This window comes from Piliocolobus tephrosceles, chromosome 7, assembly GCF_002776525.5.
Source record: "Piliocolobus tephrosceles isolate RC106 chromosome 7, ASM277652v3, whole genome shotgun sequence".
NCBI lineage: Eukaryota > Metazoa > Chordata > Mammalia > Primates > Cercopithecidae > Piliocolobus > Piliocolobus tephrosceles.
In genome coordinates, this window is record NC_045440.1 from 3,546,664 (window position 1) to 3,618,752 (window position 72,089).

Here is a 72,089-nt window from a genome sequence, read left to right on the forward strand (position 1 = left end):
AATTGTCGTATTTTCAGTAGAGATGGGGTTTCACCATGTTGGCTAGGCTGGTGTCGAACTCCTGATCTCAAGTGATCTGCCCACCTGCCTCAGCCTCCCAAAGTTCTGGGATTACAGGTGTGAGCCACTGTGCCCAGCCAGACCTTGTCTTTAAAGAAAGAAAAAAAAAAGAGACCTCCTCATTTTAATACCTGTTCACTGATTAAATACCTCAAGGCTTCTATGGTAAATACCTACTTTGAATTCTCTGAAATTTAATTCTTTGATCAGGGTTTACTTAAATTGGGCTGAAAATCTTGGACCAGGAGGAACCTTTTGGGAGGAAGTGAAAGAAGCCTTTGAACATCCAACGCTAACAATAGAGACAATAAAGAATCAATCTTTTGGATACCATATACACCCAGCATTTTCCTACACTTTTCATTTAAGAAATTGGCTTGTTTTCATCGTTCACTATGTAAGGCTAGTGGTCAGGTGCCTCAGAGAATCTTATCTATAGATAAGCCCCAGGAATCCTCAAAATTCATTCTTGCTGCTTCTCCCTTGTTGGTTCCAGATGCTACGAACGTGTCAGCTTGTCCTCAAAAACGGGAAAGCAGAGCCGGGTGTGGTGGCTCACGCCTGTAATCCCAGCACTTTGGGAGGCTGAGGCAGGTGGATCACCTGAGGTCAGAAATTTGAGACTAGCCTGGGCAACATGGTGAAACCCTGTCTCTACGAAAAATAGAAAAATAAGCTGGGCGTGGTGGTGCATGCCTGTAATCCCAGCTACTCGGGAGACTGAGGCAGGAAAATCGCTTGAACCTTTGGGGCAGAGGTTGCAGTGAGCCGAGATTATGCCACTGCACTTCAGCCTGGGTGACGGAGAGAGACTGTCTCAAAAAAAAAAAAAAAAAAGAGAGAGAGAGAAAGGGGGTAAGCTCCTTATCCCTCCTACAAGTTGAGAAGGATCAAAATAGAAAAAGAAAACCAGGGTGATGGTTTCAAATAACCTGAATTAAAAATTCTTGTTCTGATAGTCACTAAGCTGTGTGACTTTGAGAAACTTGTTTAACTTCTCTGTGCCTCAGTTTCTTCACATGTACAGTGTGATTAGGGATATCTTCCTCATCAAAGTAGTATGTAATAAGCACTCAGTAAATCATGCTTGTTATTTTCAATAGTATTATCAATATTAATAACTAATAATAGAAACTTTATCATTGTATGACAGTAACAATCCCAAACTTGACCTAGGTTAGGAATAAATCCACACCAAAATCAAGATCCTCTGCTAATGCTGTAGTTTTACTCTCTTTATATGTAGTACAAAGTCTAGAAAAATGCAACTGCTCTTGCCTTTACCATTGCAAGCTCTAGAGCGCTCACACTCATATCCAGCTCCGGTTGCTTTCAAGCGTGCCAGATGGTGGGGCTTGTAATTAGTGTGCCCATCTACAATCAGAATTAAATTCCTGAGAGATACAGTTCAGGCCATGGACAAACAAACATTTGCATTTTATTCCTGGCTAAGGTTTGTGTCCCAAAACTTTACCAGTTTTCCTAAATTGCTGAGTTGAGCTGGATGCAAAGAAACCTCAAGGTCCTTTTTTTTTCTCCTCTCCTCTATGGTCCAGAATAGAGCCAGCCCACACTTCAGTTCTCGTTCCCTGGACTTTACTCATCCTCTTCATCTTCCAGAACAAAGGGACATATTTTCCTTCCACACGGAAGAGCAAAAAGAAAAACAAGACTTTTATCACCTCTCTGATCTTTTAGTCCTCTGCGGTTACAGGTGGGGGTGGGGACCAGCCATGGAAGCCCCAGAGAGTTCGGGCCTTCCCTAGGGAGGTGTAGGGTTTGGGGAGAAGTAGAGGCGCAGTCAATAATGATCTTTAAGATCAGCTGCCCACCCATGGTCTTGAATAGCGTGGCCGCAGCTTTTGCTTCCTTGTCACCTGCTCTGGCCTTGCCTAGAATGGACAGATGCCCAATTCACCTGCTCCATTAGTTTATAATGCACGTTAGCACAGAAAAATTACATTCCCTCTCTACATCTGCTTTCCTAATTCCTCTACCTCAGAACACGAGAAAATCCTGGGAAAGAAAGCACATAACCAGCTACAATTTGCTCTTGCAATGAACTTTACAGTTCTAGTGTGAGGCCAACACCGGAGGCTCTGCCTATCAGTTCATTTGCGCCCTGAAACCGCGGGAGGAAATTGATCATGGAAAATGGAAAACATTTTTCTCTCAAAATGAAAATAGGCTCCCTGGGGCCCAGACTGTGGTCTTTTTCTAAATACCGCACACCACTAAAACGAGCCAGACTCCTTAGAGAAATGGCTGACTCCAAGTCTGGAATATAGGGTGAGCCTGGAGTATCTTTTCATATTAGAAAGCAAGTAAACCGTCAAAAGCTAAGAGGGCCAAAAAGAATCAGAAGCCAACTTGAAGAGGATCTCAATGGTTAAAGCTGGAATAATTTAAGAATCAAAAGAATAAAAGAATAGGGTCGGGTACAGTGGCTCATGCCTGTAATCCCAGCACTCTGGGAGGCCAAAGCTTATGCATCACCTGAGGTCAGGAGTTCGAGACCAGCCTGGCCAACATGGTGAAACCCCATCTCTACTAAATATAAAAAAGTTAGCTGGATGTGGTGGTGCATGCCAGTAATCCCAGCTACTGGGGAGGCTGAGGCAGGAGAATCACTTGAACTCAAGAGGTGGAGGTTGCAGTGAGCCAAGATCATGCCACTGTACTTCAGCCTGGGTAACAGAGTGAGGTTCCATCTCAAAAAAAAAAAAAAGGTTTAAGCCTCATAGGGCATAGAGGCAGACAGGGCCTCCAGATCTGAGCACCAATTCAATGGAAGTGAGGAAAAGGAAACATGCAAAGTGACCCAGGGACTTGGTCACCAAATCCAGACCAAGGGAAAGGTTCTTTATCCAGTCAATTGCAAGGAGAACCAAAAAAAAAAAAAAAAAAAAAAAAAAAAAAAGAAGGAAGAGGAGGAGCAGGAGGAAGAGGACAAAGAGAAGGAAGGGGAACCTGGGAACCTGTAGACTGACAGGGACTGACATTGTGTCAATCAATTATAATAGATGGTCCATATTAGAATCCTGGTTTCAATAAGTTGTTTAAAAAAAGAAGCAGATATTATGAAGCAATCAGGCAAATTTTTTATCATCCTGAGTAATGGATCATATTAAGGAATTATTGTTAATTTGGGAATAGGTCATAATATTGGCATTATGGTTATTTGTTTTTAAATAATTCTTATCTATTAGCAATGCATCCTGAATAAGACTAAAGTGATATGATGTTGAGATTTTCTTCAAAATAAACTTGGGAGTGGGGAGGATATGGGTGATGGGAGTAAAAATTGTAACAGTTACCATAATTTGGCATGTTTTAAATTTTCCATACTAAAAAGTTAATGAGGAATAAGTAAGCAAAAATAGCTGTAAAGACTTACTTTCCCGTTATAGGAATGCTAAATGTTCATTGTAAAACTTTTTCAAATATTTTTGTGTAAAAATTGTAAAAGTGTCCTGAAATCTTAGAAAGATAGACAGTGCTACCTCATATTTTCCTACTGAAAAAGCACAAAAGGTAGTTCAGGTGACAAGTACATTCTTTTCTAAGCTTGGCTTCCAGATCTCATACAAGCGAGAGAGTGAAAGATGCTTGTAACATGCAATGAAGATGATTCAGTGACCAGTTATTGCACAATAGGCTTAAAAAGTATACAATTAACCTTATTCAAATGCGAGTTTGATCCAGTTGCAGTTTTCCGCAATGGAATATGTTTATTTTGTCAGGAGGGAAGAGTTGACATTTTACTCACTTTGAAAAAAAAAGAGAACCCTACTACATTGCCTGTCAACTTGAATAAAATCCAGGCCAACATAGTCACACTATAGTTATAAGTACAGGAAGGAGCAGTTGGCGTCTTAAAAGTCCAACCTCCAAAGTCTCCTGGAATGTTTCGAAAAGTTCAGCACAAGTAAAGTTTCAACCTCAGGAGTCTGTCTGGTTAAGCTCTTAGAATCAGAAAATATTTAATGAGTTACTGAAGAGCCTCAAATTTCTCCCCAACCTGTAATACAAACAAAAGTGAGAACTAGGTCAAAGAAAACAGAGATTCGGAATATTATCAGCTTACACCACTCTGGGGAAATTAACCTATTTAACTTCAGGTTCTTTAAAGGAGTAGAAACAGAGACTTATTTTGATCAGGGGATAGAATGACATTTGAGGGAGAGCTGAGACACTGAGAAGAACATAGAGGAAGTAGAAGCATACTGACTTCTTATGATATGACCCCCGCCCCATTTTAAAATCCGATTGCTTTGCCTGTAAAATGAGCTCCGTTACTCTGTACAGTTTATGCTAAAGCAAAATGGAAAACAGATTTTTTTCCTCTTCATTTTTCCTAGTATCCTCTTCATGTCCAATGGCTTATTACTTTTTAAAAAATCATTAGAAAACACAATCTACTTTATTGAGGATTTTGCAAACATTCTTCTTGCCTACTTTGGGGATACATATATATATATATATATATATATATATATATATATATTCATTTTGAACTGACTAGACACAAGGCTCTATTCCCTTACTTTAGTAAGGGTTGTCAGAAAAGTCATCTCAACTTGAAAATAGACAAAAGAAAATAGTGACTAGATGTTTGGTTTTTCATTTTGTTGTTGTTGTTGCTGTACAATGCACTTTAGGCTTGACTTTCTATTTATTGCTCTATTTTACATCTATATAGGGAAAGATCAACTTGTAAATTTTTGTTCAGTAGAGACGCAAATAATTTCTCTCTGGTAAAACAGATAATCCCAAAGGTTACAGTTTAAACACAATTGGACATTAAGCAGCTTTATATCTAACCCAGGAATTTATTAAATTGCTCATGTATATGTAGCCTTCAAGATGCCCTTTGGACTAGTTTCAACATCTTTCCAGTTTCCTCATTAGTAAATGAGTTGAATGCAACCGTTGGCACGTGTTCGTTTTATAGTCATACGTGTGCTATGGTTTTTTACCCTTTGAAAATTATACTTCGATTAGATTTTTGTGTCCCCCGAACAAGAGTTTGGCAACTGTTTTGCCTTTTTCCTCCCCCTACTCCAATTTTAATAATGATATTTCAATGAAGGTTTAAAGATATTTAAAGATGTTCTAAAAATATGCCACAAGTTGACTTTTTGTTTCTTACATATTAGTATGTCCCATTCAGTCTAGCACTTAGGGAGAGTAATAATTTCTCAGTAGTCTACTAGTAACTTTACTTTTCATACCTAGTTATGCTATATTATAAATACACAAACAGGAGGGTAACAATATTTGCCATTGTTTTCACTGCAATATGGTGTAGTGATTGACAGCAGGAGTTTGGAGTCAGATCCAGCGATACCATATATTAGCCATAGGGCCTTGGACTAAAAGTGCTTAATCTCTCAAGGCTGTATTGACCTCATTGATAAAATGGCACCACTAGTAGGATGGTTACAAATACGGTTATTGCAAGTAATAGGGAGATCATCATGTAAAATGCCTAGAACAATGCTTACCATACAACAAGTACTCAATCATGTTGGCTGTTATTATTATCACACTCACTGAATGGCATAGTCTTGAAGCTAGTGAGTGTCTACTTCCTAGAAATTATTTTACTTACAATGCATCGTGTGGGAGAACTCAATCAGCACCCAGAAAGAAGATGCCTATTGTTAATATCCCCTGGAGAAAGAGCCTCTGCTGCTACAGACTTTGGCCAGAAACAGGCCTCCTGTCTGCTTCATAAGTTGGCTTTGAATCATTGCCAGGACTTTTAGGAAAACGGAAAACGGATTTGTAGCATGTATGAAACTAAGTCCTTATCTGAGTTCCCAAGGCTGGTTTGACAAATGGAAATGAGCTGTTTCATGGCTTTATTTCCCTCGGCTTAGCCTCTAAGAATCTGCTTTGGTGCATTGCTGTTTCCACATGTTAAAACTTGGTGAGGAGTCTCTGCTGCTGTCTTTGTTTTCTTTGTAACTTGGGATGACATAGCTTGTTTTTGTCAGCACCTTGAAGCACTGCATTGTGATTCCATCTTAGCAGTGAAGAACAGTGAGCTTGGCAAAATATGTTGAAAACTAAACTTTGAAAATCATTTGGTTGTCAGGTAAATAGTTGGATTCTTTTCTGTTGTTGTGTTTTATTTTTTATTTTTTTTACTATTTGGTAACCAGATAAACTCTAAGATGACAACACAGAATCAGAAAACCTCTACCTTTTATAAGGATTTGGGGATTCAGCAGTGAGAGTAGAAGGAAGACTTATCGGTCGGGTGCAGTGGCTCACACCTATAATCCCAACACTTTGGGAGGCCAAGGCGGGTGGATCACTTGAGGCCAGAAGTTCGAGACCAGCCTGGCCAACATGGTGAAACTCCATCTCTACTAAAAAAACAAAAATTAGCCAGGCATGATGGGGTGTGCCTGTAGTCCTAGCTACTGGGGAGGCTTAGGCAGGAGAATCGCTTGAGCCCGAAAGGCAGAGGTTGCAGTGAGCCAAGATCACGGCACTTCACTCCAGCCTGGGTGACAGAGCGAGACCCTGTCTCAAAAACAAAAGAAAAAAGAAGGAAGACTTACCAAAAAAATTTTGTTCTGAGTCATAATGTGACCATGGAAGAGAAATGTAAACGTGCTGTATCTAAATGTTGATTCCTCTTTAAATGCAACATTCATCACTTTTGCCATCAATTTCTTCCCCCCAGGTCCCATCACTGTCCTTAAATGGAGGAAAGAGATGGCATATCAGAAAATGCCTTGAGCTCCCCTAAGGAACACGTGTGGATTGTAAATACTGGATATCAGATTGTGAAAACACAAGAATAAGGCCAATGCTTTCTTTCATAGCTGCAGTGTGACACTGAGGGAGAAAAAAGTTTACCAGGTGAATTGAGAGCCCTTATAAAGTGCTATTTATTCCGTGATTACAACATAACTAGCAGTATCCAGAAACACCAAGCCAGAAGAGTTGCACTTATGCTATTGCAGACTTTGGTGTAGTGGCTACGGCATTTACAGACTCTGCTTTCCTAGTGACTTCACACAACAGCATCAGCAGCTTTCTTAGTTGCAGAATGAGCAACACGCCTCATGTTTAGACTACTGGAAAGACTTTGTAATTTTTTCAACCTCTAAAATTTTTTCATTTTGCACTGGGCCTTGCCAACCAGCAGCATCTAAAGGAAGCTCGTTTCTAGCACACCTGAAATAATTCAATTCAATACCATTTATTCTGCACCCATATAATAGTAGGCACTTAGAATTATGTATGAGCTTTGTGTATAATTTTTGATGCTTAAAGTCTCACCTCGGGAGCTAAACTCACAATTTTATTAATATCCCTGTTGAAATATATGACAATGTCTCATGCAACCATTCCAGTACTGCTGCATTTGAGCAAAAAGGAGAGATAGGCTTTACTAAAGTTTGCATTACGAAGGATATACCTGTATGGTTAAGATATGAGGCAATTCTTCTGAATAGTATCTAGAACACGCTTGTTCAACCATGAGCTGCATGTGCCCCAGGACAGTTCTGAGCGCATTCCAACACAAATTGGTAAACTTTCTTAAAACACTGTGAGTTTTTTTTGCCCCCCATTTTTTTTTAAGCTTATCAGCTATCCTTAGTGTCAGTGTATTTTATGCGTGGCCCAGGACAGCTCTTCTTCTTCCAGTGTGGCTCAGGGAAGCCAAAAGATTGGACACCCCTGGTCTAGAACAAAAGTCGAGGAAATCAGTCCTGGGGTAGTGGGTCAACTTTCCGATTGTGAAATCGTGCCTCTTATGTTTCAATGTATATTTTGAAATATAAACAACTTTTGTCCTCTCAGCATTTCCTCTTTCCCTTGGCCTGTCTCTGTCCAGCCTGACCATTGTGCATGCATTGCCTCAGGGAGCTGTGACACAGCCACGGCCTCCAGAAAGACAAAAAGGCGATGAATTTGGATGAATATGCATTGCAGGAGGGCTCAGCCTGGAAACTTGACGGGAACTCCCTGGGCTCCAAGGAAGGGGAATGCTGGCACAGACGTGATGAAAATTTAGGTACTGACACTTCTGTACCCCTTGTACTCTGGCCCTGTCAAACTGAGCAGGTGGGGGTAAGGGGTGGAGATGAAAACTCCAGATAGGTTTGGTGTGGAGACACTGGGAAGCAGAGAAAACCTGTGTCCTCTCCTGGGTAGAAGCCTGGAGAGTTGGCAAGACCAAGAGAATGTGGTGTCCCTAAACAGATGGGGCCAGAGAGTGTTACTCAGCTCCCAGGATAAAGGTAGGACCCGAAGGACCTGGGGGTGGTGATTCAGGATTGATCTGCCTGTACCTAGGACTGAAGACTTGCTGTTGCGTGACCCATCACCTCCCATGCCTTAGCACTGCACAATTACCATAAACACACCCAGTTCCACGAAGTGGAAGGAATCCTGAACTGACTGTGATTTTTTTTTTCTTCCTGACATCTTAGCAGAATTAAATCACAAAAAAAGAGGTCTAGAAAACAAGTGTATTTCCTTAACGGTGAATTCGTGGACTGAGCTTTGTAACCAGCTCATTCCTATTTTCAACCTTTGCTTTTTGTACATTCCCTCCCCTCAATGTTGCCGCCTTCTCTCTTTCAGGTATTCAACACCCTTGTATTCTCTCCTGCCCCCATTAAAATTTGATGTCAAAGCCAGGCACAGTAGCTCATCCCTGTAATGCCAGCACACTGGGAGGTCAAGGTAGGAGTATCACTTGAGTCCAGCAGTTCCAGACCAGCCTGGGCAAGATAAAGAAACCTCATCTCCATAAAAAATTTTTGAAACTTAGCCAGGCATGGTGGCATACACCTGTCATCTTGGCTAGTAAGGAAGCTGAAGCAAGAGGATAGTTTAAGCCTGGGAGTTAGAGGCTGCAGTGAGCCCTGATCATGCCACTGTACTCCAGCCTAAGCAACAGAGCGAGACCCTGTCTCAGAAAATAAATAAATAAATAAAAATTTTAAAAATTAAAAAAAAAAGATCAGACAAGGAATTGATAGATCCTGATACCAAGATATAAGTAGATGATTAAAATTATTACCTTATCCAGGCCGGTGCAGTGGCACATGCCTGTAATCCCAACACTTTGGGAGGCCAAGGCAGTTGGATTACCTGAGGTCCGGGTTTGAGACCAGCCCTGCCAACATGGTGAAACCATCTCTACAAAAAGTACAAAAAATTAGCCAGGCATGGTGGCGGGCGCCCGTAATCCCAGCTACTCTGGAGGCTGAAGCAGAAGAATCGCTTGAACCTGGGAGGCGGAGGTTGTAGTGAGCGGTGGTCACACCACTGCACTCCAGCCTGGGCAACAAGAGCAAAACTCTGTCTCAAAAAAATGAAAATGAAAAGTATTACCTTATTCAGAGATAATTGCACTTTGGGGAGTATTAGAAACTTAGGCCATAAGAGAAAATCCATAATAGCAGAATCCCGTATTTCCATTAAACGGTGGGACGGTGGTTTCCTGGGAGGATTTGCCTCTTCCCAGGCCCGCAGTCACCCTGAAGCTTGCCTCCCGCAGAATGGAGAAACTTCACGTTCAATGATTATCAGTAAAACCGCTTCTTAGAGAGCAAGAGGAGTGTTTCTCAACCTTTTAGTTTCCATTTTCACTCCCCTAACAAGCCTCTTTAGACATTTCTTTCCTAAATGGCTTCTCCTATGAAATTTTAATACCTCAGAAACATTCTTAGGAGCTACTCTTAATGTACTATATGCATATGTATGCTTTATATATAAACAGGGTAAAAGTGTTTTTTGTTTGTTTGTTTGTTTGTTTTTGCCTTCTCTCCAAAAAAACCTATTTTGTTCCCTTGGGGGAAATATTGGCCTCATTGAAAATGCATGTTATGAGTCAGTGCAAGACTGGGTCCACAGAACCATAAGAAATGAAGACGGCCTATTGCCCACTCCCACCCAAGCCCTGTTCCCAGCCTTTTTTCCTTCCTGTTCTGTTGCCCAGGCTAGAGTCCCATGGCCCAAACACAGCTCACTGCAGCAACGGCCTCCTGGGCTCAAGCAGTCCTCCTGCCTCAGCCTCCTGAGTAGCTGGGACCACAGGCCTGTGCCATGACTCCTAGCTTCATTTTAAATTTTTTAAAAAAGTAGATATGGGGTCTCACTGTGTTGGCCAGGCTGGTCTCAACTCCTGAGCTCAAGTGATCCCTCTGCTTTGGGCTAACAAGGTGCTGGGATTACAGGCATGAGCTACTGTGCCCAGCCTTGTTCCCAGCTTTGAAATAACTCAGGCTACTTGTAAGAAAGATAGAGAACATTCTCAATCTCTGGGTTCTCACTGCCTCAGATGGTCCAATAAATACATTTCTTGGAAGTTTAGGAAGACGTGATTTTTATTCTTTGAACTTGTTAGAATTTAGTCTGTGTTCAAGACTTGGCCAGTGGAATTTGAGGTACTTTACTCACATCAAAGTGTTTCTGTTAACAGTCAGCCAACCCAAATCCTATGAAAATGGCATCCTGTGGGACTCCTTGACCCTCCCAACAATTGCCTTTTGTTAGAGCAGCATGACAGGGTACATTGTGTGATGGGTGTTTATAAAGAACTGTCTTATACACAGGCTGTAATTATAAGAAGCATAATAGCACTCATGTTTATATTGCTTGCTTTCATCTTAGTGAATCCCAAGGCATTTGACACATTATATTATTAATAATAAAATAGACACATGCATTAATTAAAGCATCCCTCTTTTTAAATGTATACACTTATTCAATAGACTACATAAGTCTATTGTTATGTAGAAATGTGAACAATCGAGTTAGTACTTGCAGGAAATGCGCTTCCTCATAGTGAATATGGTATTGCACTAGAGCAATCTAACTGCTCTGACAGGGTGCACCCTCATCCACTTCCACGTGGGGGCGGGCCAAGTCCAGGAGCAGTGAATTCATTAATTTGCTCATTCATTCATTCATTCATTCATTCATTCATTCATTCATTCATTCATTCATTCATCCATTCCCTAAACATTTGTCTCAGGTTGGCTTCTACCTTGTAGCAACAACCATCCTAGGTGCTGGCTTTCCTTGGCTAGCACATGGCAGTAAGTCAGGGATGATGCTAAGACGGAGAAGCTGCGAGCCATGGAAAATGTGAAGTTTCCTTCCTGGCACTCACTTTTGGGTGTGACAGTAACTTTAAAGACATATCCACACATGTCTGCAGCTTAAAGTTCTTGTGCCTCCACGAAATAAAAGCCACGGCATGCCCTCATCCTTGACTACTCCTAAGAATCCTGCGGTCCCCACAAAGACACATGCATCTGCTCGAAGTCACAGCAACCATTCTGGCAGCTGCTTTCCCTCTGAGAATTTTATGTTGTTTCCAACCGAGGAAGGGCTGGCCTAAGTTGCTCAGCAGCCCCGAGTCAAGCTGCAGTCTGGTCTTTCTAGCAACGAGTGCTGGCTTGTTTTGTTCGCACTGGCTGGTCTTATTCAGTCAACCCTGGGCATGTCCGTAAGTCCCAGGCAAGTCTTCCGAGGACAGAGACAGGTAGGATACACCTAGGAGTATGAGCAATGGTGGCTGCCTCTACAACATGATTGGGAGTTGGATGACTTATTGCACCACAAAAGTGTCCGCAACCAGCTTACAGATGCCTGATGTTCACTGCAAAGTCCTCTTTTGAATCTTTCAAAGACTAGTTCAGTCTGGAAAGACCTCAGCCTCTTGTCTCCTGATTGCTTGGGAAGGGTCAGAAGGGATCAAAGCAATGGAGGAAGGAGGGAAAGTAGGCACAGGCAAATGCCGCCACCAATTTGGTTGGAGGCAAATTCGGCCAACCTGACTGCTACCTGGCTACCTGGGCAGTTCCTCCTGACAGTTGCCGTATAATAGCAGTACTCAGGTACTTACTCACCTGGATGGTCCCAGCAGAGAATATTCTGGCTGCCTGCAGGTACACTGGCTTCACTTCATTTCTTCTTCAGCTTCTCTGGCCTGCTCAAGAAGCACGGACAAAGAATACCAGTTGCTTTTTCTTTAAGAAACATTTTGCCCTGGGGGAAGCGTGGGTTTAGTACCCTAATGTTACTGACTTTTTCCTTTTTTGAGATGCTAAGAATTTCACCTCTCCAAGTCTCAGAAAATTTCTCTAAAATGAGAAGATAATACAGAGGACATTATGTTACATGAAATAAGCCAAACACAGAAAGACAAACATTGCATGTTCTCACTCATAGGTGGGAGATAAAAAAAAAAAAAAAAAAAGGAACTCATGGAGATAGAGAGAAGAATGATGGTTACCAGGGGCTAGGAATGGTAGCAGGGAGTGGGGATAAAGTGTGGATGGTTCATGGGTACAAAAATACAGTTAGCCCGATCTAGCACTCCGTTAGACAGATCTAGCAGCACTCAGCAGCCCAATAGGGCGACTATAGTTAACAATAATTTATTGCATATTGTAAAATAACTAAAAGAGCAAAACTCGAGTGTTCCTAACACAAATAAATAATAAATGCTTGATATGATGAATACTTCTATTACCCTAATTTGATTATTATGCATTATATGCTTGTATCTAAATATCACATGTATCCAGAAATATTTACAATTATATGTATCCTTAATAATTAAAAATAAAAACTTAAAATATGTGTGTGTATGTGTACGTGTGTGTGTGTATAAATATATATATAAAACCTCTCTCAAACAAAAGACTGGACAAACGAGGGTCTTTCTCGCTCTAAAATCTTTGGTTGTGCGGCTTGCTGAACCCTGTTTAGCCACACTCCCTCTTACCCATGTTCTGAGGACCCAGAGAGCTGCACCAGCGTCAAGAGCATGGGGCCTATGCAGTTGCACCAGTCTCTGAGCTCAGAAGACCTCACATTTGATTTAATGTTCTGCTGCCATTATCTTGAAATTCTTAGTAATTTTTGAACAGGGACCTCACATTTTCATTTTGCACTGGGCCTTGCCAATCACATAGAGGCCCATGACTGATCATTTTCATTGACAGCAGGCTTGTTAGGGGATGCAAATTACCTCCAGGTGACCTCAGTGCACCGTACAAATGTTGACATTTTTTTGTGAGTAACATGATCTGAAAAATATGCTGTAGAATTTTTCATTTACACTTGCATAAAAACAGCTAACCAGACCCAACATGACCTTGCTGTTCTCTACTCACTAGTTTAGCCTTCATGGAGGAAGAGCGTCAGCTCCAATACTGCAAACCTGCATGGGCTGCACAGGTCAAGGACTGGTTACCATGCTAGTTTATACCAGCTAAATACATAGCCATGTTCAGATAACCATTGAATGTGTCATCTGGAAGACACATTGTGGAGATCTATACAGTAGATTCACCACAAATGTGATTAGTTCACTATTGCTGCTACATCCCACAACACATGAAGGATCCCATCAGATAGACTGATGAAATAACTTTGTATCTGTATAAGTACTTTAAAATATTTAGGGGCTGGGAGAGGTGGTTCATGCCTGTAATCCCAGCACTTTGGGAGGCCAAGGCGGGTGGATCATTTGAGGCCAGGAGTTCAAGACCAGTCTTGCCAACAAAGTGAAACCCTGTTTCTACTAAAAATAAAAAAAATTAACTGGGTGTGGTAGCACACACCTGTAATCTTAGCTACTCAGAAGGCTGAGGCATGAGCATCACTTGAACCTGGGACGTGGAGATTATAGTGAGCTGAGATTGCACCAACAGACTCCAGTCTGGGCAACACAGTGAGACTCTGTCTCAAAAAAAAAAAAAAGGAAAATAAATATATATATATATAGAGAGAGAGAGAGAGAGAGAAACAGAGAGATAGATAGATGGATAGATATATACACAGATCATATAGATACAAAGATAGATATAGATAAAGAGATATAGAGATAGATAGATAGAGATATTTAGAAGGAAAAAAAGTCCTTTTAAACGTTTGAACAATTTTTAGAAGCCTAATAGGGTTATTAGGAACAAAAGCATTTCGTTTATAAGCAGAGAATTAATCTGCAAATACAGTGATGCAAAATACCTGATAGGAGAAGAAAAAATAGTCTCAGTTGACTAGGGAAAGGAAGTTGGGCACTTGCTGGACAATATGTGTCACCCTATATCTATAGTATGTCTTTTCTTAGTTTTTTTTTTTTTTTTTTTTCCAGCACAAGAGACTATCAGTGCTGAGTCTAACAGTCTTGGGTGGAAGGAGTAGAAGCTTGGAGGAGGAAGCTGGCTGGGGGCTGCCTGGATAGGATTCAAGATCATAGATTAGCAAATTTCCGGAAGGGATCTGCCGCACAGTCAGGTCAGCCTGACCACTTTGCCACCCGCAGCTTCTCTACTGATTAGATTTGTAAATGGGCCAAGACCTAGACATTCATCCTGCAGCAATTCAGCAAGGCAGACACGAAATGAAGTCTGAATGGACATGCTCAGGAGCTCCAAACCAAGCACGAGAGAGGCAAGGAATCAATGAACCTCTTGGAATTTATATCAAATGGACAAAAGAGCAGGCAGGATGTGGGCCTCTGTAACAATGGCTTTGTTCCACTGTTAACAGTAGTGCTACCATCATGAGCTGCGCGTGGCGGTGAGCCACATTCCATTGCATGCTTTGCTGGATGTGATGAATCTAGAGTTATCAGGTGTTTGTTGACACTCAGAGAGAAGCAGCCTTGGTGAGAAGACCTCTAAGAGAGTTCTGTCAGAACAGAAAGATTGACTCTAAGAGAGTTCAGGTTTACCAGGGAATAGAGAGGAAGTTAGAAGGACCAATGTGGCCTTCCTTGCAAAATTTAGAGAGCGGCTTTTCTGTTAAAACAGGACTAGCTACTGTCTATGGTAGTGTTTCTCAAATTTTAATATGTGCGTGAATCACCCAGGGATCATGTTTAAATGTCTAGTCTTGATTCAGTGGCTCTGAAGTGGCCTGAGATACTGCATTTCTAACAAGTTCCCCAGAGTTGCTGAGGCCACTGAAAACAAAGTGCTCTAACCACAACACTAAATTCTAGAATATTCTCTAGAAATATTTTTAAGCTGAAGAGAAGACAAAGACAATTAGCAAGCTAGTTTTTTCCTTGGGCCTGAATGTGGCCAGGATTGGATTAAATAATGATTTTTATCTGGTTAGGGATTGGTGCTAAAGGTGACATATTGTGCCTGGATATGTGTATCACTTTAGCATTTGCTCTAATAGCGATCGGTTTGTAAATACAGTATTTTTATGTTTATGTGTAGCTCATTTAGAGAAAAGTATATTCTTTAAAAAATTATTTGGTGCATAGTAGCAATGAATAAATGGATAAACAAACAATAAGTGAAAATGCATTGTACATTCTGACTTGGCAAAGCAAATGAGAAATACTTCATTTCAGGTTTAAATGCCATAACCTAGATAACTATTTCTACATGATGGCATCTAAAGGAGAACCTTCCCACACTGCAAATACAGCCTTGTTGATGACAGTACTCAAATTTACTTTCCTGGAGTTAGTGAATTTCTGAAACACACACATACACACACAAATATATATTAGGTTGATGCAAAAGTAATGGCAAAACCGCAATTACTTTTGTACTAAGCTAATATTTTGCACAAATGCAAACTTCACAGGGACACTGGCAAGAGGAAGTGACAGTGGCATTTTTTCAGAAGTGCTGAAACTCTAAATACTAATACAGTCAAGGTATTGTGGCTGGAAACAAGGTATAACTTGGTAACTGGTGGTTGCCAGGGAGATCTAAGCAGTTGCCTAGCTGAAATTCAACATCCGCCCAGCTGGAATTCATTCTCAGACAGCGGGTCATAGTGGTGTGCAGGGCTAGGGGACTGCAAGGGTTAATTCCCTTGTAGTAGTTACTCACATCCTCTTCCAGCAGACACCCACAAAGTACTATTCAGTTTGCACTGTAACAAATGTTATTTCTGGGCCTCAGTGAGATAATGGTAAGTGAATATAATTCACTCCCATTAATATATTAAAATAAGTATGAATTTTAAATCAGAAGGAACAAGTTCATGGTCAAAGAATTGAAATTGGGTTTATGTGATTTGACTTCGTAGTCATTTATCTACAATATTCATTGATACTAATTGCACAGTTTCCTCTTCACATTCCCACTGGGCAGCACATGAGTGTGTGCGTGTGTGTGTGTGTGTGTGTGTGTGTGTGCTATGTGTTTGAATTAAAAGACACTGAGAAGTAACACCTGAAAATGCTCCCCTTAGCAGCTTCCGTTAAGCTGGCCGGCGTAGTAGCTAATGCCTGTAATCCCAGCACTTTGTGAGGCCAAGGTGGGTGGATCACCTGAGGTCAGGAATTTGAGAACAGCCTGGCCAACATGGTGAAATCCCATCTCTACTAAAAATACAAAATTAGCCCTGCATGGTGACAGGAACCTGTAATCCCAGCTACTTGGGAGGCTCAGACAGGAGAGTCACTTGAACCCAGGAGGGGGAGGCTGCAGTGAGTCAAGATCGCACCAATGCATACCAGCCTGAACATGACAGAATGAGACTCTGTCTCAAAAATAAATAAATAAATAATAAATAAAGATATTAAGACAAGATTCTTACCCTAAGTTACAGCTGCCCAGATTTATACCTCCATAAGAAGCAAAATTAACTGGATTCTGTAACTAAGGTTGCTTACGTGTTTCAAGGCACTGCTTGCAGTATGAGTGGAAGTTTAAACAAGGTTTCTTGTGTTCATAAGTGAACAGCAACAACACAGCAAGGAAGAGACTCTGAAATATGTGTACTTTTGATTCAGGGAAAGGAAGAACAGGTTGCTCTAGCAGTTGCAAAGAACCAGCTGTAGGATCTTGGGCAAATGAACTTTACCTACGTTTCAGCTTTCTTCACTTAGAAGATAACATTTTGAGATGTGATATGGCAAAGCAGTTACAAGCTTAGGATGTGGAGTATGACAGTGATTCATTAGTTCAGTAAATATTTATGGAGTCCCTGCCAGGAGCTGGGCGCTGTGCTGGACAGCAGTGGACTTATATGGAGCAAGCAGGTTTCCAGTGCTCATCGCAATTCAAACTTAGAGAGCAAATGGTCACAACTAGCTGTGTGACTCCGAGGAATGATCATAATAGCAAGCATTAACCGAGAACCTGTGGCATACCAAACTCTTTTCTCAGTGCCTTACATGAAAAAGCTCATTTCATCCTCACAATAAGCTGATGAGGGTCATACCACAGTTATCCTTATTTTACAGATAAGGAGAAAGGAAAGGTTGTCCAGATTCCTAAAACTAGTAAGTTGCCAGAGTTAAACCCAAACTCCAAAGTCCATGTTCTTAAGCCCTAGAAAGTCTTTAAGCCTTAGTTTCCTTATCTGTAAAATGGACATAATAACAACCTAAATCAGAGCACTGTTGTGAGGTTTATAGGAAGTGGTGTATATTAAGGGTTTAGAGTTGCACTGTCGTAGTCTGTTTTTCACACTGCTGATGAAGACATACCTGAGACTGGGTAATTTATAAAGAAAAAGAAGTTTAATGGACTTACAGTTTTACATGGCTGGGGAGGCCTCAAAATCATGGTAGAAGGTGAAAGGCACATCTTACATGGCAGCAGGCAAGACAGAATGAGAACCAAGCCAAAGGGGTTTCCCCTGATAAAGCCATCAGATCTCGTGAGATTTATTCACCACCACAACAAGAACAGCACGGGGGAAACCGCCCCCGTGATTCAATCATCTCCCACCAGGTCCCTCCCACAACACGTGGGAATTATGGGAGCTACGATTCAAGATGAGGTTTAGGTGGGGACACAGGTTAGCTCTTTATTTGCCACAAGAAAAGAAAAACAGCTTTCATTTCTAATTGTTGATTTCCATCAATAACTTTGTTTTCTATCCACTATTGTTTCTCATTTAAAAAAGAGAAAAACCAAATAGAAATAAAATAAGCAATAAATAATCTGGGGAAAACATTTTTTAAAACTGATTTTCCTCAGAGTATAAAAAAGTAGAAATACATGAGCATGAAGGAGACAAAAGGCCTGTAGTTTGCACTGAGAGAAATGTCTATTTCATTTATAAGATGAATTACTATTTTAATGACTAGGTTTTAAAGCCTTCCCATAATTTGATGTCCTGGGCTTTATTTGCTGAGTTTCTGTGTAGCTTAATCTCCTCTCAATCTCAGTGGGTGACAACTTTAGGATTCCCACACCTCCTGTGAAACCTACGGACTGAGAGGTCAACCTGTGTCTTCCTAAAGTTCCCAGCGTGTCTATATCCAACAGGGAGACATTCTCGTGGGTCCCTGGGAAAATCTGTATCTATAAAAACCAGAACCTGACAAATGCTGAAATACAACACAACCGGAAAGAATGATTTTTGAACAAATAATTATAATCCCTGAAACATTTTATTGTTCCTTTCCCTCCACTCCTCCACCACTGCCCTCTGTCCCAGTGATTATTTGGATAAGGAAATTTGCCTTCACAGACGCCCTAGTGAAATTGACTTACAAATATACATCTGTTAGCAAGGGGATTTGGTTGGGAAAAGAGCATCTGTCTTGTTAGGGAAGGGTGCGGGAGAGAATCTCAAACCCTTTCCTAGAAGGAGCAAAAGGCATGATGAACGTTTCATCACGTGGACCGCCTGCCCTCTGTGAGTGCTTCAGGGGCTCATGTGAGTTGTGGTGTCTGAGCTCTTGGGCTAAGACCATAAGGAGATGGGTGGGAACAGGAGGAGGCCACTCTGACAAAAAGGAAGGAAAAGGTCACATCCAGAGAGAGAGCGGCTCAGCCAGTGTGAGGAGACTCCGATGTTCTTGATGGCTTCCGGCAGGCAATCGGCTCTGGGAGTTTCTGTCTAGGGAGCCCTCCGGCAGCAGTATCTGTGTAGTAACATGGGGTTCTTTTATGCATGTACATCCCCCTTGGCATTGCTTAGAACCTTTAGAGTGATGGGCCACAGCACCGTGATGGCACACACCGTGGCAAAAGCTCCTGTTACCACCAGTTCCATCATTGAAACACTAGGTAGATGAACACGCCTTCTTTCATCCAAAATCAAGGAGACTGTCAAGTCAAAATTAGTGAGTAATTTCAGAAATGTAACTAGGCCAATGAGAAATTCTCCCATGGTCCTCCCCACCAAAATGATTTTGTGGGGGATGGAGAACAGGGTCTTGCTCTGTTGCCCAGGCTGGTGTGCAGTGGTGTGATCTTGGTTCACTGTAACCTCAAACTCCTAGGCTCAATCAATCCTCCTGCCTCAGCCCGCCGAGCAGCTGGGACTGCAGGTATGTGCCGCCACGCCCAGCTAATTGTTTAATTTATTAGAGACAGGATCTCATTTTGTTGCTCAGGCTGGCCTCGAACTCGTGGCCTCAAATGATCCTCTCACCTTAGCTTCCTAAAGTGCTGGAATTACATGTATGAGCACCTGGCCCAATAATTTTAATTAATTATACAAAAGTAATTTTTAAGAAGGAAGAAAAAATTTGTGAAAATTATCTTCTCTTTGGTAAGATGCTGTTCTTATTTTCTTTAATGGTGACAAGAGACAAAAAGTTCACCTTCCCCAAGGAAAGGAAACAATTGTATTAGAATTTGTTGTTACTAGTATTCAAATGCTCTGAAAATGTGGTCTAGCCCGTGATTCTCAGACCTGAGCGAGAATCAGGGTAATGCACAATAATAGTGTCCCAAATCTCACTCACTCTGAGAATCAGAATTTTGGGTTCAGCGAACCCACTGCAGGGTGAGAGGAAAACAGGGTAAGAACTTCTATTTTTATATATTTCATTTCATCTTAAAATAGTGTTTATTATATATGTTCAAGTATATATAATATATGTTTATGTATGCACATGTATTTGTTTGAAATATATACTGCTATGGCTTGAATGTTTGTCTCTTCAGAAACTCATGTTGAAGCTTAATCCCTAATGTGGCAGCATCGAGAGGTGGAGCCTTTAAGACGTGATGGAGGGCCGGGCGCGGTGGCTCAAGCCTGTAATCCCAGCACTTTGGGAGGCCGAGACGGGCGGATCACGAGGTCAGGAGATCGAGACCATCCTGGCTAACACGGTGAAACCCCGTCTCTACTAAAAAATACAAAAAACTAGCCGGGCGAGGTGGCGGCGCCTGTGGTCCCAGCTACTCGGGAGGCTGAGGCAGGAGAATGGCGGAAACCCGGGAGGCGGAGCTTGCAGTGAGTTGAGATCTGGCCACTGCACTCCAGCCTGGGCGACAGAGCCAGACTCCGTCTCAAAAAAAAAAAAAAAAAAAAAAAAGACGTGATTGAGTCACGAAGGATCTGCCCTATTAATCCATGAATGGAGTAATAGGTTAATGGGTTAGTGGATTAATGGGTGATATGGTTTGGCTGTGTCCCCACCCAGATCTCATCTTGAATTGTAGTAGGGACCCAGTGGGAGGTAATTGAACAATGGGGGTAGTTGCCTCCATGCTGTTCTCATGATAGTGAGTGAGTTCTCACTAGATCTGATGGTTTTATAAGGGGCTTTTCCCCACCTTCGCTCTGCACTTCTCCTTGCTGCTGCCGCGTGAAGAAGGATGTGTTTGCTTCCCCTTCCACCATGATTGTAAGTTTCCTGAGGTCTCCCCAGCCCTGAGGAATTGTGAGTCAATTAAACCTCTATACACTAGCCTATGTCATTTATAAATGGATATTCATATTTTAAAGGCCACGCTCAAAACCTTTAAGATGGGGTGCATAAGTACAACTTTGAAGGCCAAGGCCTCAGATCACTGTAATGACCTCTCCATGGTCTGCTTCCGTCTGGTCCATCTCTCATCCTTCCCCTCCGCTTGTCAACTGACCATGCCATATCCTTCAGTGTCTCCCCATTCTCTCAGGAAAATCATATGCCATCCAGCCACTGTAGGGAATCAAAACGCATTTAATACACCTAACCTACTGAACATCCGAACCCACTTTTTCAGGTCTTACTTAGCTTTAAACTCTGTAGAGAGAGATAAGTGCTGTAACATTGTTTTCTTTTACTCCACCCTATTTTTTTTTTAGAGGAATCAACACAATTTTGATTATACATATTTTGGATTTCTCATTAATTTTCTATCTCCCCGTTTGAGTGAAGCTTCCATGTTAGGATTCCTTTTGTTTTTTTCTATACTATTTAAATAACCTACTCGGGGCCTAGCACATAATAAAAGTTTCATACGTACTTGCTAAGTTAGTTAATAAATATACTTAACAGCTGTATTAACACTTGTTAGGAAGATATTGTACATTCAAAACACTGAAATTCATTCCAGGAATATTTATTGAACATCTACTATTTGCCTGATAGTGCCAGGCACTCCACTAGCCATAGGAGGTACAAGAAGGTTGTCATAGTTCTTTTCCTCAAGCGGCTCACAGTCTAACAGGGAAGTACTAGCAAATAGTGTGATGAGTCTCATATCAGGCATCTTTTTCTTTTTCTTCTTTTTTTGAGACACAGTCTCAGTCTGTCGCCCCGGCTGCGATCTCGGCTCACTGCAGCCTCCGTCTTCTAGGTTGAAGCTATTCTTGTGCCTCAGCCTCCTGAGTAACTGGGATTACAGGCATGTGCCACCACACCCAGTTAGTTTTTTGCATTTTTAGTGGAGTCAAGGTTTTGCCACGTTGGCCAGGCTGGCATCAAACTCCTGAGCTCAAGCAATCCACCCACCTTGGCCTCCCAAAGTGCTGGGATTACAAGCATGAGCCATCACGCCCGATCGCATAGATCAGGCTTCTAAAGAGCCCAGAAGGGTAGCCAGCTCTCCTTGAGGGCTTGGAAAACGCTTCCAAGAGGAAGAAATGTCCAAGATGCATGCCCTCTGGCCACTCAGCCCCAGCTTGGTCACGTGGCAATGGGGTGTCAGTATCTCAGAGCACACTGTTGGGGAGGGTTGTCTCCATAGAACAAACGCCACCAAGTGCCACCTGAGGACAGTTTCTCACATTCTGCCACTTAAATGGGAGAGTTGTCTTATTCTTCTTGCAGGACTTGTGACAGGGGTGTGGGTCACCCTGTGGGTTGCACCCCTGCCCTGCTGCTCAAATGCCTAGGAGGAACATGCAGACAGGCAGGTGCAGAGGCCATGGGTGGGGGAGCGGTGCTGTCGGGCTCTGGGCCCACAGCAGCATCTAGGAGTGGGTATCTACGACTCCTGAGGCCCCAGTGGACATGTGTTACAGTGTATTCTTTCAGCTTTGCCGTCTGCAGACAGTTTGTGTTAATCAGCTCAATGGACCCTGCCTTATCGCAAGGGCTGGGGCCAGTGTGACAGCGTGAGTTCTTGCCCCGTGTACTGGAAGAATTGGATCACATGTGGGCTGGAAGGATGAATGCAAGGTTTTATTGAGTGGTGGAGGTGGCTCTCAGCAAGATGGATGGGAGCCGGAAGGGGGATGGAGTGGGAAGGTGGTCTTCCCCTGGATTTGGCCGCCCAGCAGCCAGACTCTTCTCTGGCTGCCCCCAATTGAACTCCCCTCAGCATCCAGACGTCCTTCCTCTTCTCTCTTTCTCTGCCATGCAGTCTCACAGCTCTCTGCTGCTCTGTTCCTCTGCTCCTCTCGATGTTCAGTTGCTTGTGTCTGTGCCTGCTAAGGTTTCGGACTTAAAAAGGCACAGGTTGGGGGGCGTGGTGGGCCAAAACAGAAATGCCTGTCCTCACCTAGGGCCACGGGTCTTCAGGCTTGGGGGTGGGACCTTTGCCAGGGAACTGCCCACTTCTACCCACTGTCTCCTGTCTGTATCACCACTACTTACCACACCCAGTGCTTTTTCTCAATGCCACCTTCCTATATCATGCAATTCCTCTACCTGTCCTCTTCCTTCTTTCTCTCCCCATGACCACCACTCATGTCTGGTATGGGAGCTGTTAGAGTACCGAAGTCGTTCCGACCTTTGAAGGCTGGATCACACATGCAGACGACAATGAGGCACGTGCTTGGAGGGGGACAGTGGCAATGCTTGTTGCTCCTGTCCAGGAGAAGGACAAGTTCTTAATAGGAAGCCCTGCAGGAATAACCTCCTCTGAGGTTACCCACAAGTCAGAGCCTGTTGCAGTCATCACTCATCTCACATTTTTTTGGAAATGAGGTTTCTCAGTGCCATCATGCCCAGTCAGTGGATACTCCCAGGACAAACATTTTAAAAAACTGAAAGCAATCTTGGAATTTCCTCCACTGCATGTTAGAAGTACATACTCTCTGGTTGCATAGTCTGAAAAGTCTGCCACCCACCTACAGAAGCAAAAATTCTAAAAGAAGGCCCTTATCTCTTTTTTGCTTCAAAGAAATAGATTTCCAATATTCTTAAAATGCTGGAGTATTTTCCTTACATTTGCATATATTTCACAATGAAATAGCATTTGGCATTTCTCAAATTTGAAAATTACATTCACTTATTTCAAAGAAAATACAGTTCTCAAGAATCCCAAAGAATATTGGATCTTGGTTTAATAAGTGCTGACTTTAGAAACTAGTCTATTTCACAAAAACATCTCTTAGTTGCAAATTGCCATTGCCCTGAGTATAATATTTTTACTTTATATTAGGAAAAATTTCAAATATATACAAAAGTATAGAGACACAAGTGATGTAAGCAGCCGATATGCATATACCGTCACCCTGTTTCAACAATGATCATTCGTGGCCAATCTTGCTCTTACCCTTTACATGTACTTTGGCTGTATTACTGTAAGGCAAATCCTAGATATAGTATCATTTTGTTTGTAAACATTTCAACGTGAATCTCTAAAAGACAAAGACTATTTTTTCACAAGATAAATCACAATTCCATTATCTCATTTAATTTTTCACTGTAATTAAATATCTAGTCTGCATTACAATTTCCCAGAATGTTTCATGAATGTTTTTGTTACAACTGATTTGTTCAAATCAGGATTCAACTTTTTATCTGTATAACAATTAAATAAGCAAGTGTTTAATATTATCGTCAGAATAAAAACATAAATTTTTTTTAAATGGGGGATTATTTCCTAACCTCTAGGCCCACAAAATCGGTGGATCAAAGTTTGTGAAACACTTGTGTGAAGGTTAAGTGTGGGCTTAGGAATTAAATCAGATCTGGGTTTGAATCCTGAGTCCTGACTGCTGTTTACTAGCTAGGTGACTTTGAGCAACTCTCAAATGACCAACTTCTTTCATAAATAAAGTTACTACCATCTTGTACTCTCATGCAGGATCACCAGATAAAACACAAAAGGCTCAGTTACATGTGAATCTTAGAAAAACAACACATTTTCATAAGTATACCCCGAGCAAAACTCCCAATGTCACTGAGCCTCCTGTTTTTATTTGCTAAATCCGGCAGTCCTGACTTCATGGTTATTATGTGGCTTTCACGGGGTGACACATGTAAAGTGCTTAACACAAAGCCTGACACGTCATCACTGCATGATTGACATCAGCTGTTCAGCAGAGTCCACCCTTCGGGAGAAACGGGAGGGAGGGGGCCCCTCCTTGGGCTCCCATCTGCTCTCTGCTTTGTTTAAGTGCTGCTCCCCAGGTGGGAGACAGCCATCTTCTCCTAGCTAGAAGTTTGAGTTGCAGCCAGTAATTACCTCCTGCAGGATTCCAAGTCTAGCTAAAGCATTGTAGATTGCTTCAGCAGCCTGTGATGTTTCTGATAACAAAGATAGTTCTGACTTCTACTTAAAAATTGAGAGCTCTGGCAGCTCTGGGGCTACACTCCCACCTGGCACCAATCAGGGGAGCTGTGTAGCAGCTGTTCCCTTTAGTTGGGCATGTGCTCGCCAGTTTGCCATCTGGTCCATTCACCTACTCAGATCACTTGCCTGGACCCTGTGGGTATTTGAGTTTGCTACCGCTCTGGTTCCTCCCCAGCCCTCTCTCTCTGCTGAATCTTTGGCTCCAGAAAATGCTGAGCATTTTCTGTATAGAGAGGAGAAGCTGGGGGTTGGAGAGAGGGGTTTGCTAGGAGAAAAGGAGAAAAAAAACAATGATCCAAAGACAATATCTTTAATGGCCCAATTCCAGAAACTGTGAATTGCATTGCCCATGACACAGAAAAAAAAAAGAGGGGTTTAGTACAAATAAGAATTGAAACAGACAAACCAAAAATGAGAAAGGCAGGGTGGTTATGAGTCTGGCTGGGGTTTAAGGGGCTCAGGAAGAAAATAGAGAAGCAGATGAAAAAAAGACAAGTAACCGAAAACTGCAAGGAATGAGGAGATCAGCTAGTAGGAAGAAAAGAGAGAGAAGAAATGACAGGTTCATAGTGACTATTAGAAACAAACTTTTTCCCCGATGGAGTAGAGTCTCTGCAAATATAATCCCAGCCTGTCTTGGAGTTTCTGAGGAATTCTTTTTGGAATGATCACCAACTGCAGCTTCAGGTGACATCCATCTTACTGATGGTCAGTGTGGGCTAGAATCCAGTTTGGGATCTGAAGGGTAGCAAATGGGATTTAAGGCCTTTGCACCTCATGTGTCTTTCCCACTGGTGTGCCCAGCAGCTGTTGACAGAGAGTGACTTTGAGGCATGGAGTTGCAATGACTGCTTCAAATGGAGCTACATGTGGTTCCCAGCCTTTCACTTACTCACTGAAAGCAGCTTCTGAAAGATCCTCTTTCTCCCAAATGGGCATGTAATTATTGGAAAGAAAATCTGCAGAAGGGAATTCTGTCACATAAGAGCTGCTTTGAGAAAGAGGAAATAAGGGTCTTTGCATTCTGGGGGAGAATAAGCAACTTCATACGGAGGAGATATACCATGTTCAGCAAGAGCCTTCCTGAAGCACATGGTTCTCTGGGCTTCAGTCACCTAGGCGAAGGACCATCCCTCTCTAGCGGGGAGGCAGCTTCCTCATCCATAGGCAGCTGGTTTCAGTGAGACAAGAAGCACAGAGGTTAAAAACAAATGTGGGGGGGAATGATGGAACTTATTGTACAGGAACTCAGACTATCTCTGTTTATGCAATTGTCATTACATGCCTTTCTGTAAATGTGACAGATTTTTCCACCTGGTTCTTGCACATTTCTTATTAGGATATTCCTAAGCACCTTCTTTTTTGTTTCTAATGAGAATGGAAGTCCTTTATTGAAATTCTCACTTGGTTATTTCCAGTGAATATCCTGTATCTACCTTTGTATAAAAATCTTGAATCTATGTATCTTGCTGAACTTTCTTATTAGCTACAGAAGTCAACTTGTAAATATTTTATTTAGGATTTTGTTCCTTTTTCATATGTGTGATTTGCATGTCATTTTCTCATGCTCTCCCTGTCTATTTTGCTGTTAGGGTTATGCCAAACTCATTAAATGAATTGGAAGGAATCTCTTATTTTAGCTCTGGGATAGTTTATACAGTATGGGAGGTATCTCTTCTTAAGAGATTGGTAGAATGCACTTGTTCAAATTTCAAACCGAGTGGCATTTATTAGGAATATCTTTGATCACTGTCTTTCAGGTTTCTTGTGGTGTGTGTGTGTGTGTGTGTGTGGTGGAAAGAGGTGTTTCATATGTCTGATCTTCTTAAGTCAAATTTTGATTAATTTTTATCTACACAGAAAATCATCTCTCATTTATATTTTCTATATTATTTAAGGCGAAGTCACAAAAAGTATTCTTCATTGTTTTAAAAATCTGTATCTTGAGTCCTGCTCTTTCTCAATTCCAATTTTTCTTATGTGTGTGTTTTCATCTTGTTCTTGATGACTTGCCAAAGATTGGTCTATTTTATTCAGCTTTTGTAAAGTACCAAGCATTTGTTTTGTTCATCCATCCTACCAATTTTTCGAAATAACATTTTGCTTAATTAGTTGATTTTTTTCTTACTCCTTAGGTTTGACTTTGTTATCTTCTTAACTCTTTTAGTACCAGCTTAGTTTACTTATTTTCAATTGTTCCTATTGAATTAGACTTCTTTTACTTACCCACTTCTACTTAGTATTTACGTTTTAGGTGGAGCAGACCCACTCCTCATTCAAAATGGTCACATTGAAGTTAGTACTGGGACTCTTGCTTCTTAGCAGATATGCTCATTTTCTCTTAGAGTTGGTGAACTCTATTTTAGCGTAGTGGATAGGCCACGCACTGCAGGTGATCATTGTTTTGTCACTACAGAAAGAACCTGCCTAAGACCAAAGGCAGCACAGAGGCAATAGGAATTGATGGTATTTTTTGAGCACCTGGATCTAACTATGTTCGAACTCTACTCTGGACTCTAATTATGTAAGCCAAGTTTTTCCATTTGCTTAAGCCAGTTTGAGATGGGTTTCAGACTCTTGTAACTAAGGAATCCTGCCTTGTCTTTGCATAAGGGCATTTAGGTCTATCTATTTTTTTTTAAGCGTATTGACTATATGCTGCAGGTTTTGATATGTTGTACTTATTGCACTACATTTCTACATATGTAGCTAATAATTCTTATTTTAAATCTCCCTTTACCTTGAAAGGATTTAGAGTTTTAAAATTCTAGTTTGGTCATTTTTATTTTTTGTTTCTATCTCTATAATATTAATTTTATTGCATTATTAGTGATTGTGGCTTAATTTCTGCTTGATTGGGAATTTCAGAATTTGTTGAGATTTTCTTCCTGTTAATGCATGAACAGTTTTAGGAATGTTTTATGTAGGTTTAACAAATATCCCAGCACTTTTCGGAGGCTGAGGCAGGAGGATCACTTGAGGCCAGGAGTTCAAGACCAGTCTGGGCAACATTGTGAAAAAAAAAAAAAATTAGCCAGGTGTGTCCCAGCTACTTGGGGGGCAGAAGTGGGAGAATCGCTTGAGCCTGGGATGTAAAGGCTGCAGTGACTCATGAACGCACCACTGCACTCTAACCTGGGTGACAGAGTGAGACCCTGTCTCAAAAAAAGAGCATATATTTATTATGTCTACATATATATAATTTTGGTTTTTATATAAGTACTATTTTGTAAACAGTAACATATACATATAGATTAAGGTTACTAATTGTATCATTCAGATCTTATGTATCTGTCTATCCATTTTCATGGAAAACACTTTAAAATCTTTCTTTAACATTGTGAATTTATGTATTATTCTTTGTATTTGTGCCAGTTCTTGCTCTACGTAGCTCAGGCAATTTGTTGGTTATATTAGGGTTCATGTTACAATTTCCTAGTTAGTTGCAACTCTTCACAATATGAAATACACTCTCTTTGTTTCTTTCATTGCCTTTTCTTTTGCCTTGCATTCTATTTTATCTGATATTGTATTGTCACACTTGAGGTTTTTTGTTAGCATCTGTTTTGCAAACCTTTTTCAACCTTTCTGTATCATAATTGCATCTCTTGAAAGTAGCATATAGTTGCATTATCTTATTGTTTTTGTCTTGATCCAGTCTGAGAATATTTAGCAGGTAAATGTAATCCACTTATTTTATTGTAATTGCTGACATATTTACTTTCTGAAAGTAGAAATAAAATTGAACCAATTAGTGCTATAGTTCCATGCAGGGAAATACTCTTCTAAAATTATTTCCCTGAAGTTCTGTTCTTAAGATTTTCTTCCCTCTCTTCTTTCTATTCTCTTACTTAAGGTAGATGTTACAATTATTGAAGATGTTCTGTAAGGCCTTCCTTTCCCATTTTCCATCTTTCTGTTCTTTGAAACTATCTTCCCAGAGAACTTTTTAGCTCCATTCTCCAGCACACTCCTTTCAAGATTTATCTGTTTGCTATTGATCTATCTATTGAAATTGTTATTTCAATAATTATGATTTGTATCTTCAAGTACCCTATTAGTCATATAACCTGATTTTGCTTCAGGAATGTGTGAACTCCTATTCCCTCTGAAGATATTATTCATAATAACATCTCTTTTCATCCTTCCATCTCTTTCCTCCACTAGCTCTGTTTCCTTTTATTTCAGTTCTCCTGTTTATAAGTTACAGTGTCTCTCTTATGTTGTTTATTTACCTAAAATGTTACGTAATTTTGGATGTGGCTCACATTTGCATTTGAGATTCTCTCCTGCCTGTTTGTAAATGCTACACCTTGTCAACCTCACTTGTCCCACTGATGTAAGGAAGAGGGAGGGTGTGCTGTCAGGATGTGTGCTCATCAATGACTGGTATCCCTGGTCTAGGTCTCCCAAGGTCCCCCTGGCTATAAGCTGCTTCTGGGTCCGAAGTGCCCACGTCCACTCCTGAAGGGAACTGAAGGGAAGCATTCCCGCCTGCCATTTTGTGACATGCCAACCTTTCATGCTGTTGTTCTTTGTACCATGTGGAAGCTAAAAACACCCTTAGCTTCCAGGGGTATTCCTGGAACTATACCCACCATGGACAGCAGACTTCTTCTCTGTTGGGCCTTCATCTATTTTATTTTATGAATATCCAATTTTTAAATGTGCTGGATCAATAGAGTTCACAGCCTCCTGATACATCGCAGGATCATTTAATACAATTGACTCCTTTCGTAACCTAAGTTTCAAAAGGCCTCACATTTGTATTACATACTTTAAAATATTTACACTTTGAATTTACTTCAGACTGTCCCTTTAAAAAACAAGGAAACATTTTCCAATTTAAAGGGAGATGTTTCTTGGAATTATGTTGCACATTTCACTGTGTTCCAGAGGGTTTATAATTAATAGTCAAAGCAGCACCTGCTCTAAATCTTAATTGCTTTCTTCCCCATGAAAACTGATTCTGCAAGTGTTGGTGAATTGATTTGTGCTACATAAGAATGGCTGCAAACTTGGCTTTGGCATACACAATTCAGAAAACTGAACCCAATATTGAAATTTTTCCCATGGAAAAACTTAATTATATCTGTTGCAGATATTCAAGTCAAGTACCTGAGAATGGCTGTGATGGCAACAGTACTATTATTACCATTTTGTGCCACCCATGAGTCAGGTGGTGAGGTCTATGTTCAGACATCCAAAGAGACCCAAAAAGCACTATAATTTATTTGATAACAATAGAAACATTCTGGAATCCAGTAACTTTGTTTAGCATAAACTGTCTGCAATGGACTGAATGTTTGTGTCTCTCCCAAATTTATATGTTGAAATCCTAAATCTCAACGTGATGACATTGGGACTTGGAGCCTTTGGGAGGTAATTAGGTCATTACCTTATAATGACCTGATGTAAGGGACCACAGAGAGCTCTCTCACACTCTGTTACACCATATGAGGATTCGAGGAGAAGTGGGTGGTCTGTAACCCAGAAGACAGCTCTCACCAGAACCTGACCTTGCTGGCACCCTGGTCGTGGACTTCCAGCCTCCAGAACTGCAAGAAATAAATTTCTGCTGGGCACAGTGGCTCACACCTGTAATCCCAGTACTTTCGGAGGCTGAAGTGGGAGGATTGCTTGAGGCCAAGAGTACAAGATCAGCCTGGGCAATATGGTGAAATCCCATATCTACAAAAAAATACAAAAATTATCCAGGTGTGGTGGTACACACCTGTAGTCTCACTGCTTGGGAGGCTGAGATGGGAGAATTGCTTGAGCCTGGAAGGTGGAGGTTGCAATGAACTGAGATCATGCCATTGCCCTCCAGCCTGGGTCACAGAATGAGACTGTCTCAAAAAAGAAAAGAAATAAAAGAAATCAAATTTCTGTTGTGTATAAGCTACCTAGTCTATGGTACTGTATTATAGCCATCCAATCTGATGAAGACCCTGCCCTAAGTCTCTTTGCATTCAGCCTCCTCGTCACTTTCATTTCAGTGCATCCTTCTGTGTAAGGGGTTCCTGGGATCCAAGCCCACCTGCGCCAGTCACGGATGTGCCTGTGAGTCCATCACTCACCTTCCTTGAACCTCGGCTTACTCATCCTACAGAAGGGTACAGAGTCAGGCTTGGCAAATGCACAGCCTGCAGCTGTAGTAGAGCTGGCACCAGCTTTATGACTCTGTGAATAAAATTTAATTCAGAAAAGATTTACAGAAATACCGCTTTTGTAAATTAAACTGCATTTTAAAAAATCTTCTATTACTTTCTCTTTTTTAAAAAGTCACATGTTTTTGTTTCAGAAAAAAGAGAGAGAGAAGTGAACAAAGTAAATTTCCTGCACTGCTTTGGTTATAGCCTTCAATACTTAATCAGCTGCATTTTAAATGTCCTAGGGGGATGCGGACCTTAAAAGAAGCAGAAAATGAATTCTTTTGTAATATGAATGCTTGATTTCTTAGCTCAATTTTTCATGTAATAAATTTACTCTTAAAAGGATTCAGTGGAATTTCTTGTAATAGACTCATCCTTTCATTCAGACAACCTTTCAAGGGTCCTTCTGCTGGGAGACCATTTCTTGTCCCTACTTCTTTCTGTGTCACCTCTTGAGTCAAGACTACTCTTTTTTGTGTATAACTGCAGGTGTTTTTGTTTCAATTTCACAGTGTGGGGCAAGAGGCCCACTTGTCTTTTGATTGGTTCACCATCCATGCATTTAACGACCCTAAGTTGCAGAAACTCTTGTGACTCGGTGCGGACAATGAGATACCAGCCAAATACCTAAGTGAGCTTTATTGCTGTTGCATTATAAATCTATTTTCCAAAATAAACATTTTTAAAACATGGTTTACTTTGGAGGGTGAATTTATCGCTTCTTTCCCAGTCCCTTGAGTGGAGAGGTGGGTGAGGGGCTAGGACAGCGAACTGATAATTGCTCCAGAGGGGCTGAGGGAGAGAGCTGCCAGCCTCACTCTGACCATGTATTTCATTAAATGCTTAAGTGGAGTAATCAGATTCAAGCGTAGACCAAAGAGGTGCTGGAAGACTTGAAAGGCATAGGTCATGTCACATCTCAGGTCTTATTGTAGCTGTTGTTCTGACATTCCCTATCTGAATGTAGAACAAGGAGGCCCATTATTAGTCTGCCCTAAAGGAACGATCATCATAAAAGGAAGCCAGGCTGATTAATTCAGTCATGGTCTTTTGGATTCCCAGTTCAGCTTCTCGTGTTAATGAAACACACATAGTCGTTAACAGTAGCTGTTGAAATTACCTGTCATATTTATGGTTTACCAGAGCCTTTTCTTCTGAGGTTTCTAACAAAATGACAGGGATTTCCCAGTAGTCTAGTTCTTTATTTCTCTGGGCTTATTTGAGATGTCAGTAGATGCAATATGTGAGTTTTAAAAATGTCTGTTTTTCCAAAAGAACATTTATTTGATTCACCAAAAATGTCTCGTTTTGTATAAAAAGATTCACGGTATTGTCTTCTTATTATCATAAGTAGAACATGTCAAAGCATATTGATCAAAGCAATCAAGTGCGTAGTGCTCAAACACAAGTCACCCTCGCAAGGTTTTCAATAGATTCACAGTATAAATGTAGACATATGTATCTCAAATATATGTACATTTTATATGATGATTTTAGGTCTGGACATAGATAAATTTTGGAGGCTGTTTTATTTGCTCGGTGCATATTTACAAAACATATCCTGAAGAAAATATGTGATTGGTATTTACATTTCTAATATTCTTTAGACACCAGCTTTATAACATTAATTATTGATATACTACTGGAAATAACTATAAAATGCTGGAAGCTCTGTAGTCATTTGAATTTATCTACAGTGAGTTTTTAAGGGCATAGTTATTATATTATTATTATTATTATTATTATTACTTTGAGACAGAGTGTCACTCTATTGCCCGGGCTGGAGTGCAGTGGCACATTCTCGGCTCACTGCAACCTCTGCCTCCTGAGTTCAAGTGATTCTCACACCTCAGCCTCCCAAGTAGCTGCGACTATAGGCACCTGCCACCACGCCTGGCTAATTTTTTGTATTTTTTGGTAGAGATGGAGTTTCACCATGTTGGCTAGGCTGGTCTCGAACTCCTGGTCTCAAGTGATCCACCCACCTTGACCTCCCAAAGTGCTGAGGTTACAGGTGTGAGCCACCACTCCCAGCTATCAATTACGTATTAAGGAATTTCTATGCATTGTGTGAGTAAAATAAGACACTATTTCTAGGTTGTAGGGAAATGATGCTTCAGTAGAGGAATAGCATCTTTTGCAGAAAGGTGGCAATGAACTGCTACCATGCTCATGGTGGGTAGATATTCAGGCCAAATACAACTGGGCCACTAGGTGAAGATCATTCTTTCATGTGGAGGTAAAATAGAGAGCTTAATTCTCATGCAACGACCCTGGATGAATCTTCCATTTGGTCTCACATGGTGACATTCTGACCCACAACATAAGAACAGCACATAAATGCAACCTACTTACTGTTGACTCCCAGAGTGGGATGAGTGCAGTCAGTGGGCTCCAGCTACTCCCCTAACTTTCTCCACATAATTGCGTCTCTTCCTAAAAATTGCCCATCTGTGACCAACTCCTGGTCACTTATTTTATACCAAGAGGGACACAGAGAGTTCTCCAGTCTCCTCACAGAGATAGGCTCTGGCCCGGTGCAGTGGCTTATGCCTGTGATCCCAGCTATTTGGGAGGCTGAGGCGGAAGAATCGCTTGAACCTGGGAGGTAGAGCTTGCAGTGAGCGGAGATCGCACCACTGAACTCCAGCCTGGGCGATAGAGCAAGACTCCTCAAAAAAAAAAAAAAAAAAGGGAAGAGAAAGAAAAAACAAAACAAAACAAAACTCAGAGATAGGCTCTGCTTAATTGTTCTTGTATTTGAATTAAAGGAATTATCCGTTTCTGGTTAGAAATTGTTGGTCATTTTTCTATTAGCCTATTTGATTTTCTCCGCTGTTTGTGTTTTTCTCAGCAGTTTTTCGTTTAACATGTTAAAGTCATGGTTCTCAATCAGAAGTGATTTTGTCCCCCAGAGGACACTTGGCAATGTCGGGAGACATTTTTGGTTGTCACAGCCAGGAGGCAGAGTGGTGCGAAGTTGTGGAAGAGGCCAGGGATACTTAATAAGCACCCTGCAGTACACAGTACTGCCCCCCCAACAGTTTTCCAATCCAAATCATCCATGGTGCCAGGGCGGAGAAACCCTGTGTTAGAGAATGGCATGATCTTTTCAAAGCATGAGGCTGGGGGATATGTGAAGATGATGGTCTGAGTGGACGGGGTTAATATTTTTCTAGAGGTCGGTCTCTTGGTTGTGAAAACTTCTGCTTCCAGACACATTTAGCAAAATTTATGGCAAGAGGCAGCAGCGGCTTGCGACCTGTCTGAAATGGAACTTACTGGATTGCTGCTTCTGTTGGCAATTCCTTCCATCTTTCAACCTGCCCACAATCCATCCACACACACATCTTCCCCTCTCTTCTAACCCAGAGTCTCTGCTGCTCTTCATTTTCCATACTCCCCGCCGTTTTTTTTTAGATGGAATCTTGCTCTTGTCACCCAGGCTGGAGTGCAATGGCACCATCTCGGCTCACTGCAAACTCCGCCTCCTGGGTTCAAGCAATTCTCCCTGCCTCAGTCTCCCAAGCAGCTGGGATTACAGGCACCCACCACCACACCCAGTTAATTTTTGTATGTTTAGTAGAGATGGGGTTTTGCCATGTTGGTAAGGCTGGTCTCAAACTCCTGACCTGAGGTGATCCACTCGCCTCGGGCTCCCAAAGTGCTGGAATCACAGGCGTGAGCCATCGCACCCAGCCTCATGTCCTTTCTTAATGTTTTATATCACCATGAAATACCACCCATGAGAAACACAACCCTGGAGCCTGCAGCCTAATTCATACAGCTGAATACTTATTTAAATTAAAGAATGTTGATGGCAGGAGCCGATAACAACTGTACTTTTTTTTTTTTCTGGCATTCGCAGAGAGACATGTATTTCAAAAAGCTGCCTCTTCTTTCCAATAACCATTAGAGGAAAAGTAAAGCAATTTCCCCTTTGAAGTCTTTTCATTAACAAAGGGTGGGGGGAAGACTGGTGGAGAGAAAGAATGAAAAAAGGAACTTTCCTCAAAGGAAATATTCTAGACAGATGACTTGATTTAGGGCTCTTAATGCACTCAGCTTTTTAACAGTCTGAGTAACCCAGCAAGCCTGAAACAAAGAAGGTTCTAAAAAAGCAACCCATGGCTGGGACTGTGGGTAATGAAATTTGCTTTGAACAATATGATCACTGTATGTGCATGTTTCAAATGATCACCAGAACATACACACAAAAATCTTTGTTCTGTTAGTGCTGTTTGAGTCTCAGAGACAGATTAGACCTTGTGCTCTTCCCACTGTGGAATTTCGCTTCCCATGGAAATAGCTGCTCCTTCCTTATCCTTGGGAGTGGGTAGAAGACAGTATTTCAAGCAGTGAGAGATGTTCTAAGGCAGAGGTGGTGAAGGTGTGGGACATGAATGGCACAGCTGCTGGTCCCTCTTCCCTCTTCCTTTCCCATGGTCAACATTGTAAAATCATCACCGCCTCTTTCTGGTTGAGCCCAAACAAGTTCTCAGAATCCTCACATGACATTCCTTTCTGTTCTAAGACACCTGAAGAAGTCTCACTGTAGAAGATCTGGCCAGAGGTGTTTAGTGTCCCTTTTCACCCATACAATGCAGCCCAGAATATTGCTGTTTGTGAAACGCAACCAAGCAAATGCAGTACTTTAGCTGGACCAGAAGTATCTGTGAATCCTTAATGATCAGGTGAACTACTCAGTTCTCATAACCGTAGTGGACTGATCACAAAATAGCTCCAACCACCCCCTATATCCACACTCTGTGCAATGTGGTGTTGCAGCTACTCCCATCAAAACATGTGACCGCTTTGTACCTTGCATTTGATCTGATCTAGTGACTTGCTTTGGCCAATAGAATAAAGTGAAAGTGACAATGTGAGGGTTGCCTGGGCCTCAGAGGGCTTTGTGCTCTTCCACTGTGTCTCTGGCTCCTCTGTCCTCCTCTTGACACTGTGTCTACAGCCCCTGCTAGCCTGTTGGAGGACAGTGCAGTGGAGCAGAGCCAGGTCCCCAGATTTGAAAGGGAGCTCAACCAAGATCACCAAAACCACCTAGACTGCCACCACCAACCACAGATGCGTAAGTGAGCCCTGCTGAGCCCAGTTCAGATCAACCCACCCAGAGCAGTGAGCAAAAATCCGTGTTTATTACATTATACATCTGAGGTGAGCAGTGGTTTATGAAACAGTAATAGCTAACACACAATAACAAATCCCTGCTCCATTTGTACCTCTTCTATGAACTATTCTTTTTATCTGCTTTTTTTTTTTTTGAGACTGAGTCTCGTTCAATCACCCAGGCTGGAATACAGTGGCGTGATCTTGGCTCACTGCAATTTCCACCCAGGTTCAAGCAATACTCGTGCCTCAACCTCCTGAGAAGCTGGAATTACAGTTGCTTGCCACCATGCCCGGCTAATTTTTGTATTTTTAGTAGAGACAGGGTTTCACCATGTTGGCCAGGCTGGTCTCAAATGCCTGACCTCAAGTGATCCACCTGCCTTGGCCTCCCAAAGTGTTGGGATTACAGGTGTAAGCCACTGTGCCCAACTACAAATTATTCTTAACTACTTCAACCCATATTGACTTCTTGCTTTCCTGCACACCAGGAAGAACTCACCGACTAAGCCAATGGTTCCCAACTTTTGTTCCAGTAACAAAAACTTTATGTATCACTTTGTGCTATACCTTTAACACTTGGGAGTTGAAAAAATCAACCATCATGATTGCCTGAATTCAGTAACCATTTCAAATGAATGTTATTTTCATAATCACATCACTGCGTGCACGTGAAAAGAATAGTATGCATATGTAGGAGATACTATTTATTCAGTCAAAAAACAATGTGTGGTTCAGCTAGAGATTCAAAGCCTCATTACTAAACTTGAGTGTTCTTTGAGAGTCTTGGGCTCCAATGATGGAAAATGTTGGTCCATGCTTGTTTTTTGACATTTACTCATGCAGTATTTGGGAATGTGAGTTAAATGTTCTCCCAGGTATCCCACGACGTTGTTCATGTTTCAGAGGAGGGATTCTGTCTTATCCTTCCCTAACCCTGTTTAGTGCCCCACCTCCTGGCACATAGAACCATGTTAGGACACAACAGCATCAGTGTGGATGCAGCTGGTGCCAGCCACCCAGGCCTTGTGCTATTTGGAAGGCTGTACCTTCTAGTCATTAGACAAGCAGGCTCTGCAGTCAGTGGACCTGGGTTCAACACCTGGCTCTGCCACTTACTAGCTCTGTGACCTGGAGCAAGTAACTTACTTAACCCCTCTGCCTCAGTCTACTTATCTGTAAAATGGGCATATTCTTATATCCTCATTAGCACCCATCATTTAAGGTTCTTGTGAGGATTAAATGAATTAATACATATAAAACACTTAGCTCATTGCCAGGCACATATTAACATGTTAATTTGTTAACATTAACTTAGGTTATTAGTATAATATAAACATTAACTTAAATTATTATTAATAATAAAGTCCTTAGAAAGAGTACCTGGTGCCAGTAAATGTCATTAAACATTAGATGTTATTATTAATGTTGGTATTGTTATTATTACTATGAAATCCTCCAAGCCCCTGAAAATTGTTGATTTGTTTAAAAAGGCATTTTGCCAATATCATTGCTAAATATATAATCCATGATCTAACTCAGCAAAGCTCCTCGATATGGTAAATTTGGGGCAAACTTTGGTTACTTTTGGTACCTGGTACTAGATTTCATGACGGCAGACAGACCATTCTGAGGAAGCAACCGGCTCCCTTTCTGATCAGGAGGGAATATCTGACAGGTCCTTGCAAAGTGTTTTTCTGGTCAACATTCTCGTCTGATCCATGGCATTGTCCATGCTCTGTTTCTATACTGCGAGCCCCTTCATGTTCAGGGGAAAGAGAGGTAAAATCTGGGGAGACCTAAAAAGGAGATTTCTAATGTGCTAATGAAATTATATGGTGTCTGGGACTGATTGCTTCAAAATGGTTATGAGGTTGAGGACAGGAGAGAGTGAAGCTATTAAACCAGATCGGCCATAGATTGATGACTTGAGATTGGACGGTGGATACATGAGATTTCATTTTCTTATTCTCTCTACTTTTGTGCATACTTAGCAGTTTCCATAATTTAAAAAAATTTTTTAAATGCATGTACCCTGTTAAGAGGGCTAAACAAAGAGATTTTATTGTCTTCTAAGATAATGTATTATATTATCTCTGAACATTTGCTTTTAGTTAAATGTTTCCTTTTCCTTATTCTTACATGAGTCTATTCTTCATCTCGGGTTCATTTCTCATAGGCAATGAAAAAAAGGTCCCATGACCCCTTGTATTAGTCCATTTTCACACTGCTATAAAGAAATACCTGAGACTGGGTAGTTTATAAAGGAAAGAGCTTCAAATGACTCACAGTTCCACGTGGGTGGGAAGGCCTCAGGAAACTTACAGTCATGGCGGAAGATGCAGGGGAAGCAGGCACCTTCTTTACAAGGCATCAGGACAGAGAGGGAAGCCCAGAGGAAACTGTCATTCATCAAACCATCGTATCTCCTGAGAGTTCCTTACTGTCACCAGATCATCATGGGGAAAACTGCCCCCGTGATCCAATCACCTTCCACCAGGTTTCTCCCTCAATACCTGGGGATTACAATTCAAGATGAGATGTGGTTGGGAACACAGAGCCAAACCATATCACCCCTCATTCATCCACTATAAACACTTATTGAGCAACTACTATGAACAGTGAATAAGATAAAGAATGCTTCATTTCTCTCTCATGGAGTTGATATTTTACTAGGCAAAATAGAGTACAAACAAATAAGCAAGAAAAATAACAGATAATGAGAATTTTTATAGAGGTGACAATTTTTATAAAGGTGACCCCTTAAACTGAGGGGTTATCTTAAATTAGATGATCAAGAAAGAGCTCCCAGAGGAGATAACACTTAAGCTGAGATCTAAAATTTAAAAGAAGCCAGCCATCAAAGGTTGGCAGGAAGAACATTCCAGCCAGAAAGGCCAGGCAGTACAAAAGCTTCAAGGCAGAGCAAGCATGGTGATGTTTGAAAACCAGGAAGATGGTGGCCATGCCGGGTGTATGCTGGGCAAAGGGACTGTGGCTCAAGATGAAAGCAGGACAAGAGAGAGGCAGAGGTCAGTTCAGACTTTGAAATCCAGGGTAAGACTCTTGACTTTTATTCTAAGCGTGTTGGAAAAGGATCAGGAGGGTTTACAGCAGGGATGTGACATGACCTGGCTTCAGATTCAACAAGAGCATTCTGCCGCTGTGAGAGAATCAGGTGGGGAAGGACTTACCGCAGGCAGAGCATGTGGCAGCTCTTACGGCCAGTCTTGGCCAGAGAAGGTATTATTTCAGAGCAGGGCTGCAGCAAGGAGGTGATGAGAAGGGGTCCCATCCAGGCTATTTGGGGAGTGGCATTGACAAGTCTCGCTGCTGGCTGGGGTGGAGGTAGGGGGATGGCGAGAGAAGGACAGAAATAACTTGCATTTGGAACTTGAGTGACTGGGTGGATGGAGGTGCTGTTTTCCGAAATAGGAAAGACTGAAAGGAGACCAGGCTTTTTTGGCCTTTGAATGGGTAGAGGGAGTGAAAGTGAGAGTCATTTGCATGCTCCAAGTGGTTAATAGTAAGTAGCTAAACACAGTTGTCCTAAACTCTGGGTAGCAGCTTCTTTCATCGGCCTGATATGTAGATATGTCAAGAAAACAGTCACCTTCTCAACAGTTTTTTGAACATGGCCAAGACTAAAATTGCTTCTTAAATAAGTTCATAGGATCCAATATTTGGTAGGGTTCTCTTTTACAGCCTTATGTGCAATGAGGCATTTAAGGAATGCCTTTTCATGGGAGCAATAGTGATAATTCATGGGGGAAAGCTGACATTTATCTTATAAACCACATCAGTGGGATGATGTGCATAATTACTAATTTATTGTCTGTCTCTATCACTAGAATGTAAACTCCACAGAGGCAGGGTCTTACCTGAAAGGTGGAGAGATGAAGACAGACAAATTAGGGACCCCAGGATCTAAGGGTAAAAAAAGGCTGGTGAGTTTCTTTTAGCATCATAGACCTGAGACTAGTAGCTGAAGAAGTCGCCAACCCAGAAATGCAAACAGGTGCAGACAAAAACAAACAAACAAACAAACAGACAAAAAAAACCCAAAACCTGCTCTCTCTAGCCAAAGGAGGAAGAAAGGAGAAGCCTAGCAAGACAGAAAACTTGTAGACAATAACTATGGTACTCAAGCCAAACATGCAGAAAAACTACCGCCTCACCCCACCCATGGTATTAAGGATTAAATATTTGTGTTTCCCCAAAAAATGAATATGTTGAAATTCTAATACTGTGATGGCATTTGTTGGTAGAGCTTTTGGAAAGTAATTAGGATTAGATAGGGTCATGAGGGTGTTGTCTTTGTCAATAGGGTTAATGCCCTTGGAAGAGCTTGCAGGCTTCTCTCCAACACGTGAGGATACAGCAGGACATGGGCCATCTGCAATCCGGAAGAGTCCTCATTGGAACCCGGTGATGCTAGCACCATGATCTCAGGCTTCCAACCTCCATAAACATGAGAAATAATTTCTGTTGTTTATAAGCCACCCAGTCTATGGTAGTTTGTTATAGCAGCCTGAAATGACTAAGACACACACTAGTACATTCAAATGGAGAGCCAGACTTCCACCCACACGAGGCTGTCTCAAGGCGCTCCAACACCTCCCCTGCAGGGAGCATCCGAGACAGTCAAACTACAGCCTGTCATAAGGCCGCCTCGTGGTATCCGTGGAGACTGTCAGGGGAGTCTTGCCTTTCTCCTCCACCAACAATAACAAAGCGCCTATCCTCCTACCATCTGGGTGGCGTCAGAGGGATATTCTAGTGGAGACTCAGGACTTTCAAGATTTACCATCAACAATGAGGTCACCCCTACTTTAGTATCAGTGGAGACCACAAACACAGCTGAAAATTCCTCTTCCATCCAATAGTAACAAGGAGCATCCCCACCCCCAAACTTGGGTGTCAGTGAAGGATGGGTGGAGAACCTGGATTTCTTCCTCTACCTGGCAGCAAGACACTCCTGTTTTCCTACTGAAGTAGTGTCGAAAAACAAAACAAAACACAGCTCAAACAGAAGGTTTAAATACGATCCAGAGGCTCACAGCATAGTGAAAAAATGTCCAGGTTTCAAAAGAAAAACACTCATTGTATCAATAACCAGGAATAATTGTAAATGAATTAACAAGTAGAATCAAACTAAGCCTGATGGCTCATGCCTGCAATCCCAGCACTTTGGGAGCCCGAGGCAGAAGGATGGCTTGAGCCTAGGAGTTCAAGACCAGCCTGGGCAATGTAGGAAGACCTCATCTCTACGACAAACAAACAAACAAACAAATGAAAATAGAATCAATAGATGTCAACATTGAGATGACAGAATTGTTGAAATTATCTGACAAGAATTTTAAAGCAGCCATTGTAAAAATATTTCAGGAACACACCTGAAACAAATTAAAAAATAGAAGGCCCAGCAAAGAAATAGAAAATATAAAGAAAAAAAAAACAAATAGAAATTTTAGAACTGAAAAATACAATAACTGAAGTAAAATTATCCATGATGGGCTTAATGGCAGAATAGAGGGGATGAAGGAATAACACAGTGTGCTGAAGGAACAATAGATGTTAAGCAATCTAAACAAAAGAGAGAAAATAAACTAGAATTCAATTAGCAGAGTTTCAGGGACGTGTGGTCTCTAACAGAACAGCAACATTCAGGTCACTGGTGTTCCAGGAAAAGAAGAGAGAGGATGGGGTTGAAAATGTATTTAAAGAAGTAATGGCAGCAAATAGAAGTCTGCAGATTTAAAAGCCTGAGTGTAACTCAAACACAAACCCCCACAAAGTTCCATGCACAGACACATCACAGTTAAACTTCTGAAAATTAGAGGAAATTAAAAAATAAATCTTGAAATCAGCAGAAGAGAAATAAGATCTCACCTACAGGAGAAAAGCGATTAGAATGGCAGCATAGTTCTCATCAGAAATCTTAGAGCCAGAAGGAAGTGGCACAAGGCTGGTTCAATATTTTGAAAAACCTGTTAATGTAATCCACCTTATTAACAGGCTAAAGAAGAAAAAGTATATCATTATATCAGTCAATGCACCAAAAAGGCGTTTGACAAAATTTAGCTTCTGTCAGATAAAAACTCTCAGAAAATTTAATAATAGAAAGAAACTTCCTCAACTTGATAAAGATTATCTGTAAAAAGCCTGCAGCTAACATTATACTTACTTAATGGTAATGAATTCTGTGAATTCCCAGTGTAGGGAATTAGAGGCAGTAGAATTGCAGAGTGTCCGTAGCTGAAGGAGAGACTAAAAAGCCACCTAATTATCCGTCTCACTTTTTAGGCAGAAAACTGGCGTCTAGAGCTCTCTAGTATCAGAACAGTGACAGATGCATGTTTCCACATTCTCAACAAATGTTTTTATCCATTTACATATTTCCCCTCAGCATTTGATGTCTAATCTCAGAAGAATAAAGAATATAATACTTCTGGGCGCAGTGGCTGACGCCTGTAATCCCAGCACTTTGGGAGGCCGAGGCGGGTGGATCACCTGAGGTCAGGAGTTCAAGACCAAGCTGGCCAACATGGTGAAACCCCGTCTTTACTAAATACAAAAATTAGCTGGGCATGGTGGCACATGCCTGTAGTCCCAGCTACTAGGAAGGCTGAGGCATGAGAATCGCTGGAACCCAGAAGGTAGAGGTTGCAGTGAGCTGAGACTGAGATCACACCATTGCACTCTAGCCTGGGTGACACAGCAAGACTCTGTCTCAAAAAAAAAAAAAAAAAATTATATATATATAAAATACTGTTTGTTCATAATTTGCTTCTATGAGAAACATTAGACGATAAGTCCCTGGAGGGTAAAATTTCTGCTTTTTGTATTTTTTTGTTGTTTTTTTAGAGATAGGGTCTTGCTATTTTGCTCAGGCTGGATTCAAACTCCTGAATTTAGGGATCCTCCCACCTCAGCGTCCAGATTACAAAGATTACAGGCACTGGGATGATAGGCCCCTGCCTCGAAATTCAGCCTTGGTATTCATTGTGTATACCATCTAGCTCAGTCCCATGTGTGGTCATTGAATACACTGACATTTGAATGGATAATATGAGCATTTGTCCCTTCTTTCTTAAGGGGAGTGCTGGTGATTTTTCTTGATGAGGACCTGCATGACATTTGCATTTCTCAGAAGGAAGTAGCTACACAGAGATAATTCTGGACAGAACTGCCAAATAAGACTATTGGATGAGCCCTGGCCTGTATACTCGGCAGCTTCACTTTCTCACAGCCAGCTAATCCAGGGACCATTTGATCTCCTCCCCAGCAGGGTTCTTAAAGCGAAGGGCTGGTCCCACACTGCCTGCAGAAAGGCATTTTTCTCGTAACTGCCTACTTTTTAACAGATTGACTTAGGGTCCAACCATTTGCAGCCCAGTGACAAGCGGGGAAGAAAAAGCACATATTAACACACGTACACATTTTCCAAATTTGCTAAGGATACAGTTTGAAACTGATTTCTACTTGGACGTTCCAAGTCAACTGAGAGCCTCTCAGGTGTTTTGACATCCACTGGCATAACTGCTAATTATCGACTTTCATTTGAGTCTTTTTTAATTCCCTCAAAGCTATCGGCTCATGCAACTTCTCTGAGAATCTGAAATGCATCATCCAGGTGAGTTTGAAAGGGGATCGCTGTCCTCAAGAAAACAAGCATGTGAATAGTCCTCTTGGAAAAAAACCTCACACTTTCCAGGTATCAGATCTTAAAGGATAAGAAGCCTTAAAATTATTTACGGTGATTGGTGTGAGATTCTGAAAGCCTGGCTATGTCTATGACTATCAGAGGGCCAAGCCTCTTCACCCACTCCGGGAGCACAAATTGACAGAGATATGGGGCAACACAAATTTGAAATGGAAATGATGCTTGTGATTGCCATATGGCAATACTTATTACACAACGCAGCCCAGAATGTCACAGAACAAATCACTTAGCCCAAGAAAAGCATTCAGATCAGGAGCAGCTGGTTGGGGTGTGTGTTTCCCATTACAAAACTCACAGAGTTCGGCGAGTCCTGATTGGTACCTCCCACTGTGTGTGCTTCCTCCCTGGGGAAGCAGGTTAAGGAAGGGGAGACAAATAAGCATCAACTTCTTATCTCATCAGCAAGCTAGCCAGGGGTCCTTTTGTATATGAAAAGCAACCTGTCCCTTTTTTTCTTCTTCTAGTTTCAGAAAATTATTTTAGAAATCAGCTCTCACTATGTCACCCAGGATAGAGTGCAGTGTCTCTTCTTATGCATGATCGTAGTGCACTACAGCCTGGAACTCCTGGCCTCAAGCAATCCTCCAGCCTCAGCCTCTCAAGTAACTGGGATTACAGGTGCACACCACCATGCCCATCCTGTTCCAATTTGTAATCCCCAAAGCAACTATTGCTAAAGAAACATGTCTGTGAAAGAGAGAGCTCCAGCCAGGACCATAGTTCAGAGTGTCCAGGCTCAGTTTCCAATCATAAATGATTGCAAGGAATTCCTTCACCCCTTCATCTTCCAAACTCCCAGATGACGAGCTAGTATGATAGAGGAAGATGAGATTGGTGGACTGCTACCCAGACAGAAAATCTTGTAGGTCCGCATTGCCCTTTGCTCAAGCTCCATTACCACTGAGATGCCTGGAACCTTGGATGGTAACTGGTTTTACAGTGAGGGCCTTTGATGTGGTACACAACTGTTTCTTTGAAACCATCATAGTGCATTCCATTTTGTTTCAGAGAAACACAGCAGAGGGCATAGCAAGTCCATGCCCATCCCTTCTTCCCAGAGGTAACATTAAGCTGGTGAATATTTCAGCAGCCCTCTGGCCATGCCTCCTTTGACTTCTGCACAGGACTAAACAAGTGAGAACAAAATCAGAAAAAAAAAAAGTTGGTGCACATACAGACCTTGTCTTCTACGATAACTCAGAAAAAAATATAATGTAAGGAATAGAATTATGCAAAACCACTTATATTTTTAAAAACTTTTTCTGTATATTTCATATCAAACTATAATTTATTAACGTGGCAGTACACAAATCACAAGTATCTAAGTGGATTTTGACAAATGCACGCACTACTGTAACAAACTTCCAGTTGGTCATTATTTTTAAGTGCTCAGATTTCTAAAGTAACATTAACGGGGTAACCTAGTTTCTCCATTGTTCTCAAGTGAACCTGTAGTTTTTTTCCTTGAAAAGTCAGATCTTGGAGAAGGGATAACAACTCCCTGTTTCTTCGCTGGCCAAGAGTTTTTTGAGTTTGAGCTAGGTAAGAACCCACCCTTCAGAGAGAAATCAAATCTTACAGTAAGCCAAAGTTTCTTTAACTTGTGGTATTAAAGAAATTTTTTTTTTTTTTGAGACAGAGTTTCACTATTGTTGCCCAGGCAGCAGTGCAATGGTACGCGATCTCAGCTCACTGCAAGCTCCGCCTCCCTGGTTCAAGTGATTCCTGCCTCAGCCTACTAAGTAGCTGGGATTACAGGTGCCTGCCACCATGCGGAACTAATTTTTGTATTTTTAGTAGAGACGGGGTTTCACCATTTTGGCCAGGCTGGTCTCAAACTCCTGACCTGAGGTGATCCACCCACCTCGGCCTCCCAAAATGCTGGGATTACAGGCGTGAGCCAGTGCTCTCGGCCAGCTTTTGGTATTATAGAAGCAAGTCTTTAAAAAAAAAAAAAAATACTCTTTCTACTTTTTAATTGAATTTCCAATAATTTTTATTTGACCCATTTCCTCCCTCCAACCTATTAAGAAAACAAAACTGTGACCTTAAAAAGCAAAGTCTGAAGAACTCTGAATGCTACTAATTTCAAAAATAAATACTATTTTTGATGTGTAATTTTGATTCAAGATGGCATGGAATTTTAGGCAGTGCTTTCTAAATCCAAAAACCTTAGGCTTATTTGGGGCACTTATTAAAAACGTAGCCCTACCTCAAGCCAGTCAAATTAGAATCTCTGAGAAGTTGTATTATACCAGACGATTCTGAAATCAGGGCTCCTGGAACAGTTTGAGAAACTCAAAGTTAAGAGGAAATAGGCAACAGGTCTAATGAATATCCAAAGTGCCTAAAACTATACAAAAATATTTCTTCCTTTTTTTTCTTTTTTTTTTTTTTGAGACAGAGCCTCACTCTGTCACCCAGGATGGAGTGAAGTGGCGTGATCTCAGCTCACTGCAACCTCTGCCTCCCAGGTTCAAGTGATTCTCATGCCTCAGCCGCCTGAGTAGCTGGGACTACTGGTGCATGTCACCACGCCTGGCTTTTTTGTTTGTTTTGTTTTGTATTTTTAGTAGAGACAGGGTTTCACCATGTTGGCCAGGCTGGTCTCGAACTCCTGATCTCAGGTGATCCACCCGCCTCGGCCTCCCAAAGTGCTGGGATTACAGGCATGAGCCTCTGTACTTGGCTCCTTTCCTTTTTAATTGCATCAGTGTCACTTTGATGGGCTGACTCTGGTCATGGTCAGCTGTGCAGTCCATGGTTTGCAATCACTCAAGGGCAACATGGTTATAGGGTTAACTTTCAGCCACATACACCAGGCTTAAATCCCATCTCTACCACTTCCTCGCTGTGTGACCTTGGGCAAGTTGCTGACCTCTCTGTACCTTCATTCTTTCATCTATTTAAATGAGAGTGACATTTCTGGAGTCTGCTAATAAATTTTTTTACAACTTACTCAGGATTCTGGAACTCATTCAGAGTTCTTGATCTTTATCAGGATCAAAGAGGGGCAAGGATAACAGCTACTTCGTGAACTGTTGTGAACAATTAAATGAGTGAATACCGCTGATCCTCTTAATTCTGCATTTGTGATCTTGCCTACTTGCTAACATTTATTTGTGACTCGCAAATCAATACCTAGGACACTAGGTATTTGTGGTCATTTGTGGACATGTACAGAGCTGCAAAGCATGTGTGTCACCAACATGCATGTTCCCACCTGTGGCTGAATAAGGGGACCCTTTGCGCTACTATTTCCGTTCTCATCTTGTAAACACGTCTTTTTTGCAATCTATTTAGTACACATTTATTGCATGTTTGTACTTTTTGTTAGTCATTCTTCGATCTGAAATGGCCCCCAGGCAAGGTGCTGAAGTACTACCCTGTGTTCCTAAGCACAGAAAGTTGTGACGAGCCTTACAGAGAAAATATGTGTGTTTGGAAAAGCTTAGTTCAGGCATGAGTTATATCGTTGTTGGCTGTGATTTCAATGTTAATGAGTCAACAACATATATGAAATAAGATGTCTTTAGACAGAAGCACATAGAAAGCTAGGTTATGTACTGACCTATTAACAAAAACATTGTGACCAGAAGCTCATAGGAACCTCACCCTCGCTCTGCCCTAGGAGCAGTGGTTCAGTATTTGTTCATTCAGTGTTTGCTGGGAATCTATAGAACATAATTACAGGCCAGGCATGGTGGCTCATGCCTGTGATCCCAGCACTTTGGGAGGCCCAGGTGGGTGGATCACTTTAGGCCAGGAGTTTGAGCCTACATAATGAAACCCCCAGGATAAAGGGAACTGCAGTGGGTCAAGGCAGATCTGGTGGGTGGAATCTCAGGTCTTGGGTCCTTTTACAAGCACTGATGCTGCCTTTACCGGGGTCAGAGGCGCGGGTGGGAGGGGCTGGTGCCATGTGACAATCTGGTTCCTGATCCAGCTAAGGACCCAAATTACCAGGAGGGCTTTAGAAATATTTGCTGAGGGATATTTCTCAGCCTCACCTCAGAACTTCTAAATCAATTTTTCTAGAGCTGGAAGCAGACATCTGCAGCCTTCAGCAGCTTCCAACAGCAGTCGACAGGCAGTACTTGGGACCCACTCTCATCATGGAAAGAACTCTTTCTTTGGAGTAGGACCAGCCTAGCTCCAAATGCAGCTACCTGGCCCTGGGCAGGTGACTGAAAGTCCGTGAGCCTGAGTTTCTTCCCCTGTACAATGAGGATGATAACTCCAACCTTGGGGCCGCCTTTTCTTTTTTCTTTTTTTTTTTTCAGACAACATCTCACTCTGTCCCCCAGGTTGTAGTGCAATGGCATGATCTCGGCTCACTGCAACCTCGGCCTCCCAGTTTCAAGCAATTTTCCTGCTTCAGCCTCCTGAGTAGCTGGAGTTACAGGTATGTACCACCATGCCTGGCTCATTTTTGTATTTTTAGTAGAGGCGAGATTTCACCATGTTGGCCAGGCTGGTCTCAAACCCCTGACCTCAAGTGCTCCACCTACCTGGGCCTCCCAAAATGCTGGGATTACAGGCATGAGCCACTGTGCCCGGCCTGGGCCTCATCTTTGAGAATAAACTAGAATGAATGTAAACTGTCAGATCCAATATCTGGCATACTATAGGCATCCAATACACGTTGGGCTGGCTTTCCTTCTTGTTGGTTCAGCTCTAACTGCCATTTCCACATTCTTTTTTCATCTGTGAAAGTGGCTTTCGTCCAGAAGGGATTGGATTCTTTTCCAGCAGGGTAGAAAGTTAGAGCCAGTCTGCTCACCTTCCTTCTCCTCCTCCTCCCACTGGCTGGGCTCACAGGTTTGGTGTAGAACATACAAATGCAAGGGCACCCGGGCAAGGGCCAGGAGCACTCAGCCTGGTCTCACTGTCCTTGTGGTTTCTGTGACTCAGGGACACCTGCCACAGGTTGCATTGTTGGTTAGAATGGAAACTGGGAAGGAAGCATTCCTCCTTTGGGTCTGATGTCAGCCTTCCTTGGGAACTTGATCTGGAGCCCTGGAGCTTTTGCAGATGCTATCGGTGGGCTGAGTAAATGCACACAGGCCAGGTGGGGAGCACGGGTGCCAGAGCACAGGTGGTCACTGCCTCCCGGCCATCCTCCACCACAAGCTGCATCTTTCCCAGGGTCATCCGCAGGCCTTCCAGGCTCCATCTGTTCGCCACTGTTCAGAATGCAGGCCCCAGGTCCCTGAGCAATGAGTCTATTGGATGATGAACTGTCCTTAGTGAGAAGACTGTTCTTCCTTTCCTCCCCTTCCATCTCTGACACTTGGTCCAAAGCTGTCTCTCTTTCTGTTCCTTTCCAGCCTCTCCTCCAACTCCCACCCCATCTCCAAAGTTGAAGCTTCTCTCCAGTTTGCTTTGGGTTATTCCCAGCCTTTGCCATTCATGTTATTGCTGAACCTGTGCTAAGGGCTCAGCAAACAGGAAAGGCTCCCTTTCTAGTGGCAAAGCCATAATCCCTCTGTTAAAAGTAATTTCCCTCTGACTCCCTGGTTGTTAACTTGCAAAGAGATAAGAGTTTCCTGGCAGAGGGAGATGAAGTCCAAGATGGCTTCCCTTCCGTTCCCCTTGACTGGGTTTGGCCTCAATCAGTGTCCAGAGCTTGTTGAAGTTCAGTCCTGACCATTAGAAGACAAGCATCATATGATCCCTCATCAAAGTGCTTTGAAGTCAAGTGGAATTTTCCGAAACCTTCAAGTCTGTTCCATTGCCATCGTCCACCCTGACTGAAGAAGGAGGACAGCTATGCTGGATTGGAGAGAGTTGAAAGGCAATTCATGATCACGTGGACTGTATTACCTGACATTTCTTGAGTGCTTACTCTGTACCGGCTCTGTTGTGTTATATATGAATGAATTCATTTACTCTTTTCAACAATCAAGAAATTACATACCATTAGAATTAGGTATAATCCTCATTTTATGGATGACAATATTAAGACATGGAGGAATTAAATAGTTTGAACAAGAGCTCAAAGCTTGGAAGCAGCAGCAGCAATCAGAAACCAAATTGAACATCCCCAGAACCAGAGCTCGTAGTCGCCATGCTGGGCTGGACTCTACATTGCATTTTTGCCGCTGAGATACCACTGAGTCTTAGAGTTCCTGAGGCCCTAGGAGCAGTCAGGGGAGTAGGAGGTACCAAGTTTATGGGGCACCAAGTTACCCGGTCTCTAGCTGCCTTCCCCAGCATCTGCTGCAACCACAGCCCTTCTGCTTTTATCTGGTATAGACGGTGGACGTCCATGTAAGTCTTAACTTGAAAGGGGGGATCCGAAGGAAGTATGTGGCTCATCAGACTGAATTCCATCAGACAGGAACTGTTAGATTCATGTTCTTAACTCTGGCACCTAGTTGGAGGCCTGGAAAGGGATCGCTGCCTAACAACTGTTTGTTGGATGAGCAAACAGGGAAGTTTCCTGCCCCTGCCTTCCTTTCCTTTTTAGAGATGAAGAAATGAGGCTGAGCATAGTGGCTCATGCCTGTAATCCCAGCACTTTGGGAGGCCGAGTTGGTGGATCACTTGAGGTCAGGAGTTCGAGACCAGCCTGGCCAACATGGTGAAACTCCGTCCCTACTGAAAATATAAAAATTAGCTGGGCATGGTGGCGGACACCTGTAATCCTAGCTACTCAGGAGGCTGAGGCAAGGAGAATCACTTAAACCCAGGAGGCAGAGGTTGCAGTGAGCCAAGATTGCACCATTGCACTCCAGCCTGGACAATAAGACCAAAATTCAGTCTCAAAAAAAGAGAGAGAGGGAGAGACGTAGAAACGAGTAGAGAGAGAGGAAGAGTGTGACCAAGTGGCCGAAGGCGGCCAGCATGACTTTGGAAGTGACCCTGCGCTCACTGCGCTCCTCAACCAACGAGCTCCATAGGTTTCAGGGGCCTTGCTTGCAAACTCTAGGGTTCGGATTACAAAACCTCAAGTTCTAGGACACCTCTAAGTTTCTATGAGTCACCAGTCAGGATGCCAGAGCTGGGAGCCAGCTCAGCATCAGAGGTGCCAATCACATCTCTTATCTGCTATCAATAACAGGGGAATCGTCTTTCTGCAAGGAGTGCACAAGGCCAGTTGTTCCCTGCTCTCTCCCGGAGCTGCCCTGGGGAAAAATTAATATTAAATTTCTCCAGGAAAGAAACAAAGAAACAAACACATAAATAGTGTCGTTTCAAGCTTAACTGATCAAGAATGCTGCATGAGAATAGGACTTTCTTTTTTTTTTTTTTTTTTTGAGACGGAGTCTTGCTCTGCCGCCCAGGCTGGAGTGCAGTGGCCGGATCTCAGCTCACTGCAAGCTCCGCCTCCCGGGTTCCCACCATTCTCCTGCCTCAGCCTCCCGAGTAGCTGGGACTACAGGCGCCGCCACCTCGCCCGGCTAGTTTTTTGTATTTTTTAGTAGAGACGGGGTTTCACCGCGTTAGCCAGGATGGTCTCGATCTCCTGACCTTGTGATCCGCCCGTCTCGGCCTCCCAAAGTGCTGGGATTACAGGCTTGAGCCACAGCGCCCGGCCAGAGAATAGGACTTTCAAGAAGGTTGTGTCCACAGAGACAATGTCAATGAAAGACTTGGGCTAAGAACTTACTAAAGCACCTACAATAAGGCCCCACTCTTATTCAGGCAGAGACAGTAACAAATGCAGAGATGCCACCAATCAAATCATGACTCTCAAACATATCAACACTTAGAGAGTAGAATGGTGGCCACCAGAGGCTGGGGTGGGTAATGGAAGGCAAGGAAATGGTCATGGTTAATGGGTACAAAAGTATGGTTAGATACAATGAATAAGATCTAGGATTTGGCAGAACAACAGGGTGACTACAGTCAGCAACAATTTGTTGTACATTTTGGATTAACTGAGAGATTACAATTGGAATGTTCATAACACAAAGAAATGATGAATGCTTGAGGTGATAGAAATCCCATTTATCCTGATGTGATTATTACACATTGCATGCCTGTATCAAAATATCTCATGTAACACATAAATACATACACCTACTATGTATCCATACAAAATAATTTTTTAAAAACATGCAAGACAGATAACCAGCCCTTTTCAGAGGCATTGAAATAATTTTTTAAATTGTTTCTTTTATAAACTGGATTTAAGGCCAGGTGCAGTGGCTCACCATGTAATCTCAGCACTACAGGAGGCTCAGGCAGGAGGACTGCTTAAGCCTAGGAGTTCAAGACCAGCCTGGCAACAAAACGAGACCCTGTCTCTAAAAAAATAAAATAAAAACAGGATTTAAAATGGGATTCTTTCCACCTTACTGTTGGCTACTATTCCTGTATTAATTTTCTGTGGCTGCTGTAACAAATTACCCCAAACTGCGTGGCTCAAATCGATAAAAAATTATTATTTCCCAGTTCTGGAGTCCAGAAGTCCCAAATCAGTATCCCTAGGATGAAATCACGGTGTCTGCCAGGGCCGCGCTGCCTTGGGAGTTCCTGGAGGAGAACTGTTTCCTCGCCTCTCCCAGCTTCAGGTGCCACCAGCATTCCTTGACTTGCGGTTGCAGTACTTTCATCTCTGCCTTCGTGCACGCTGCCTCCTCATCTGTGTGTCAGCTCTCCTTCTACCTCCCTGTTCTAGGGATACTTACGACTTCATGAAGAGCCCACCCAGGATAATCCAGGATAATCTCATCTCAAGATCTGTTACTGGGGCAGCCCTGGAGAAACACCTGAAAGAGCTCATTATTTTATTTAGCAATAGCTAGCTAAGAAAGCTCAATATTATTTCTTTTTTTGTTGTTTTGTTTTTTGAGATGGAGTCTCACTCTGTCACCCAGGCTAGAGGGCAGTGTGGCTAATTTTTGTGTTTTCAGTAGAGACAGAGTTTCACCATGTTGGCCAGACTGGTCTCAAACTCCTGACCTCAGATGATCCACAAACATTATTTCTTAAACAGCTTCTTTTATTCTCTGGATCTCTTGGTGTGCTAGCTCACAAGGACTCCTGATGGTCCAGCAGCTTCAGAACCCTTCACCAGTTATCCGAGGAAGATAAAGCCAGCTCAAACCCAGAACAAACCAGAACCAGCAACTCCTTGTTGCCTTTAGATCATTAACATATCATTATAATACTAAAAGCCCCACCCATGGAAGAAAATCACCACCATTTTCTGAACATACTTCATTTGAAGAGGCATGTTTATGATCTGCACCTGCACATACTTACAAACCTCCCAAATCCCTAGCTAACGCCTTAAAATCCCCCAGATTCCCACAGCTCGGGGAGTAGGAGGTGTCTTGGGAGTCAGAGCTCACTCCTTCTCCTTCTCTGGCCAGAGAATAGATCCTGCTTCCCTTTTTTCCAATTGGGTATTCTTTCCCTGTGACCAATACCAAGTAGGGAAAGAACTCGGTTCACCAGTGACAGATGCTCAGTTTAACCACATTTTTTGCCAAACAAAGTAACAGTCACAGGTTGTGGGGATTAGGACCTGTAACATTTGGGGAATGTTTTCCATTCTACTATGGCTCCCAAAGGCCAGGAACAAACCACCAGGAGCCAGGCTAATGCCAGACTCAAAACGCATCAAAGGGGTAAATTTAAAAAAAGTCAAAGGCTGTCACCTGCCTACATGTACAGCAGGGGACACTGAGGAGGCCTGAACAGGGGTAAAGCTTGTGCAAAGTCAGCAGGATGAGTTTCCTCCCATCCCCACAAAGGAGGAGAGGGGACCTTCACCCTTTTCCCCTCCCACCAGGCTGTGTAAAGTGCTGCTGGGAACAGAGGGAAGCAGGGTAACCACTTTTAACTTGATTGGCATCCCCTAGAACTGTGCAGAGTGCAGACATTGGCACCTGACTTCTTTCTGGGGAAAACTAACAGCAGAGACTTAGACTGTGACCACTGGCCTGACCTAGAAGAACTCAGTGAGACAGGGGTGGGACTGCTATGAATGGAGAAGAGTCACTTATGAACCACATGGGAAGCCATGGAGGGCACTGCCAGCACAGGGGCTTCCTGGAAGGCACCATGACCTAGCAGAGGGACCGATCCACAGAAGCCCCAGGATGGAGGGAGGAATCTTTATAAAGCTGCTCGCCCAGAGCACGGCACTGCCTGCATCAAGAGATCCACAATCAGAAACGTCCCGGAAGGGAGAGATGCAGAACTGCTCGTCTCTACACACCATGTCTCGTTACAGCTGTGCCCGCCAACAAGGACCTGCTGGTCCTTTCCCGTATCTCCTTCCCCTCAGCTCCAGCCCCAGAGAAGCCAGAATCAGTATCACCAGGCAGCAGGAGGAGGAAGGAAACTCCATCCTCAGATCTTCAGCCTGAGGCAGGCACAGAACAGAAGAGGAAAAGAAATTTGGCTTTAGATAAAACTCCCTGTTTTGATGCCTACATTGCCTTGGCCATTTTATTTATTGAAATGCTTAATTTCCAGGAGACTCATCTTGGGTTTTAAAGAACCTAGAAGACTTTTTATTACCAATAGCGACAAACTTATTTGATTTTCCTGATTTTTCATCCAACGTTGCAGAATATACAAAATTACAAAATGTATTCTAATGCATCAGGGAGAGAGAAAATAAGGTCGTTTGCTGCATGTACCTTATCAAGCCTGGTTCATTCACTGTATTTATTGTGATTTCTTTTTATCATTCTATCTCCCTTTATTATGTAAGCCAGAAAGCTATATTTTGCAGATGTTTCTAAGACACCAGGCAAAGCTACTATCAGTATGTGTACCAGCCAGAGCTTCCCACGTCTTTCTATTTTCAGAGATGAACTGCAAAAATCACCTTCACAATGTATGTCCCTAAGCCATAGATTACAAGGATTTCTGGGTCAGTGAGGAGTGCCCGTGGTTCCACAATTAGCTGAACCCCTGACCTCACCGCTTAACGAGCTGCAGTTCATTTGGCTTCTAAATGCCATCCAGCCAGCTGATGTCAGTTTAGATACAGCATTTTTTTCCAGCCTGGGAACAAAGGTCACTGTTTTCCTCATTCTTCCGGTGCCTGGGAATCCCCTGCCTTTTCTCACCCTTTGTAGGTGCTACAAATGTGTCCATCTCTGCATTGATCTGCTCCTAGGGTAAGCAGCCCTCACAGGTGGAGCAGATAAAGACAGACAAGAACGGAATAAAAGAGTTTTACACCAGGCTTCCCTCTTCTGTTTCTCTTCTTTACAGACTCAGGCTGTGAATGTGAAATTTGAATCAAGGTGATAAACAGAATCAAGGTTTCCCGTCATCCCTGGTGGGTTCTGGCACGTCACTCTTTCCCGTTGCAAGTGTTGTCCTCGGAATAGCCCAGGACACAATCTGAACACGTGGAAATGGCACTGGGTTAGATGTCAAGAGACCCGCGATGTGGTCTTGGCTAAGCGCCCTATTACTTCCGTGCACTATGGGCATATGAAGGCCTCCTGACCTATCTAAAATGCCTGTGAGAAACAAGTGAAGCAGGCTTGTGGAGGTGCTTATACACACGCACTAGCAGGCAGAAAGTCGATTTTCTATCATTTTAATAGAGGTGGTGATGGGGTGCTCTGATTCCTCCATTAAGGATGATGGATTGAGCACACTCATTTAGCTCCACTCCTATCTGTGTCCCCAGTAAAATGAGGGTAGAAGGTTTCAGTAAATGTATAAGGTCATTAGTACAAAGAGATTGAGACACAAGGTCATATAACAGATATACTTGTGTAATACACATACGTGTGCATAATTTTTTGTTGTTGTTGTTGTTTTTTGAGACAGAGTCTTGCTCCATCACCCAGGCTGGAGTGCAGTGGCACAATCTCAGCTCACTGCAATCTCTGCCTCCTGGGTTCAAGTGATTCTCCTGCCTCAGCCTCCCAAGTAGCTGGGACTACAGGTGCACGCCACCACGCCTGGCTAATTTTTGGAATGTTAGTAGAGACAAGGTTTCACCATGTTGGCCAGGCTGGTCTTGAATGCCTGACCTCACGATCCAACCACCTCGCCCTCCCAAAGTGCTGGGATTACAGGTGTGAGCCACCACACCCAGCCCATGTGCATGATTTTTTAAAAAGCAGGAGCACAAATGATCACTGGCAGAGTACATTCTAGACTGTTGCATTCCAAGTCAGCCAATGGGAAAAGCTGATGCAACTTAGTTTGCATCCAGGTCCTCAAAAAGTCTCAGGAATGGATAGCATGGGTACCTTTGGAAGGGAGGATAAACTAGCAGCTTAAAAGAAGACGTTGGTGAAAAGTGTTTTTCAAAACATTTAGATGCACAGATCCCCTTCTCTGCATGATAGTGGTAGAGGGGACTGCTAGTGTCCCTCCTCTGTGCCCTGCAGAAGATTGGAGACTTGTTCTCTGGACAAAACAGATGATTCACAAACCGTGGAACACCAGACCCAGCTAAGGGCAAGAGTACTTGGTTGAAAACAGGAGAATTAACAGAAATACCCCATTCTTCCTCTCCCACTCTCCCACTCCTCTCCCACTCTCCTACAATGCTGGAATCCACGGTGACTCAATCCAACGAGGAGACGGAAGATGATTCTCTTGGGAGATGTTATCAGCCTGAGAGGAGACTCAAAGATACCGATGCTGGAATTTCCTGAGGAAACGTTCAGTGAAGCCAGCGGAGACAACCCTCCTTCTCCCCATTTATTCAGTCTCCAGTCTGCTTTTTGTACCTCTCTGACACTCACAAGCAAACAACCAAAGATCACAGAACATCTGAGGCGGATTCCAGAAGAGACACACAAAAAAGCAACTTGAAGTAAACAGAAACTACCCAAGAACACAAGATTACACCTCACCCCATCAATGAAAACAAACAAACAAGAAACCAACAACCATCATTACCCTGAGAGAGATAACAACGGATTCTACAACATGGTAAAAAGAATAGAGTTATTTAAGTAAGGAAAGAGTACTCATATGGTGAACATATTGCATAGCTCAGCTATTTACACAATTAACGGTACTTACACAGTCCAAATAACGTAGTCCCCTGTGATAGAATCAAACGTATATCAGGAGAAGTGAGCAGTAATGGACAGTGAAATCTACACCCTCATTTTCCATTTGGGAAGGTAAGAGCCAAGGCTTAAAGTGGAAAAAGCAAAAGTCACATTATAAACAATGATAGAGACATAGATATCAATATGAAAAGAAATAGCTAAAATGATTAAAAGTGATCACCTTGAGGATGAGGAAGTAGATCAGTTGGGGGATAAGGAGGGGACTGACAGACTGATATTTTTGGTAATGAGTTCTGGAGAAACATTTGGCTCTTTAAATTATGTATATTTCAGCTGGGTGAGGTGGCTCTGGCTCACCCCTGTAATCCCAACACTTTGGGAGGCCGGGGCAGGTGGATTGCTTGAGGTCAGGAGTTGGAGACCAGCCTGGCCAACATGGTAAAACCCCATCCCTAGCAAAAATACAAAAATTAGCCAGGCGTGATGTTGTACACCTGTAATTCCAGCTACTTGGGAGGCTGAGGCAGGAGAATTTCTTGAACCTGGGAGGTGGAGGTTGCAGTGAGCTGAGATTGTGCCACTGCACTCCAGTCTGGGCAACAGAGCAAAACGCCATCTCAAAAAACATATAGGCCAGGTGCAGTGGCTCACGCCTGTAATCCCAGCACTCTGGGAGGCCAAGGCGGGCAGATCACGAGGTCAGGAGATCAAGACCATCCTGGCTAACACGGTGAAACCCTGTCTCTACTAAAAAATACAAAAAATTAGCTAGTCGTGGTGGCAGGCGCCTGTAGTTCCAGCTACTCGGGACGCTGAGGCAGGAGAATGGTGTGAACCCGGGAGGCGGAGCTTGCAGTGAGCCGAGATCACGCCACTGCACTCCAGCCTGGGTGACAGAGTGAGACTCCATCTCAAAAAAAAAAAAAAAACTGTATCTATATAGATATAGATATATACACACACATATATAAAATGAAATTAATTATGTATATTTCATGTTTTAAATAAGCAATAAATTATGAAAGAGTTTTGCCTCTGAAGTCAGATTGTCTAGATTAGTAACTGGTTCTCTTTACTGACTCCCTGCAAAAAGCCCTGGAAAATCCACTTAAACTCTGTACACCTCTATCTAGTGCCTCTTCTGTTCAGGTGCGATAGTAGAGTACCACCTTATAGAATAATTGTTAGGATTAAATGAAATCATTCATGTAAAGCACATAGCTTGGAACCTGGTAGACAGCAGATGCTCAGGACTACCTGCTATTGTTCTCACTGATGTTTTTCTAGCCCCAGAGATCTGATTTAAATGGTCCAGGGTGCAGTCTGGATATAAGGGGTTTTCAACTCTACCCAGGTGATTTTAAGGTACAGCAAAGGTGGAATACCAGTGGCCTGCAGCCTAGAGGAAGCTTCCATGAAGAACTGGGTCAGGAGACATGATTCCTGACGCAAAATAGCTGATTCCAGATGTTTCCTTGTCAGTCTTTCCACTTCAGCCCTACACTATCCCGATGATAAGGAGTTGGAGTGTTAACACCACAGTACTCCTCATTTTATGAGTTGCCCATCTGAAAAAGTTGACCATAAGCAGTTATCGAAATTGAACCCCATGTACTCTCTGAATTAGGTTTGATTTCAGAGATAAATTCCCACAGGAGAATGCTGACTCTAAGAGATACCAAAATTCAGGCTTAACAATGTAGCAAAAAAAATTAAGTGTGTACAATTTAACAAGAGACGATAATATGAAAACTACGAATAAGCTCTACGTTTGTGTTGGGTTTAGCTATTGGCATCTTGAAAGTCCATAGTTTGAAGCAATATCAAAAGCTTGGGATGAGGGGAAATCAATTTCGTCTTTAGACATTCTACAGATCTGCCCCCAAATTTCCAGGTTTAAAAATGGCAGTACTCCAACACAAGTCAAACTAGCCTATGCAAAAGAGGGAATTAATAGGCTCTGGTAGCTGGGAAGGCCGCTGTTGTAACCAGCAGAATAAAGGAAAGAACAGCTGGGACCAGCACCTGGAATGGCAGGGTTGCAACTCATTGTACTCACTCGGTTTCAGGGACTATTCAGTGTTTCAGCTGAACGTTTCAGGTTTCAGCTACACAGTGATGAAAATTATGACATCAACAACAAACAGAAAAATAAATATATAGTGTGCAAAACTCACACACACAAAAAAAATAACTGTGTCAGAAGACAGATCATTGTGTGAGTGGAGGAGAGGGATGTGGTGGGGTCAGGGAAGGCCTTACTACTAAGGTGACATTGAATAAAGGCCTGTAGGGGTTAGGGAGTGATCTCTGTCATCTTACAGGCAAATAGAACAGTCAATACAAAGACATGAAGCTGGGAACATGCATGTACTATTCAAGGAACAGTGGGGAGGCCCACGAGCAGAGGTGGACAGCAGGTTGCAGGGAGTGGTAAACTACCGTAAGGCATTGGCTTTTACTCTGAGTGAGATGGGAATCCTTTGGAGAGTCTGAGCAGAGGAGTGACAGAATGTAAGGACTGTTTCAAAGCTCTCTGGCCAAGCAGACAACGACCAAATGACCTCTTTGCTGCATGGAAAGTATCCTATGCGGAAGCAAAGCAGAGAGCAGGGAGGCCAGATAAAACATGACTGTTGTTTTCCAGGAGAGACCGTCTGCCCTCTGGAGTTAAGATTGTCGAAGCGGGGCTGGTGAGATGTCATCACATCATCAGGATTTGGTTCTCTTTCAAAGGTGGAGATGAAAGACTCCCTGATGGGTTTCACATGGGGTTGGGGAGCGTGAGGAGTTGTGGCCGACTCCACACTCCCAGAACTCTCCCTGTCATCATGCATCTTCATGCCTGCCTGCATTTCTCTTTTATCCCTGCCACCTGTCTGTCGCCTTCATTCCAAGTCTTCCCATGTCAGGTAAAAACACGGTGTCCAAGAGCCCCAAATTCACATCCTTCCATGTAGCAACCTTGGGTATTTACTTTATATTTATCGGACCTTGGCTAGACCCAGTTTGACCCTCGGGTCAATTACTAATGTCAGGACAGAATGATTGGTCACACCTGAATACAATACCGACCCCTGTGGCCAGGGAAGCAGGCAGGTTTCTGGAAGTGGTGAATTAGGAAAAGCTCTCTTGGCAAGCAAAAAATAAAAATAAAAAAATAAAAGAAAGCAAAGGTAGCATAGTCTCACCACCCACTACTACCCAAGTTGTTTTCCCTTTGAGTTCAGTCCTCTTCCCTCGGACCCTGAAGATTCTCCCCCACACCGAGAGCAGCTTCCAATACGGGGAACTCACTCACCTCAGAAAGAAAATTGCTCTTTCAGTATGGAACAATAAGAGATCAAATTCAAAGCCACAGTAATTCTGAATCCGGCTTCAGGACCCAGGTTAGCCTGTCACTCCAAAGCAACTGGAACTGGGAAAGAGGAAGAGGGTGGTTTTTCCCTAACTGCAGGAAGGTTCTTCCATCCCACACCAGCTTAACTGTTGAAAGAGAGCCTCCTTGAAACGCTTTAGCCAAAAGCTGGATGGAGTGGCACTTCCAACCAGTTCTTTCATCCTGAGATGTTTTAGGGCAAGACACACCTGCATTTTTTATCCTACCCAAGGTTTACTGAGCTGTTCGTCAGTTGAGGATTCTTGGCCTTAAACCAGCTCCACCACTAGCATTTGCGTGCTTTGCAAAAGACCTCTCTGCTGAAGAATTGAGGAAGTAGTCCGTGGTCTCAAAGTAATGACACACTGTGGCGATACAGGACCTTGAAATGTGTGTGTAAAATGTGGCCGGGGCCCCGTGTGCTGTGGCGCTGGCTGCCAGGCCACATTAACACTCCGTGACTTCCCGGAGCCCTCTGCGACTGCTGTCTTCATCTTTCCTTTTAGAGCACCTGCTCCCACAGTCCCTGAGAAAGAACTGCTCTGTGTTGACAGTTCCCCCCTACCCCGAAACACCTTGGGCTGTTTACAGTAAATACTGCACACTAGTGAGGCCTTATTGATCTCTTTCTTCCCAGACACCCTCTCAGCCCCTCCCAGCCCCTCTCGCCCTGCTCTCATTTCTGTGTCTGCCACCTGGAAGCAGCAAATGTGGCTCTGCTTGCTTTTCTGCATACCAGAGGCAATGATAATATTTACCGTGGCAGTTGGAGGACTTTGCTGCGGTCTTCACAGCTCTGGCACTCAGGTTGCAGTGAGATCCAGGGAGGGCCAGAACCGAGGCACCCAGAGAAGCGTTCACTTCTGGCTCCAAGTCCAGGTGGGATTCTGCTTGAAAATCCTCCAGTTTGGCCCTCCAGAGCACGGTAATCAAGAAACGCCCAGACGTTTCCAAAAACGGACTGGGTGTCCCTCCAAGTGTTCATGAAAAGGTTGAATTTCCTCTTGGTGGAGAGTTACGGGATTAGCAGATCAGGCTGAATTAGATAAGCTGTCTCCAAAACAGATTCACATATCCCAAAAGGAACAAAGATAATCCATTAAGGCACAGGAGAAAATATTATCACTTTTAATTATTTTTTTAAATATAATTTTTGTATATGTCTTAAAGTATATTAGTACAGACATACGTCGTTTCTACATTAAATATACATCAACTGAGGTTACGTACTCAATTATTTCTATTGCTTAGGGCAACTGAGCCAAACCATTTGAAGCCCATTAAATTAGGAGATGCCTAGGCTCTTTTCTCACACTAAAACGCTGTGGTTCTGTCGTTTTATGTTCTGGGTCAAATTCTGCCGTGATAGACCTGAGAAGGGGCGAGAGGAGAAAACTGACAATTGAGGCAAAACTGGTCTCAGCTGGGCATAGTGGCTCAGCCCTCTTCACACCTGTAATCCCAGCACTTTGGGAGGCTGAGGTGGGCGGATCACTTGAGGTCAGGAGTTCAAGACCAGCCTGGCCAACATGGTAAAACCCTGTCTCTACTAAAAATACAAAAATTGGCTGGGCATGGTGGTGAGCACCTATAGTTCCAGCTACTCAGGAGGCTGAGGCAAGAGAATCGCTTGAACCCTAGAGGCAGAGGTTGCAATGAGCTGAGATTATACCACTGCACTCCAGCCTGAGTGACAGAGCTAGACTCTGTCTCAAAAAAAAAAAAAAAGACAACTGGTCTCCCGGTGGTAGCCAGATTCTGTGGGTTTTCTGCTATCTGGGACTCTTGATCCTCTCAGCCTCCTGGAACCTGGGATCATGACCAGCCCTTGAGATGGAGGTGAAGGAGTTTACAGGCACAGGACAGAGGATGAGCTGATTGTTGACCCTTGGAGCCATCTCCAGGGGGTCCGTTTCTTCTGGGAGTGCAGCTTCAGCAGGCAGTGGGACCAGGCTGGATCAGATACAAAGAGAATGATGGCTTCTAGTCTTAGAGACTGTGCCGCCTAGATGACATCATCTTAACCCTAGTTCTGTTGAGGATTTTTGCCTAATACAGGCCATGTTATCTCCAGCTTTAATGTGGAAAGGTTAGCAGGAATTTCTGACGTCACAGAAAAAAAATAAAAATAAAATAAAACGTGAACTGGAAAAGCCTGTCTGCTGATCATTCGGCTCAACTCTGGGTGCTTTGTAATTCTTCTTCTGGGGGTTAATAGAAGATTGTTCTTGACCTTTCCACTTTTTTGTACTCTTTTATCATCCAACTACTCTCGTTTATTGTTTCATAACTTTTCTTCTTGCCATTATTCATCCTACCTTGCTCCTTTCTTCTGAGGATGTATGACCAACTGAGCTCCTCTTTCCCCCAGGCTGTGCATTTTGCCAGTGACTCCGTTCCATTCAGCAATCATTTCATAAAGAACCTCTGGGGAGCATGAACCTTCACTTCAGTTGCTCACTATTTGATATGGTTTGGCGGTGTCCCCACCCAAATCTCATCTTGAATTGTATCTCCCATAATTCCCACCTGTTGTGGGAGGGACTTGGTGGGAGATCATTGAATTATGGGGCAGTTTCCCCATACTGTTCTCATGGTGGTGAATAAGTCTCACGAGATCTGATGGTTTTATAAGGATTTTCCCCTTTCACTTGGCTCTCATTGTCTCTTGTCTGCTGCCATATAAGATGTACCTTTCACCTTCCGCCATGATTGTGAGGCCTCCCCAGCCACATGGAACTGTGAGTCCATTAAACCTCTTTTTCCGTATAAATTACCCAGTCTCGGATACGTATTTATCAGTAGCAACAAATACACCATTCCCTGCAGTGCTTCTCACCTATCCTCCCAAACTTCTCCTGCCTGGGAAATTCTCATTGACTTTTTTAAAAACATGGCTTACATCCCACTGCTGGGTCTATACCCAAAGGATTATAAATCATGCTGCTATAAAGACACATGCACACGTATGTTTATTGCGGCACTATTCACAATAGCAAAGACTTGGAATCAACCCAAATGTCCATCTGTGACAGACTGGATTAAGAAAATGTGGCCCATATACACCATGGAATATTATGCAGCCATAAAAAAGGATGAGTTTGCGTCCTTTGTAGGGACATGGATGCAGCTGGAAACCATCATTCTTAGCAAACTATCACAAGAGCAGAAAACCAAACACCGCATGTTCTCACTCATAGGTGGGAACTGAACAATGAGATCACTTGGACTGGGGAAGGGGAACATCACACACCCCTTCTGGGTATATACCCGTGAAGGGGCCCATCACGGGGAAAGGGGAGGGGGGAGGGATTGCATTGGGAGTTATACCTGATATAAATGACGAATTGATGGGTGCTGACGAGTTGATGGGTGCAGCACACCAACATGGCACAAGTATACATATGTAACAAACCTGCACGTTATGCACATGTACCCTAGAACTTAAAGTATAATTAAAAAAAAAAAAAATCATGGCTTAGACGTCACCTCTTGCAGAAGCCTTCTCTGCTTCCTTATACACCATCCAAACAAACTAGTCACTCCCTTCATTATACTGTCTGCACATGTGTCTTTCATGGCATTGATGATGTTTAGTTGCACTGATGCACTGACATCTCTGTCTCCTTCTGCTGGTCTGTAAACTCATTCATGGCCAAGCCTGAAACCCTTTCTACCATCTTCTAGCACAGTGCCTGGTACAAAGCAGGTTCTTAATAAAGTGAGTGAATAAAGGAAGGAAGGAGATTTGAAATCAGCTACTTTTGGTCTCCTTGTGGGTTCACCAGAGCTTAGCCAGCTGCAGAGGTAACAACAACAACAACAAAGCTAGCATTTATTGTGTGTTTCCCTTTGTTCTCAGTGAGAAACCAATTACACATATAACTGGTTGAGTGGAGACCACTGGACCAATTAATTATATACTCTGTTCACTGAGAAGCAGTGTGCCCTTCTCCCCACCTACTTGGAAAAGATGTTCCAGGCTAAATAACAGTACAAATTGCCAGACTGTTTCTCAGGTTCATTTCTGTCTTTTAATCAAAGTTTATACACATCTTTGTTCCTGGATCTTAGGAATTCAAACCTTGCACCAGGAGCAGTAACATGTTCTTGCTCCCAGAAATGTATTGTAAAATTTTCCAGGAACAAAAAGACTAAGTTTAATTGAAACACATTTTTTTTTTCTTTGAGACAGAGTCTCACTCTGTTACCCAGGCTAGAGTGCAGTGGTGCATTCACAGCTCACTGTAGCCTGGACCTCCCAGGCTTAAGCACGTCTCCCACCTCAGTTTCCCAAGTAGCTCGGACCACAGGTGCCTACCACCAAGCCCAGCTAAATTTTCTTCTTTTTGGTAGGAATGGGATCTCCTTATGTTGCCCAAGCTGGTCTTGAATGCCTGGGCTCAAGCAATCCGCCCGCCTCTGCTTTTCAAAATGCAGGGATTACAGGTGCAAGCCACCATGCCTACCCTGAAACACAATTTTAAATGAACACAATTTGTTATTGTTGTTGTCTTCTCCACCAAAGAAAATTCATTTTCAAAAGACTCACCAAGTTAAAAAATGAATAAATAAATACAATTTATCAACCTTCGTTTCTAATTTCTTCATCTGATCCCTCATTCACAACCAGGAAAAATCACATTTTTTCTTTTATATCTGATCTCTCTCTTTCTGTCTGTCTCTCTCTCTCTCTCTCACACACACACACACACACGCACACACACGCACACAGACTGGAGCCATGAACTTTTCATTCTCAGGCCATGAAAGCTTTTGTACAGGTGAGAGCTTTACTCTCGGCCTTACAACTAAGTCAGGTCTTACAACTCAAATCCTCCTATTAGCAGCTGCCCAGAAACCGACAGAACCTGGGAGAATAATCCACCCCACTCTGGCCTCTGCCAAAACTTGCCTTTTCCCCCCAGTCCCCACCCCCAGACTGACACACGCATCCCAACAATGTGTCCACGAAGAAGAATCCTCTTGAAAGACATGGAGAGCCCCTTTTAATGTTACAGGCATGGCTGTCCGGTAACATGAAAAATATACCCTCCCCTCTCTGGTTGAAACTACAATCACCCAGTGACATCATAGTCTAGCCTAGAAAATAAAAATTGAACTAATAACCAAACATCCAGGTTCTAAGATCATCCTCCGTGTGATCCCTGTGAGACCCATGATGTTTCATTAAGCCTCTCTGGGTCGTTTACAAATTGGGCAAAATTGCATTTTCTCCTCTTTTTCCTTCTTTCTCTCTGTCTCATCTTCCCAGTCTCTTATTCTCTCTGCTTCTGTCTAAGGCCACTGTGAAGACAAACAAGATGTTTGTGAAATGCCTTAAATTCCTGCAAAGGAGGTTTATCAATTCAAAACAATATTGATTTTTGAGATGCTATTTTTAGTGCTATGCCAACGCTGTTAAAATATTTGTATTGATGAAAAGAGTTCTGTGGACGGATGGTGATGGCGTTACAACACTGTGAATGCACTTGATGTCACTGAACTGTACACTTAAAGATGGTTAAAAGAGTAAATTTTACTTTATATGTATTTTACTGCAATTTTAAAAACAAATGTATGCAGCCCTAAAAAAGGATAAGTTCACGTTCTTTGCAGGGACATGGATGAAGCTGGAGGCCATCATTCTCAGCAAACTAACACAGGAACAGAAAACCAAACACCACATGTTCTCACTCATAAGTGGGGGGTTGAACAATGAGATCACATGGACACAGGGAGGGGAGCATCACACACCGGGGCCTGCTGGGGGGTGGGAGGTAAGGGGAGGGAGAGCGTTAGGACAAATACCTAATGCTTACGGGGCTTAAAACCTAGATGCTGGGTTGATGGGTGCAGGAAACCACCATGGCACATGTATACTTACGCAACAAACTTGCACATTCTGCACATGTATCCCAGAACTTAAAGTAAAATTTTAAAAAAGTAAATAAATAAAATAAACATTTAAAAATAAATCACAACAACAACAAAAATCTTTATATTGTTCAGGTAACTCTCTGTGCCCCCTGTTTCTCTGTTTGTGTGCTTGCTCTTGTGTTTGGTGTAGAATTTTCACAGAGGATAAGATCAGGGTTTTATTTCACTCCTTCTTCCCACGTAATAGATGAGGAATGAGGCCCGTTTGAATGACAGGGCCAACTCCAAAGTAAGTTTCCCAATTCAAGGTCAAATGCAGTCGTCAGAGAGGAAAGTAACACATCATCCTATGTATTGTCAGTAGCAACAACCCATGATATTAGTAGCTATCATAAAAAACTCTGTAAGAAGAGTCCCCATCAGCACACCCACTCCTACTGGCCCTAGGAGAAGAGAGAGCTACAGAGAACTGTGCCCAACTTGGTGCAAGCTCACAGCATTGTCCCATCTCCTCCTGGGAGGACCCACCCCACAGCAGCTGCTCTGGGACTGACAAGCAAGGGCGGGGTTGCCACCTGGAGCGGACCTGATTTCTGTCCACCTCTCTCTCAGCTTTCAAAGTGACCAGTTTGCAGTGCTCTGCCATCTCCGAGAACTGAAAGCCAAGTTTCCTATGAGAATGGACACTTTACAACCGGGTTATAAACTGTAATCAAGGAGCTCTCCGAGAGGTTGACACAACCTCCAGCTACCTTGACCAAGTGGCGCCACCGGAACTGGCCCTGGTTCCTTCTGGAGAGTGCTCTCCCTGGAAACGGATGTGCTGAACGTGCCGTGTCATCACCAGGCAGGGCAGAGTCCCGGGAAAGGAGGCACAGCTGCATGAGTCACAGAGAGACTTCTAGAAAGGCAGAGCAAGAAAGGGCTGCAGTGATCTAGACAAACCCCTTCTTTTTGTAGATAAGGATCTGAGGACCGGCACACAGGGTGGGGTCAGGCCAGCAACCTGCCCAGGGCCACCATCCGTCAGCTGCATCTGGGAGTGGATACCACACCATTTGCCAGCTGGCGTCCAGCGTTCTCGCCCCCAAAGCCATCCCACCCGTGGCCAGAGAGGCGGAAGGGTATGGTGCGAAAACACAGACTTCTGAGCCAGACCCAGCTCTGCATCCCATCTCCCTTCATGGCTCCAAGGCTTTGGGCAAGTCACTGTCTCTGAGCCTCAGTCTCCTCATCTATAAAACCGGCATAATAATTCTCATCTTTCAAGGTTAACATAGGATTCAATTAAACGATGTGTGTGAAGTGTCAGTGCAGTTGCTAGCAGAACAAGTGTCCCACAAGTGGTAGCTATGACTTATGACTATTAATATTACCTTGGCCACTACAGTTCTCTGCACATGGTGGGCCTTATTTGGGGCAGGATTCTCAATGCCCTGTGGGTCTTGCTTATTGGATTAGGGCAGATTCAGAGCGCAGAGGGAGGCCACAGATCAGAACGGGGCAGAGGAGAGAGAGAAGGCTTCCCTCGATGGCTGGAGTGCCGGTAGGTATGAGGGACTCCAGGCAGCTGGCTTATGTATGCCCAGGACACCATGTTCTTTGGGATTATCTGACACCACAGTGGAAATTACATGACTTCTAGAAAAATAAAAATAAATAAATAAAAAACAAGAACAGCAAAGACGAAGCCCCTATACTTTGAGGCTGGAAAAGAAGAGACTGTGTCACTTCAGCAGGCTTCAGAGAGTTGGGCAAATAAAATGCACAACTTGCCCTTCGAGCACACGTAAAAGAGCATCCAGGGAGCTCTGTCTCTGCTTTGAGAGGGCCACAAGGAATGCTGGATGGTTTCCTTGCCTCAGGACACGGTAACATGGTACACCTTGGCCAGGGGTCCTCAAAGCGTGGTTCTCAGTCCAGCAGCATCAGCATCACCAGTGAGCTTGTTAGAAATGAAGGAACTCCTGCCCCACCTTTACCTTCGGAATCAGACACTCTGAGGATAGACTCCAGGAAACTGTTTACAAGCCCTCCAGGCAATTCTTAGCTCTGCTCCACGCTGTCAATCTTGGCTGTACCTGAAAAGTCAAGGCTACACCTGAGGCCAATTTAATCGGAGTCTCTGGAATTGGACTAGGTACCAACTTTTTAAAAATCTCCACCACTGATTTCAATGTGCAGCCAAGCTTGAGTCCCACTGGTTCAGAACAAGAATTTGAATGAATCTGTAAGTAATTCACAATGTTTGTTAGAATCCTGCAACGTAAAACAGTAGCCATCAACTCCAAATGCTGGGATCCACCTCCTTTCCTTGTGTTCAGTGTTTCTGTTTTATTTCTACCACACTTCTTCAACGGTTCTGTGCAAATTCTGTATCCCACAGAAGTTTCGAATACACTTGTTACCCCTACCTATTCACTCACCACTACCACTGTTGATTCAATGAAGTTGAATCCTTTGGCTCATGCTAAGGAAGACTGAAGAGGAGCCTCCATTCATTCCAGACCCTTAGGATGCCATGCAAATTTGCAAATTAGAGATAATTATGTTTCTGACATATGTGTCTCTTTTCTGTTGGATTTTGTCTAGTGTTCTTGTTATGTTTATGCATTTTATTCAGCTTTCAATTCAGATCAGCACCAAAGCAGGCTAATAAGGAGCAGGCTAATAAGGCCGCCTTTGTTTTGTTTCCTTTGGCCTTTGAAACACGTAAACCAGTGCTTCCTCAGCTGGGGTATGACAGGGCAAGGATAGGAAAACAGAATCAGTTATTCTTGAAGTTTTCTGTGGATTACACTGCAAGAAAGCTGGCCGGTAGACTTAGGATCAACTCTTTCAGGTCCTAACGAAAGTACTATATTGAAAATTAGGGCAGTAGAACAGTACACGATGTTGTCATAAAGGCTAGGCTTATGCCCTTAGCTTCAGATCAATTACTTGGAAGGTTTAGAACTCTTCCAAGAAGCCCAATTTAGAAATATGTACAGTTTGTGGAGTTAACAATTTTTAGTCTGCCAATATAAAACAAATGTTAATTCACAGAGTATTTCCCAGGGTGCGATTTTCCACGAAGTCTCCAAGAGTTCTGAAACAACTCTATTTATGCAGCAATGAATATTGAGTATCATTGTCCATGTTTCTCCCCACATGTTAGGGTGAAAAATCATTCTGAATCAGAAACTCTGATGGGCCCCTGGAAGCTGTTTACCAAGACCTTCAGGCCATTCTTAGGCACATTACAGTTTGAGAATCACTGACCTAGGCTGTGTCTCCTGAGTGCTGCTCAAGGGTTGTCCATCTTGGCTGCACCTAAGAAGTCAAGGCTACACCTCAGGCCAATTAAATCAGAATCTGTGGGAACCTTTCCATTTTAGCATGGAAAGTCCCACATCCTGGGAAACCCTTCTGTCCAAGGCAAACTGAGATGGTTGGCCACCCTATATTCTCCCCAGATTTTCTCGCCCACCATCTTGTTCTTTTTTTTTTTTTTTTTGGTTCCTAAATCCTTTGTGTATATGACTCATGCACTACCTCATCTCAGAACATCAGCACTTGTGGTTAGAAAAAAACACACACACACAGAGTCACTAAACATTCCCAGTTCCTTCCTCAAATGCTATTGCAAATATATTCATGTATTTCTTTCTAATTTCTACTTTGTGTTTTCCCATTGCCATCACCACCTGATCTCTCCACAGGGGTGATTCCGAAAACATCTTGTTTTTTTTAATCAGATGGACAGAACAAATGTAGGAAAGAAAGAAAAGTGAATCCTATGTATCAGAGCTTAATGTGGATGCAAGAGTCCATCTTAAAAATTAAAGAATGCCTTTTATTATCCAGTGAAATAAATCTTTATTGCCTGACCCGTCTGTGCCGGATACTGTGCCACCCAGCATCTGCAGAGCACCAGACAGGTCGCCGATGTCAAGCTGAGAAACGAGACAAGTGTGCTCCCTTAACTCAGTAACACTCACCAGTACCCTAGATTGCTTTGTTCCTTGACTTCCCATCAGACTGGAAAAGCATGACTGTGATTTTTGCCATTTCTTATCTTGGGCCATTAAAAAATCCACTGGGTCTACTACCAATTCATGCTTTCTAACTTCAGGGCTTCTCCAAAGTTATAATGAACTTAATTTCTCACAACAGTTTCAAATATCTTCCATTCAGAGCCTTAGCCCTCCATCAGGCAGCTCATGACTTTGTCACCTACCCATCAAGGCCTAAGTTCTATGCCGATCATTCCTAGCCCCTTCAAGTACAGAATCTTCTTTAAAAATATTTTTTAATGTCTCAAATTTCTAAACGATAGTGGCTGTCATGAGAAAATGTGTGATGCTGAGAAAAGAGAGCACACTGTCGTGTAATATCACCTGTTCAGCTTGCAGGCAACGTTCCTTGTAGGCCTCTTGCACTGACTCCAAGGTCCCATGGAAGTCTTGCAATCATGGGTGAAATTTTGCTTTTCTTTCATAGAGCTTTGGGAGAATTTGTACCTGGAAAACATTCAAAGAAGATTCTGAAATTGCCCACTGCAGCCATGCAAATCTCAATAATGTACCCATAGGATGTCTGTTTCACACAATTTTTCATTTTCTTTTTTTTTTTTTTTTTTTTTTTTTTTGCGATAGAGTTTCACTCTTGTTGCCCAGGCTGGAGTGCAATGACTTAATCTTGGCTCGCTGAAACCTCTGCATCCTGGGATCAAGTTATTCTCCTGCCTCAGCCTCTGGAGTAGTTGGGATTACAGGCATGTGCCACCTTACCTGGCTAACTTTGTATTTTTAGTAGAGACAGGGTTTCTCCATGTTGGCCAGGCTAGTCTCAAACTCCTGACCTTGGGTGATCCTCCCACCACGGCCTCCCAAAGTGCTGGGATTACAGACATGAGCCACCGTGCCCAGCCTTTTTTTTTTTTTTTTAGACAGGGTCTCTCTCTGTCGCCCAGACTGGAGTGCAGTGGAGATCCTTCCACCTCAGCCTCCCAAGTAGCTGGGACTTTAGGCATGCGCCACTGTGCCGGGTTAATTTTTGTATTTTTCTACAGATGAGGTCTTGCTATGTTGCCCAGGCTGGTTTCAAACTCCCGGACTCAAGCGAGCCTCCCGTCTTGGCCTCCCAAAGTGTTGTGATCACAGGCTTGAGCCACCATGCCTGGCCTCCACGGTCCCTTTCTAAGATAAATAATTGCAAATTGTACCCTTAGATAACTGCACAAGTGGAACTGACGTCATCGTTTTAGACTCCAGAACACTGTGCATGCAGATGGCGCTTATTGTCGTGGACGGTATATTCTGTTTTTCTTCTGGTTCTACATTCACAGTTCCTCTGGGTGTTTACTGACTTCTCACTCATCAGAAGAGAATCTGTAAACATAATGAGGCCTAAATGGCGAGCACATGAATATGAATTCCATAGCATGTATAAATTAAGCCTCCCACTGCAGCATCTGGGGGAAATAGCTCTCCCGGGACTGAACGCTGCCAACTGCCAGGTGTGTTGTGAGACGCTGTTTTCATCTTCCATGGTTTAGGGTTTAGGATGTGACTGGAAACATTCCGTGTGTTTGGGGAGGAGCTAGCCCCAGTCGTCCTTGTGGGAACTGTTATTCTACATCATGCCCCACTGGGCTTGAGCGAGAATAAAAACTGATGTTCAAGAATGTCATTTCCACGTTCAGCTAGTTCATCTGTTTTCTTGTCCTCTCGCACTTAAATGTGGCCAAAAGATCTTCTAAAATGGAATGCAGTCAGCCTTGTATGAAATCAAATTAATTGCTTATTTTTATTTCACCAGAGAACATTTGTCCTGAGTATTATTAGCCTGCAAAGCTATTCTATTAATATTTATGAATAATAAAGAAAAGAAATAGGGAAAGCCATTTGAGTTAAAGATTAAAAAGAGAAAGCTATACAGGGTGTTCTACGTTTGCAATTCTGCAAGCTGTCGGGAGACTGCATTCTTCCCATAAGGAGAGAAGGGCATCTATTTGTTGGATTTCTCCACCTCAGTGTTCACTTTTACCATGCCCAGTCAGATGTGTACGAAGCTCAAAACGTTCTAAGAAATGCCCTGCTCTAGTCAGGATCAAAGCGAAAGCTTTCAGAATGGCGTATCAGCAGTGCA